The 72,089-nt window shown below is 31.1% G+C and overlaps 8 protein-coding genes across 10 annotated transcripts in view; 3 read left to right on the forward strand and 5 right to left on the reverse strand.

The window, feature by feature from the left end:
• The window catches only part of LOC130808236 (uncharacterized), a 1,746-nt gene extending 171 nt beyond the window's left edge, over window positions 1-1,575 (forward strand). Inside the window, exons 1-3 of the mRNA XM_057673718.1 lie at window positions 1-126; window positions 227-358; window positions 439-1,575. The exon at window positions 1-126 is cut by the window's left edge and continues 171 nt beyond it. Coding sequence (XP_057529701.1) covers window positions 1-126; window positions 227-358; window positions 439-1,575 — 1,395 coding nt within the window. The remainder of the gene's footprint in view (window positions 127-226; window positions 359-438) is intronic.
• A 1,498-nt stretch (window positions 1,576-3,073) lies between these two features.
• On the reverse strand, window positions 3,074-8,579 carry LOC130808105 (uncharacterized). Its single transcript, XM_057673559.1, has 5 exons — window positions 7,977-8,579; window positions 5,728-5,840; window positions 5,261-5,629; window positions 4,344-5,151; window positions 3,074-4,095 (listed from the first exon to the last, which is right to left on the reverse strand). Exons 1-5 carry the CDS (start codon window positions 8,215-8,217, stop codon window positions 4,022-4,024), a joined length of 1,605 nt encoding a protein of 534 aa, XP_057529542.1. The 5' UTR covers window positions 8,218-8,579; the 3' UTR covers window positions 3,074-4,021.
• Window positions 8,580-19,666: 11,087 nt separating this feature from the next.
• On the reverse strand, window positions 19,667-23,930 carry LOC130808106 (mitochondrial pyruvate carrier 4-like). The gene is made up of 5 exons (XM_057673560.1): window positions 23,813-23,930; window positions 22,525-22,623; window positions 21,936-21,988; window positions 21,529-21,602; window positions 19,667-20,243 (listed from the first exon to the last, which is right to left on the reverse strand). Exons 1-5 carry the CDS (start codon window positions 23,910-23,912, stop codon window positions 20,192-20,194), a joined length of 378 nt encoding a protein of 125 aa, XP_057529543.1. The 5' UTR covers window positions 23,913-23,930; the 3' UTR covers window positions 19,667-20,191.
• A 7,861-nt stretch (window positions 23,931-31,791) lies between these two features.
• Window positions 31,792-41,441, reverse strand: LOC130808108 (upstream activation factor subunit UAF30). Its single transcript, XM_057673563.1, has 4 exons — window positions 41,229-41,441; window positions 37,467-37,648; window positions 36,194-36,348; window positions 31,792-32,647 (listed from the first exon to the last, which is right to left on the reverse strand). The coding sequence occupies exons 2-3, from the start codon at window positions 37,638-37,640 to the stop codon at window positions 36,220-36,222; spliced, it is 303 nt and encodes a 100-aa protein (XP_057529546.1). The 5' UTR covers window positions 37,641-37,648; window positions 41,229-41,441; the 3' UTR covers window positions 31,792-32,647; window positions 36,194-36,219.
• LOC130808107 (GDSL esterase/lipase At4g26790-like) lies at window positions 32,909-36,196 on the forward strand. 2 transcript variants are annotated; one of them, XM_057673562.1, is made up of 4 exons: window positions 32,909-33,832; window positions 33,975-34,464; window positions 35,490-35,693; window positions 36,125-36,196. In XM_057673562.1, the coding sequence occupies exons 1-3, from the start codon at window positions 33,467-33,469 to the stop codon at window positions 35,681-35,683; spliced, it is 1,050 nt and encodes a 349-aa protein (XP_057529545.1). In that variant the 5' UTR covers window positions 32,909-33,466; the 3' UTR covers window positions 35,684-35,693; window positions 36,125-36,196. The 2 variants fall into 2 exon arrangements, with proteins under 2 accessions (XP_057529545.1, XP_057529544.1); XM_057673561.1 differs by lacking the exon at window positions 36,125-36,196 and having other exon boundaries at window positions 35,490-36,003.
• Window positions 41,442-42,646: 1,205 nt separating the features above from the next.
• LOC130808237 (uncharacterized) lies at window positions 42,647-43,693 on the forward strand. Its single transcript, XM_057673719.1, has one exon. It carries the CDS (start codon window positions 42,647-42,649, stop codon window positions 43,046-43,048), a length of 402 nt encoding a protein of 133 aa, XP_057529702.1. The 3' UTR covers window positions 43,049-43,693.
• A 518-nt stretch (window positions 43,694-44,211) lies between these two features.
• Window positions 44,212-49,556, reverse strand: LOC130808109 (uncharacterized). Its single transcript, XM_057673564.1, has 4 exons — window positions 48,932-49,556; window positions 45,816-46,265; window positions 45,053-45,374; window positions 44,212-44,812 (listed from the first exon to the last, which is right to left on the reverse strand). The coding sequence occupies exons 1-4, from the start codon at window positions 49,352-49,354 to the stop codon at window positions 44,679-44,681; spliced, it is 1,329 nt and encodes a 442-aa protein (XP_057529547.1). The 5' UTR covers window positions 49,355-49,556; the 3' UTR covers window positions 44,212-44,678.
• A 2,236-nt stretch (window positions 49,557-51,792) lies between these two features.
• LOC130808110 (uncharacterized) lies at window positions 51,793-59,935 on the reverse strand. 2 transcript variants are annotated; one of them, XM_057673565.1, is made up of 4 exons: window positions 55,664-57,579; window positions 53,511-53,960; window positions 52,530-52,839; window positions 51,793-52,438 (listed from the first exon to the last, which is right to left on the reverse strand). In XM_057673565.1, the coding sequence occupies exons 1-4, from the start codon at window positions 56,066-56,068 to the stop codon at window positions 52,302-52,304; spliced, it is 1,302 nt and encodes a 433-aa protein (XP_057529548.1). In that variant the 5' UTR covers window positions 56,069-57,579; the 3' UTR covers window positions 51,793-52,301. The 2 variants fall into 2 exon arrangements, with proteins under 2 accessions (XP_057529548.1, XP_057529549.1); XM_057673566.1 differs by lacking the exon at window positions 55,664-57,579 and adding an exon at window positions 59,166-59,935 and having other exon boundaries at window positions 51,802-52,438.
• Window positions 59,936-72,089: the final 12,154 nt, after the last annotated feature.

The following is a 72,089-nucleotide window of genomic DNA, read 5'->3' on the forward strand; positions in this document are numbered from 1 at the left end:
GAGAATGAGGAAACATGGACATGGTTTTTGCAGCTACTAAATGATAACTTAAATTCTATTGCATCATCCACTAGCTGGAATGAAGAAAGGGGAGAGTCTGTTACTTTCATTAGTGACAGGCAAAAGGTACAGTTGTAGCATTTGTTTATTCTTGCTAAATTACTTCTAAAAGGGCTGTCATTTAATCATTTGTCTGTTATGATTTAATTGGTAAGGATTGTTGGAGACTTTCAATTCAGTAGTTCCACATGCTGAGATCAGATTTTGTTGTAAACATATTTGGGCAAATTTCAAAATAAAGTTTGCAGGAGAATTATTTAGGCTACACTTTTGGAGTGCAGTCAAAGCTTTCAACAAGGTATCAATGTTCTTTAATTTCTTAAGTGCATTGACTGAATTTCACATATTGTTTGATATACTATTAGTTTTCTTTGACAGTCATCTTTTGATCAAGAAATGAATGCGATAAAAAAGATTTTTGTAGATGCATTTGAATACCTAAATGCAATTCCACCAAAGCGTTGGTCTAGACATGCCTTCCTAAATAGGAGCAAATCTGGTTTGTTATTGAATAATTGTTGTGAGTCATTCAACAATGTGCTTAGGGAAGCTAGGGGAAAACCAATAATTTCATTGATGGAATGGATTAGGGGGTATGTAATGCAGAGGAGTGCAGTTAAGAGGGAGGGGCTGAGTAAGTTTCAGGGGGTTGTTATGCCATCTGTGGTGAAAGTAATAGAAAACAATGAGAAGTCATGTCATGGTGTTAGGGTTATCCCTATTGATATTTTTGAGTTTGAGGTTGATGATGGAGAGGAGTCTTATATTGTAAACTTGACAAATAAGACTTGTCATTGTGGTAGGTGGACCCTAATTGGAATCCCTTGTAAGCATGCCATTACTTTCATTATGCATAGAAAATTGGACTATACAGAGTTTGTCCATGAGGCTTACCATGTCAAGGCATATGCCAAGACATACGGACCTAGGTTCCATGGAATGCCAGGGCATAAAATATGGCCTACCTCCACAAACCCTAAGCCATTACCACCTCCCTTTAGAAAAATGCCTGGTAGGCCTAATAAGAGGAAGAGGAGGTTGGAGGTTGATGAAGCTGGGAAAAAACAAGGCTCTGTGGTGAGGGAGTATAAGCAAAGGAGGTGTGGCAATTGTGGCACACTAGGACATAACAAAAAGAAGTGCAAAAACCCTCCCAAAGCCCCTTCCACCATGGATAAATCAAAGGGAGGAAGGCCTAAGAACGTTTCAGTGTCCTCTTTATCAACCATACCAATGGTGCCAATAGCAACTGTAACAACAGCTCGTCCTGCAACAACAAGCACAACCCCTCCTACAACTCAAAGCTCAACACCAATGGTGCCAACAGCAACTGCAAGCTCTGTTACCCCTGCAAACAATGTTGCCACCTCATTTCAAAAAATGCCTACACCAATGGTCTCCCCATCAAAGGGAGGTAGAAAGAAATCTTGGGCGTATGGATGCAACAAGAAAGGAGCAAAAGGTGCAGCCCCAAAGGTGATTTCAACCCAAGCATCTTCAAGTTCTCAAAATTAAAGTAGAAAAATGTAGTTGCAATGTATGTAATGAAGAATTTGTAACTTTTTTTGTTGGAAGTACTATGGTTAGGTTATGGAACAACTTTTTTTGTCTACGTTAGTTTGTTTATGCTAGGTTATGGAAGAGCTCTTTTTGTTAACAATGTAATGAGCAACTGTTGATATTAGATAATTAGCAACAATGTAATGAACAAAATCAACCTCTTCATTCATCATAATCATGTTTACAAAAGCTTTCAAACAACAATTACATTCCCCGATCACTAATACATAACACTGATTCTTACAATCAACACCAAGAAAAAACCAAATAAAAACCCTAATACAAAGCTTGATATCTCTTTTCCATGCTTTCTCTCGTTCATCAATTTCTTCTTAATCCTTTTAATTTTTGAAATTGCTTGTTCCTTCTCATGTTCCAAGCAACAAACCCTTGAAGGCAATATCTTAATTTCTGTTGATAAATGTCGCTTCTCCTTAACAAGTGTGTTCGTCACTTGTCTTTGCCAATTAACCATTTCAGGTTCATCAATCCATTTGAACTTGTTGCATCCCCTTCAATTCATGTCAGGATAAAAAAATTTGCAAGTGTTGAACCGTCTTCCAGGATTTTCCTTAGTCCACAAATTTCTCTGTGCAAAAGGAAATCCGCAAGCACATCTGTCGACCTTCGATTTTTTGGTGTGAGGAGAAGCCATAATTTAATTGGGGATTAAAAGGAAAAGAGGAAAAATTAGGGTTCTTATGATTTTAAGGGGATAGGGGAAATAATTGGGAAAAATCGTACTTTTAAACAAAATAAATCAAAGCCTTAAGTAAATCACGTGAGACACGTGCTGGTCAACTAATGGTCAACTAACTGATTCCGTCATCTGGTAGTCTTTTGCAAACGTTTATGTCATTTAAGGTAGTTTTTTGCAAAAAAAAAAATTAGATTAGGTATTTTTTTGTAATTTTCCCAAAAAATTATAAAAAAATATATGATAAAAGAGTATACATTAAGACGAATCTAACAAAAAAAATATTCTAAACGGGAAGAACATTGGGAAATAGAGGGAGTATTAATTTTACTATAAATGGGGATCATATAAACAAAATTTTGGTCATATTAAATGTAATGAAAAGGAATCTAATACGCAAAAAGAGGTTTTGCAAAAACAAATTACTAAGTACAATCATGTAATGTGTAATATTTAAAGATAAATGTGACCAAAATTATATGCAGAAAATAGAAAGATATGTCAATTGAAAGTTGAAACTAAAGGTGTTCATAACAGATCCAACGACCAGATATTTATTTGAGCTCGACTTGACTCAACCTCAAAATGAATTACAAATTATATGAAAATCAATGTAAACACAAGATCCGATTTTTATAAATCAACTGAAAACACCTAATTTAAAATCAACCCAATAATCTGAATAAACACCTCTAATTGAAACACTCCTTAGATTACAAATGAGAAAACCAAAAAAGTATTTTGGTCATCATAGAAAAATGTAGTGGTATGCTAGAAAGTATTCCATGAAGCTGCATCTTAAAGATACTCGAAAACTTGTAAAAATAGACAATTGTTAGTCAAAACAAATGGAGTATTAAAAAGGAAAAAAGAAATAGAAATAATAATTTTCAACTTAAGAATATAAGAATACACGCAAAGCCAGTTGGCCATCAACATGTGAAAACTAAAAGATGCTCAATTTGGAAAAGTGTTTTTTGTTCCCCTAAAAACACCAAGAAATAAGCTAATTTCTATCAAACACCAACCCCAACAATATTTGGAATGCAACCTTACAAAATATGGTCACTTTCAAGGAAATGTAACTTTCAATTTCATACACCAAATCTAGACATTAGACAGGCTATCCTTAAGACCAGTAAAACGTCCATTCAAATTCTAAAAGTTCGATTTGTTGCGATGTCAAAACGCCAAGGATACATGCTCCTACCGATACCAGTAAAGACCAGTATGGCGTAGCTCTCAGTAGGGTTTGAGAGGGTCAGATGTACGTAATCTTACTGATTGTTTTCGAATGAACTGTAAGAATAAAAAAAATACTAACACTTTTAGGCAAAAATGTATTCGATGACCGATAATTCCTGAATTTGACCTTGCACTTTTGCAAAAGATAGTTTCATTACACAAGCGAGTGGCTATGGCATTCTCATTTTTAGAGGCCCGCCACTTTTGCGACTTTGACCTAAGAATGCCGCTTGCCACTCGAAATACTTTTTTCCGATTGTATATATACATGTACAAAAACAACACCGTATATTCACTCATGCGAATGCGGGGAATGCCTTCTTTTTGCATTGCTCCCACTATAACAAGTTTCCGCCAGCTTTGGTTTTGTTTCCTTTCTTCTGTTTTGGATGCTACGAACAAAGTTCCGTTAAATTTCCAAGAGTAGAACTTACTTAATTGAGAGGGTAAGGGACCGTTCTACCGACATTGCAGTAAAAGCGCCACTAATAGAGAGAATATCCAATAGGTAGCTTTAAGTCGACCTCCAGCCGCTGAAATTAGAGAAACAAGATTTACCAGATTTAATCAGTTAAAAACGGGACATAAGTTCCCTTTGTTTGAAACAAAAGTTGGTTGGACACTAATTTATCGCAAAAACATCCAACTAGGTGAAATATGATAAATATTATGCTCGAGATCCCACTTTCAAGTTAACTAAACCAACCTAAGGATTGGTCGACAATAAATAGAAATACAAATCAAGTACTAGCTAATCAGAAATGTAATTATCAGCACTTACATGGAGAGGGTGCAATTGAAGGCATTTTATCGGGAGGTTCTGGATCCATCTCACCTGCTGATGGAGGAGGAATACGGGCATAGATAACATTGGGTAAAGGACGAGACGGTGAAATCTGATGGACAATGGGAGATGGAGGTTTAGCTTGTGGATGAGGACTCGCGGCGACTGAATGGCGAGGAGGCATACTAGGTGGACCAGTCCCAATAACAGGAGGGTATTCGGGGCTTTTTCTGAAATGTGTACTCCTGAATCTAAACTTACAGGCAGGAGGAGCCGCATGATAGCTTTTGGTGGGCGGATGAGCACTTGGAGGACTTGCCAGATAGCTTTTAGCTGGTGCAGGGGCAAATGAGGGAAAAGTATGACGGTGTTTCACATGCGGAGGTGCCCTACTCTGAGGCACAGGAGCAGGTTTGACGGGTTCCGGGGCTTCCATGGGCGGATATGAAGGCGAGCTAACAGGAGGTAAAGTGTCATGGTATCCATGGTCGTGGTGGTGATGGTGATGATGGTGGTGGTGGTGGTGGTGGTGATAAGAAAGAGGAGAAGGCGCGGGAGCAGGTGTCGGACTACCTTCACCGCCTAATGAATGTTGGAGAACTGACGAGAGGCTAACTTGTTTGACTTTACCAAAGACGGTATTGTTAAGACCAAGATTTCTAGCAGGCGAATCTTTAATGGTTTGAGCCAGTTGCTTCAATCTCGGCTGGGATGGAACTCCAACCCTCAGCACAACAGATGTCTGAACAGTCGCGGGAGGAGCCACTGTCGAACCTCTAGAATTTGTCAGGCGAATGTACAAGTTCTGCACAGAAGAAATAATATTGACTTGAATTAAAATGCGTTGATTAAGCCAATTTTCATTATTGGAAAAACAAAGCAAATTACATACAAACAGAAAATTTAAATTTTACCTCGTCAGGCGTCAAATGCAGTCCAAGTGCAAGTTGGTTCCGCAACACCTCAAAATTTTCTTGTATTTGGAGAATAGAGTTATTTAGAGTAAAGTTAAAAAGAATTTGAACTTTTTGCAGAGGATATGCAGTTTGGGGAGGAATGACGGTAATTCCACCAGGAAACTTCAACACTTCAAAGAAAGATGGGTCCCCAAGAGGATGAGATGAGTTCAACTCAAAATCCGTTTGTCGTATAACCAATAGTACAAAAGTTGATCGAATTAAACTCAGTTGAAGTGAAGACATTGAATTTTTAGATACGGGATCAATTGCAAAGACAACGCTTGAAGAATTTAATCCAGAACTTTCCATCGATAAGATGGAAACCTAAACATCAATCAACAAAAGCAGCATCATAAGTATGACGGAAAGTGAATAAAAAATAAAAAAGGAAGCAGAGATATGGAAATGGTAATAGGTTATACTTTAGAATTAGCAGCTCCAAACACTTCAAAGAGGTCAGCTCTGAGTGGTTGAGCATAGTCTTCCAAAGCGGACACTGGTCTCAGAAGTTTAAAACTTGCAACAATTGTATGACCTAGACATCGAAAATTTTTATTAATTAGAGTATATTTCATAAGAAGGTACATATATAAGAAAATTCACATAGATGAACAAATGAACTTTGACAAAAAAATTCAAATATTGAAGTTAGCTTGATCCTAAGAAATCAAGTTGACAATTAATCATAAAGGTTAGCTTTATCCTTCAAATATGAGAGAAGATACCAACCATAGTTTCAAATGTTAAGCTTACCTGAAGCAAACCACTAATAGTCGATAATCATCTCTTTCAGATGTTAGACATGTTCTTTATAAATAAAACACATGGAAACGAAGAGAGTCAGGAACAAACGACACACTGAAATAACACTACTAAATATTTATATGAGGTAAAATTAAATAACAGTAATCAATGGAAGATTCATCCCTGTATACGCTTACATGCAAATAGACCTAACAAGCTCAAAAAATGCGAGATGTAGTATTCTACATGGCGCCAACTTCAAGTTCAAATCAGCAGGATCCAAACTAATTCCAGATTGTTTTATTTTGACCCTATAAATATGAAGGTCCAAAGAGATCCAATTTTCTATCCGTGTCGATGTTCTACCATACTTTGCCCCTCCCAAATCTAGTACTATGCACCAACTTATTCAAGAAAACCGTACAAAGGCTTGCTCATAGGGCATGGGTAAAGATACTTAGATGTTCAATTGTAGTAGTACTTGCCAGAGGTTACTCATACCAACATTCAAATTCTGTCAAGATCCAGAAACAAGGTTTCCAGGAGATAACACCTTTGAGGAATCGAACTAATGAAACACCGTTCCATTGTATGCTTACATGTTTAAAGTTGACCAAGTACCTTCCCAGGTATTCGGGAACTGGATCATTGCAATTAACGCAGTTTCTGGTATAAGAAATTGCACACTAAAAACACTTAACCTCTTTACTCCGACAGATCACCTAAATACTAAGACAATCAATTCTGGAATACTTCATTAGATGAAGAAGTCTCCCCAATATTCAAACCCAAAAGGAAAAGCTCAATTAACAAATATCATCCTTCTATCTCACATAATCATGCTTACATATCAAAGAACTTGTATACACATTGTAACACTAGAAGATATGCATAGATGAAAAGGATTAAGGCGGTGCATGCCTTTTCAAGCTATGTATTCAAGTCCTCTTTGTCCTTCTCATAGCCGTGTTATGACTAGACTCCCATGTGCCGAAGATCTTGTAATTACAATGCACACATAGCAGTATGACAAGCTCTAGGGTTGTAAATCGCATTTCTACTAGGACGATAAGCATATCTCACGTTCCCGTATATGACTACATGTGGTGAAACAAAATACCACATTGTACCCATCTACCCATACAACTCAGAATCAATTTCCAGTTTACTCATTTGAATTTCAAACCAACCAAAACCAAACTAATTGCATTGACATGCAGATCCTCTCCCATTGCAATACTAAAAAATGTCATCAATCCATCTTCTTCTATCAAATCCCCATCAAATTTTATTGAGATTTGAGAATTAACCCGAACAGAGCGGAATTCATTCTGGGTCAAGAGCAACACCTTGGCAACTACACAATCATCCTTTTAACTCCAAAGGGAAGACACAAAGATCAAATCCTCCATAGTTCAGAGTGATTACATCCAAATACCATAAATCAACAATGGCACCAATTCCATCCAAAAGAAGAAACTAAAACCATTCAAAAGAACACTAATTCATTCATAATCAACACTAAAAATCAAATTAACAATGCAAATTACTGTGCACCGACAGTCACTAGTCAGAACTACACTGCAACAATTTTGATCAAACAAAATGTCCCAGTAATGTACCACTAGAAACCCATCAAAAAAGAATCCCCAATTATGCAACAAATTAAGATTCACAAAAATAGATCCCCAAATTACCACTGAAAACCCCAATTATCACCGACAGTCACTGATTTGAACTACACTGACAAAATTTTGACCAAACGAAAAAGTCCCAGTAATTACCACTAAAAAAGCATCAAAAAATTCCCAATTATACAAAAAAATTACAACATTAACCTTCATAACGATAAAACCCTAGATTAAAGAGAAATAAACTAATTTCCATAAAAATGCTCAAGAAAATGAAGCAAAAAAAAATTACCAACCTCTATAACGTGGATCCAGATCCAAATCACCATGATCTGTGTTATTCAAGAAGGGAGGAAGCCAAAAAAGAGCAGAAATAAAGACTGAAATTCCAAGCAAAAGTGGGAGCAAACATCTGAGCTTAAAAAACCTACAAAAACAATTTCTACTATCTGAATTAGACCCAGAAGTTCCTTCAGCATTTGCACCATTAGCAGTTGAGGAGAGAGAAAATTCATCATTTTCATCTGGTTTCCCCATTTGCAGCAACTGTAAAGTGGGTCCCTTTTTACTTCCATAAAACCCAGTTGGGTGGTTTGAATTCTGAGCTCAAAGAACACATTTTTATATGTGGGTTTTCTATTTTCAGGATGGGTTTTGAAGATTTGAGGAGAGAGAAAACAGATGGGTGAAAAGATAGAGAAAGAGTAAGTTAGGGTTATGGTGGATGAGCAACAAAAAAATAAATGAATAAAACTTGCTGCAAAATGAGTAAATGGTGAGTAGCTTTTTTGGATGGATTAACATACACTAATGGAATAAATAAAAAAGGAATTTTGAAGATTCAAAAAAAAAAAAAGGGATTTTGAACAGTTCTTTTGGTTGGCTTAATTTTTGCTTTTAGGGGTTTAGTATTTTTTTTCAATTTATTATATAATAGTGAGAAAGAAAAAATTGGACAAGAGATAGGGTCAGGAATGCAAAAGGGCCCCATAGTCATACCTATTTAAATTTTCAAACCCACTAGACACAAATTCTCACAATACTTTCTCATCTTGAAACAATTTTATAAGGTTTAATTAATATAATTAAAATACATAATTCATATTTAAAATAATTATGATTTATTATTTAACTAGATAGATGCATGTGTTATTTAAAAAAAAAATAAATAAATACATGTGCCATGCACAGTCAAGGTTGTTAGGATCGAAATCAACTGATGGGATCAGATCGTTATTGGATCAAGTTATTTAAAATAATTGGATCGAAACCAACGATCCTAACGAACCTACCAACAATCTTAGCCGATCATAACAATCCTAACCGATTCTGATCGATCCTAACCGATCTTACCAACGATCTCACTTGATTCTGATTCCACTAACGATCTTAGTTGTTGGGTCCGATTTGATTCGTAAAATCGTACGATTCTACGATCACGATTTTAACAACAATGTGCACAGTAATTAAAAAGTGTCATTTTGTTGTTAGTTAATATACTAACCAAATAAATATACAAACTAAAATGTATCATAATATATTTTATAATGAGTAATTTACTACATTATAGTTTAATGCAATAAATACACAAATAAAATTATAAATTATAAAATCAAACATATAATGATCATCGTCATTATCCAACCTAAAAGGCATTCGATTAAAAACTTTGTTGTTGTCTTACTCTTACATGCAATAGCTTTACAAAAGGACGAATAAATTGTTTAGTATATGTATTATTTTTTTAAACATGATTATACTGTTTTAACACTTATTAAACTTATTAACTTTAAAAATATTTTCCAAAAAAAACTTTTAAAACGTTCATATATATATATATATATATATATATATGTATATATATATATGTATATATATATATATATATATGTATATATATATATATATATGTATATATATATATATATATATATATATATATATATATATATATATATATATGTATATGTATATATGTATATATATATATGTATATATATATATATATGTATATATATATATATATATATATATATATATATATATATATATATATGTATATATATATATAAATATATATATATATATATATATATATATATATATATATATATATATATATATTAAAATAGAATATCTTTGAATAAAATAATATCTTGTATATTTTGTAAATCTTTTGATTTGATAATTATTTTGTAGTTATTTAGTTTCCTAAAACTAAAGATTACATTATAAACTATTATATAGAACTACTGTATAAACTTATGCAATACATTAATTTATTAATAGAAAATAAAAAAAAATATAATTTCAAAGAATAATGCACTATATTATCGTGGTTGAATTTATCGAATACATGACTTTTTTAAAGCAAGAATTACATATTAATTTTTTTTAATTGTTTATCTAATATTATAATTTTTTATTCAATAAAATATATCAAATTCTAGGTTAGGTATATAGAATTACTATAATAAATAATATACTAAATACTTTACCTTATTTAGCTCCAATTTATTTAAAAATCATATTCTAAGTTAGGTAATATTTTCATATAATCAACTATTATCCAATAAAACAATTTTATATGTTATGGCTCCTTTAAGGATGAAATTTGTCATTTTGTAACATGTTTATTTGTATGTATAATTTTTTTAAAAAAAAAAAACAAATTCTAAATTAGGTAAATATTTTAATGTAATCAACTATTATTCAGTAAAACAATTTCATTTGTCATGGCTCCTTTAAGGATGACATTTGTCATTTTCTATCATTTTTATTAGTATGTATGATTTTATAAATAATCAGATTCTAAATTAAGTAGTAAAATAATTTCATTTGTCATGGCTCTTCTAAGAATGTTATTTATCATTCATAAATATTTTTATTGATATGTATAGATGATGTAGAATATGAACTTAAATTTTCTTAATTTAAATGTTCATGGAGATTTTTTTCAATAACCAGAGGCGACCCTTAGATTTTAAGGGTCCGGGGAGAAAGATAAATGATAAGCTCAAGGCCCCTAATGAAATACTTCCTCCGTTTAACAATACTTGCTATTGATGATCTCAATTCTCCATATAAAATGTCACTATCATATGTAACTAAAACATAACGAAAGAAGTGTATAAACAATATTAAAAAAAATTTCAATGTTAGAAATTAAGTGTGCATCAATATATAACATAAAATCTAATAAGGTTTTCCTAAGAGTAATTTTTGATGCAAAATCACAATATTAGATGACAAAAATAACCCTATAATCCAAAAAAAACAATGTCTAAATCTCAAAAACTATACTTATTGCAAAGCAAAAGTTTATTTGATTAATTAAACTACGTTTTTGTGGGTCCTGTGTACAGGCTCAGCTTGCCTATGTCCAGGTCAGTCTTGTCAATAACTTAACCAATCAATATGCATATAAATTATTAAAAAATTCAAAAAAATATAATTATCATAATCCAACTATTTAGAAATAATTAAGGTCTTTATTACAAATTAACGTTTCAGTACATCATTAAATTGTATAAAATTAAAACGTTTATTAGAGCAATTATATCATCACATAATATAATATAGGAAAAATTAACGTGAATAATATAATCTTTTGTTAATTTCCCTACAATAATACCAACTATTGATTAACCATGAATAATACTAACTTAGGGTTTTTTTCATAAAATAATACCAACTTTAGTTTATTACTTAATTTACCAAATTTTTTTGTCATATAATCTCTTATAGTTTGATTTTTAACATGTTAGGTATATATTCTAGGGAAACACCCCTCAAAGTTGGTATTATTCATGGTTAATCAAAAATCGATATTATTGTAGAGAAATAAGCAAAAAATTATATTATTCCTGGTAAATTTTATAGTAATTTTTGGAAAAATAATACTGTGCTCGTGCCTAGTTGTATGATATTTCCTGTAAATTGTATTCTTTTGAATATAAAAAATATAACACTTTTTGAACCACTCTTTCCCCATGAATTCCAAGTAAAATACTTTAATATAGATTAGCTTAAATTTTAATTTTCTACTAAACAATTTATTAGTACCACATAAAATTACACACAATATTTTTTAATAAAAAAGAAATTAGATTACCTCTTAACCTTTTAATACAAAATGAATTATATTAACTTTCTTAATAATTGGTTCTTGAAAATTTTAAGGGATATTCTATATGGCAGCAACATACTTTTATGAAACGTCAGTAATGGCAAATCTTAAAAATTTCACAGAATAACATTGTAATGTTGTATTTAAAACTACAGTAACATTAATGAACTAAAAACATTTAATTGGCCTAAATTGTGAAATATTTTATTTGCCCCTGTCTTCTTTTCTTAAAAGTATGTTAAGATTTTAGTTAAGATTTGCTACCACTGACGTTTCATAAAAGTATGTTGCTACCATATAGAATATCCTTAAGATATTTCGCAACAAGGGATGGCAACGGGTTAGATCTGGACCGGGTTCAGGTGGACCCCGATCCAGATCCGTTTTCAAGAACAGGATCCAGATCCAGATCCGGATCTGAAGGTCTAGTTTTGCAAGACCCAGATCCGGATCCGTGGATACTGCGGATCCAGTACCGGGATTCGGGCCCAAAACAGGTCTGACTTGTTTCTGCTTTTTTTGTATTTTTGAATGGTGTTGAGATTGCAATAAAGCTATATTTATAGACTAATGATAATAATATGTATAATTTCACAATCGATCATCCAAAAAAACATTATACAACTTAAAATTATCTTGAAAATATTCAATAAACACATTAAAGTTGTTTGTTACATAAATAAACATAGCCGATACATAATCTTTTATTCAAAATAACTTAATATAATAAATAAAAATGGGAGGCAGGTTGCAGGTGCACTTGAATTTTCCCTTTGAACGTGGGCTGGGAGTACTGGGTGGGAAAATGTGATATGGGATGATGGGAAGATAGAATTAGAAAATTCTATATATTTAATAAAATTAATATATAAAAAAAATAAAACGGGTCTTCCAGATCCGCGGGTCTGGGTCTGGGTATTTTTCTCAAATCCAGATTCGAACCCGTGAAATTTAAACGGATCCGGATCCGTCGGGTCTATTTTTTAAGGATCCAGATCCGTGAAAACAAATACGGATCCACGGATCCGGGTCGGGTCCAATACCCATTGCCATCCCTATTCACAACTTAATTACGATCAATTAAACGTTTTTAGGCCATTGATGTTATTGTAGCTTTAAGTACAATATTACAAAGCTATTCAGTGGAATTTGTTTTTAAAATTTGCTATCACTGATATTTCATAAAAGTTTGTTGCTACGATATAAAATATCTCAAATTTTAAAGATATAAATTATTTGCTTTTATTTTTCAAATATCAGTATCCCTAAGCACATGAATTAAAAGGCTATTTGAGAGATCCTGGTTTTTTTTGTTATCTATATGTAATATATTACTTAGTATTTCATATAGTAAGATTGCTTTCTTCAAGATAATTCACTCAGATATTCTTAAATTTTGTTATGATATTTCTCTTGAATTATTTTGATTCAGTACTGTATGAAATGAATTGTTGTATGTAAATTTGAATTATATATATATATATATATATATATATATATATATATATATATATATATATATATATATATATATTTACTGCTATTTAAGTCAATAATGTATTAAATAGATTGCATAACATATTTTAAATTCGCTAATCAATTTAATTATACATGTCATCAATTTGATCAATAAATATATTATGTACAATATGGCTGCATTAGATTTCAATCAATATAATGATTAAAATAGTTAAATTAGAAAGTGTCTTTTGGTAGGAAAAAAAGCTTTAAAAAATCATCATGTGATCAAATTGCTTCTGTATATTAGCATATTTTAATAGTATAGAAACTTAGATAATGCATAAAAATTTAATATGAATATATATATATATATATATATATATATATATATATATATATATATATATATATATATATATATATATATATATATATATATATAATATGTAATCTTTTAAAAAAGCTGAGCACAAATTATATTATTGTCATTCAAACTAAATATCTTTGATAACATGTAATATCTGATATAAAATAATTATACAAAATAAAAATTTTATAATTCTACAAAATAATTGAACACCTTTAATACTTAAAAATCATAATTGATGTAGTAAAATCTTTTAAATGCTATATAAATACCTTTTAACCTATAAAAAGGCAATTTTTGGCAAATATCTAATGTGCTGATATTTGTAATTCTACAATTCTTTTAATAGTAATTATGATATGATTATGATAGATAGATATTTAACAAGTCATTTTAGATTTTAAAAATTAATATCTGAAAGTTTAGATATAAAAACACATTATTTAAAAAGAGTCACTTTAAACTTATCTCATCATGAAACAATCTCATACAAAAGTTGTTCCAAATATAAATATGATCTATGTAACCCTATTTTCTATCTCTGAGTTCGTTAACTTTTAAAAGATCCTTGAAACGTATTCCATTTGTTTTTCAATGATGTTCCCATTTGTTATTTTAAGTTATTCTATATTTGCTGTTTTTTTAAAGAATTTTTTTTATATTATAAATTTTAGACATGATTAATTTTGTTTATCCTAACCTTAATATTTTATTAATGTTTATGCTCCTATATGTTTTTTGCTAACTTTATATAAATATTTTTTATATAATTATGGTCCCTAATTTTTTTTACACTAACTTTATTTTAATATTTTTTAATGCTTATGATCTCCACTATTTCTCCAATAACTTTACTATTCAATAAAATTAATATATTCACCATCTAAACAATTTAATTTTTCTTAATTCTCGTGAATATTCTTTATGAGAACATCAATAGACACAAAGGGAGTAATACACACTTTAATATCATCTACACAATTTAATCTGTTTATTAATTTAATATTACATTTATAAAGGATAAAATATTGTGACTCCCCTTAAAATTTACTTTTTTAGATTAATTTTTAATTATTTTTCATCTTTTTTATCATGTGATCTTAAGTATGAACAAACCCCTACATATAATAGGGAAATGGAAAATATAATGGATCTATTATATATATAGTGATCGAATTAAATCTTTGTTAGAAAAATAAAAGAAAAAGTATTTAATCACTAAATCAAATCGTATATTATTATTTATCTCAATTTTGATTAGAGGAGAGAGCATTTGTTTAATGGAGGAGATAATGGGGTTTAGTAGAGAGGAAGGAAGCTAAAAATAAGAGATTAGAGTGGACAATGGGGTGGTGAGTGGAAGTGACCAAAGATTGAAGATTCAAAGAAGTGGGCCACCCCAAGTCTAGTGGAGTCATTTGATTTTCTTTTTTCTTCTTTGACTTATTTTAATACACAAATTTTTAATTGAGACCGTCTTTATAAGAGATGCGTTTCAAATGGGCCGACCCATTTTCACTTAGAAAAATAACTTTAAAAAAATGTGCGCTGTGTGATCATATTTGGAGTTGGTATTATAACCTATTGAAGTTGGTATTATAACTAGTTAGAGTGGGTATTATAACCTATTAAAGTTGGTATCTCCAAATAGGTTATAATACCAACTTTAATTGGTTATAACACCAACTCCAAATACCAACTTTAATAGGTTATAATACCAACTTTAATAGGTTATAACACCAACTTCAATAAGTTATAACACCAACTCCAAATCGGCTCAACCGCAGGCGTTAGTTTTTAGATTTTTTTTAATTATTAAGAATGTGGGCGGGGCTCTTTTAAGAGGCGTCTATATTATAAGCGGTCTCTCAAGAGAGGGCCTGATTTTAATATATACTCATAATCTTGCATTTATTTTTCAAATGGAGAAAAGGTTCTCTTTTATAACAACTTGATTTAAGCCCGTGAGACACACCGATTGTTTTAAACTTTAATGATATTTATTAAAAAGGAAATATAAATTTTATTTTATGTCGTAATTTGTTGATAAAGTTGATGAGAAAAATCAAATTATCATTTAAAGTATGTATCACTCTATTAATATAAATATCGAGTTAGATTTGTGTTTTCTTCCTTAGTTCGCTTCTTCTCTTTGAATACCTCGTGCCTTATACAATTATCCTGAAAAAAGTTTTGGAGACGTACCTTAAAAAATCTTTTAAAGAGAGATGCTACTTGTTGAATGAAAATAAAGCCACGATATTATTAAAATGTTTGTTTATATAAAATTTTCCCATATTTTAAAAGTAAATTCCCTTGGAGACATGTGATATTATCTTATAATTAAGGTAAATTTGACACCATATTTATTAATTTATTGGTATACTAGTATATATGTCTGTATAATGCATGAATAAGTGTGTAAAAATATATAAATAAAATGCAATAATAAATATAAACTAATAATAACACTGTGACTGTGGTAAGTTTTAAAAATAAAGATATTAAAAAGCATTATTGTTTAAATGACACTAAGTAATAAGTATATGGAAAACAATTTGTTTTAGTGAGATTTAATTATGAAAGATACTTCTACTATCATCTAAGAAAAATTATTTTATATTAAATTTACGAGTGAAACTTTCTTTTCATTAATGCTTTAGTAACAAAAATGAATAATAAAAAATGAAGAAGAGAACTTTAACTCTTACATTTAATAAGTTGAGATATTGTACAACTAGTACACATGGAATAATTGATAAAAAAAAAAATGTTTGTACATCAATTAATTATACATTCAATCTTCAATGGAAGTAATTCTTTTGATTTAAGAAAAATAGAATTTTTTAGATTTTAAATATATTATTTTATTAAATAATAAATTTGATGAAGGAAAAATAAAAAATATTAAAAGAAAGTTAGTGGAAAAAATATGAAGACGACAATCAATAAAAAAATATTTTTTATAAAATTAGTGCGAAACATGTAGGGAAATAACAAATATAAAATTGTAAATGAAATTATTGGAAAATATGTGGAGACTATAAGCATTATTAAAAATATTAAAATGAGGATGAACAAGATTATTTTTGTCCAAAATTTGTGATATAATTATAAAGATTCCTTATGGAATCAACAAATTGAACACCCTAAAATGACAAATGGGAAATTCTTTAAGGAACGGAGGAAATACAAATAATAAAAAAAAAGATAAACGCAAGAAAATGGAAAAAAAATTAGTTTGTTCTATTAATGAGAATATATATTCAATTATTACTAATTCTCCTACTTTCTATCAAAAACAAATTTAAATTATGCTTGTAGGAGAAACTTTGTAACAGAACAAATTTATTATATAGTTATTAATAAATCGACATTTATCAAAACACCCCAATAATAAGTAGCCAATAGAATTTTGCCAAATCATTATGTATTGTGAGGCCATCATATCAAATTTTTTCAGCTATTTTATTATATTGTATGATATGATATAATAAGTTTAGATACTCTTGGAGACCTATTGTGAAGATTTGATGGCAAATGCAACTTCTTTACAAATTTTATTGTATGATATATGTGCTAAATTACGTATTCTAATTAAGTTCGCTTTATTAGACTATGAGCTTGTCTATTTTCAATGAATTTTAACTTGCATCTTTTGTAATTTCTTCTATGATCTAATACTGCACACAACAATCAAATAATATTGATTGTGGCTTTTGGCTACAACACTGTAAGATTTATGCACAATATCTTATCAGTTGTCAAGGAAGTTGGAGTAGAATATGTTGAAATAGTATGTATTTAACGTTCTTATATTATATTTATGGTAATAAATTAATATTATGTTAAAAATCTAATGTATACAGTTAAAATTCAGTGACTTTGTCCCATTTGTATTTAACTTTTAATTTGTATTTTATTCTTAATCTATAAATTTAAATATAATCAAGTGGTTTCTTGATTGATTCGTCTCAATACAAGGATTATTTAAATTTAATTTTTTATAATCTTTAATCATGTACAATTAGAGATATTAAAAATTTAATAATTGCTTTGGCAAACGTGTACGTGCTCAAACCAAATGAGACAAAGTCATTGAAATAGAGAGAGTATTATTTACGTTCTAATTAATATTATAAAGGAAAAAATTGCATATACATATACATATATATATATATATATATATATATATATATATATATATATATATATATATATATATATATATATATATATATATATATATATATATATATATATATATATATATATATATATATATATGTAGGATCAAATAAGAAAGATTTTAAAATGAGAAGGGTGAGAAGGATTTTTGTTTGATTTTGTTTGGTTACTATATATACAAAAAATGATACTATGTTATAAATTAAGAACATTTTAAAAATTGTTTCATAGTTACCTTTCTGTGTAATATTGTTACTTTTACAATTATGAGTTTTTGCTCAATTGTGACCATAGATTTTTTTTTATTTTAGTGAAATCAAGGGTGTAGAGTCCTTCTTACCCTTCTCATTCTCAACCCCTTCTCAATGAATCCCTCCCTTATATATATATATATATATATATATATATATATATATATAAGCAATTGTGTATACAATTATTGTAAAATATATATTATTATATGTTATATGTTAGTTAAAATTCTTCTTCGATCTATATTAAGTGATGATTGATTTGGTATGAGGAAATTTTAGTGATGATTGAGAAAATATTAAAGGATTATTAGTGTTATAAGTATATGCATATTGTTACAATTATTTTTGGGTGAAATTATATAAATTGGAAAAAAAAAGGACCATATGTTGTGGTTCACCTAGATACACAGCATACAGTCCAACTCTATATGTTGCGATTCTCAGAAAATCGCAACATATAACTCCTTTTACGTTTTTGTTTTAAATCAGTGCAGCAAATATGCGATCTGCTGTTATCACAAGTGCTTAGGGTTTAAACCGCAGTATATATGGCCCCAAAAATCAAATCGGCTTTTCTATGCGCAATAGGATTAGTCTGACTCGACTTTTCTTCGGTAAAAAATCTTAAGTCAGTTTCAACTCGTCTTTTAACCAATCATTTTGGACCTACTTTTGTTCTAATCATTTCCAGCGGTGACACTTTTAGCCATGTATAGGGATTCAAGTTTCTCCCACATGCCCTTTGTAGTAATCTCCTTCACAGCCTCCTTAAGTACGTCATTGAAGAGATATAATCGAATGGAATTAGGAACGTTTGAACCAATTTCATCCTCTCATTAAATTTCACTTAATTACTGACTCACTCTTCCTGTTATTTGTTTTCCGGCAAATAAAATGTGTTCAAAACAGACCTGATGCCTAATCTTATAGTCAAACCCAATTTGATCTGACATTAAAAATTGATTAACAATTATGTAAAACATGAACGCAAGACCCAAATTTAAACTGACTCAAAACATCTATTTGAAATCAACTCAATGACCCGAACGAACACCTCTCCTAAGAATCATCCTAACAATCAAATAGAGCCTTTTCCCTTTTTGAATAGGAGTGTACACTTAATTTGGAAAGTATATAATAACCATAAGTTTGTGGGTTCCTGTAATAGGCTAGTTTGCTAGTATAACCATTATTTATTTGCAATCATGCAATGCATGAGTACCTAGAAGTAGGAAAGTCTCGTGAGTTTTCAAAAGACGTTGCCTTGCTTGTATATGTTCAAATAGACCTCATTTTGACCTTATTGTCTTTGTCTTATAAAATTTACTACATTATTATTTATTTCTTCTGAACGAGAGATTTTAGTTATAACATAGTAAAAGCAATGGATGGACGGACTATGACATGAATTCCCACATAAAATGTGATTAGAGGTGTTTATAGGGAACCAAACAGGTTAATAGTTTGGTCACTTTTAAATGGATCATAACGGGTCGAGTTATTATCGGACTTTGATGTAAGGGGTCAGATCAGATCATTATTAGGCTTGATTGCCATAAAATTATTCTCACGTCTTTTTTCTTTTTTAATTTTTACATGACATTATTTTAAATATAGTCAGGTCGACCTAACGTGCTATAAAATCAGACTAAAAGATCATTAGATAAACTTTTTTAAACGGGTTGGGACAGGGTAAGTCTACATGAGCATTGACCCGCCACAATCCATTAAAGATTTGCAAACCCGACTCGTTAAAGTTTTGACCCATGCACCTCACTCCGACCGAACCCGATTAATCTAATTGTGACAATACCCTTCCTTATAGTACTCACACTAGAAAATTTTGCTCTCACTTACTGAGTGCTCGCCTTACACTAGAACTTGGACCAAATCCATCAAATTCATTTGTCATGTAAAGATTTTTATATTACTTAGCATATACTTCTATAAAAACATCTAATGGTGTGCCTTTGTTAGGCAGCATGTATCATCAGTCAGAAATCAGGGTGCTCAAATTTCACAAGTCATGTACTAAATTCTACAGAATAAGACTATTACAGCAAGGAATTGTACTGAATATATATCTGAATGTGCTGTGCAACACTGCACATATCATTTCTCTACAGCAGGTGTTATATCCTTACTCTTAGAAGAGGTATCATGCCTGCCAAAGACATCAAAATAGCATTGTTAGAAACCATAAGTAGAAGTATATGACAATAGATAAGAATGTGTCGATGAAGAGAATATATGTAGACGATTACTGAAATTGAAGTTCTTAGAGGTTGATGAGCACTATTAGATAGGACTAACCAAAGTACTACTCCTTCGTCCCAACCATTTTGCTCCGGTTGCTTTTGTCTCGGAGATTAAGGAGTTGGGTAATATTGGTTAAAATTTTTGGGTATTTAAAATAAGAGAGTATAAAGAACAGAGGTATTCCGTATTCATTCAGGTTTTTGAATTGATTTCGGATCTATCCCTATTCGGGTCTTGTACGTGTTTACACTTTATACTAGTTTTTACATAATTTTAAAATTATTTGGAAGTTAGGTTAATGACATGTTTGATTACAAGGTCGGATATCTATCAAATCGTTGGGTTTGTTTTGAACATCTCTAATAGAGAATAAAAGTGATGGAGTCAGAGGGGTATAATTTTTATTGACAACGATTTCTCACGTTGATTGTTAGAGTATATAACATATTATGGGCTTCAACTATAAGCTGATGGTTAAAGCCTCATGATATATTGTATATTCTAAAATTTTATTTATTTATTATGTAGTTGATCCAATAGTGTTGGAATCAAGACTTGACATTGGTGATGAATATACGACAATTAGTCAAGCTCCAATATGACAAATCAATGCACGGTTATGACACTGTAGCAACTAATTCGAAACAAATAGAGTATTAAGAAACACCATGTATTGTATGTATCCTATGTATAGAATAAAAACAAGGCCGCATTGCATCACATCGGCCGTGTTGTAAAGATTTTCAAAACAAACGAACCGATATTTCCCGTGTTGTAAAGGTGTAAAAAAATCGCGTTTTGGGCTGCATTAAGGGATATCTTATGGTTTCGACCGATATTTAAACAATCTGATAACTGAATCACTTTCGTTACCGCATCAGCGTTCCGTTACCGCGATCGCAACTGTTACCACATTTTTACACTATGATCCTATGTAATTTGTTGTTATATTGTGTCACTTTTAATCGGAGTCTAATTTTCAAGAATGGTGGATGACAAATATTTATTCTATTGTTTCAATTTTGGTTTTGGCTAATGTTGTTTGTAGGTAGTTTTGCACTTGAGATAACGATGTCATTCATATTTCTCTTTGGGCTCTCACTACACGTGGTAAAATTGACTTAAAATGCCACAACGTGTACAAGAAAGTAAGAGTAGTAGAATGACTAGAAAGTAGTGATTCTAATTACCAAATTTTCCTAGAAATTTGGCAGAACCCAGTCACGGACATTGCGAAATTTACGCTTGATAAATTCCAGTTTATCTGCAATAAAACCATAAAATTGACATAAGCTGGTTCTTTAGTTAGTAGAATGCACCTGATCTACGTATGAACAAACTCAGTTGTCATTTTACTGTGTAAAAGGTTTTTTTTAATTAAATGACTCGGATCATAACATAGGCAGTCCCCTGATAGAATTGATCTACGACTAGCTAGGCTTTGAACACATAATGAAGCTAGCATAAGACTTCAACTCATATTCTAACGAGTAACAACTACTCGCATCGAACTCAACTTTAGTTCGTAATCAGTTTTGATCAATAAAAAAAATATAATTGGTGACACATCGGAGAATAAATAGTAGGCAAATCTTACCGGTGAAATAACCATGCCATATCGTGTCCAAATGAGTCCAGAGGCTGCTACAACTGTAAGCAAAAACCAATGAAACAGTCTAGCATACTCAAAGAATACATATACATGGGATTAAAGCATACGACCCATGATAAATTTATTAACGGGCTTATACACAATAAGTCCTGCATAAGAGGAGAGTTGACTACACATAAATCCAATGAGACGATGAGGTTACATCCTAAATAGGAAGAGTAGTCCATCAAGCTTATATGTTAGTCAGTCCCTCTCTAATTGTTTCAAAATGCAAGAGAAAATATATAGAGAGCATCAACCCTCCCTTTGATTTTACACCATATCTCTCAACAACTCTCACTTCTTTACCCGAGCTTAGGATCTCATATCCAACTTGGGTATGTATCTGAGTGTTAGTTTAACATAAACGTCTATATATCCTATAATTTATGTCCGAGTGTTGAAAATTTGACACGTCTGTTTGAGAGTAGAGATAAAATGAAGAGTTGAATAACAAAAACAGTCGTACAATAAGCAAAATTAATAAGCCAGAGAAAATATAACACTTTGATACAAGAGTTAAAGATAAGCTAACCAATTTGTTGGGGGTACGAGATAGTCTCAGGTGGCTTGGCAAAATCTGCTACATTTGCTATGCTAATGCCCCATTTGAACGTTGGACCCCAAAAATGAACTGCAAGTTTTGATATAGAAAAGTTGAAATCCTGATCAAAATAATCGATTGAGTATAAAATTTATTTAGCGCTCTAATATCAATTTAAATTTTTGATTAAATTGATCTTAAAATAACATAAAATCATAAGCTTACAAATTACAATTATTTTCCTCCAATCAATAGGAATGACATTCTTTTTAGACCTACCATTTATTTATTTTACAAATATGCACACACTTCATAAATCAGAGAGATATTATCCCAAAAAAATTTGTCATTAAAAGTAGAGGCTCTAATGACTTATAAAATATATACACTATCTTTAATTTATCGATATGAGACAAACCATTACAACATGAACTCACGATATCAAAGTGTATCATGCTACGACAAACTTCAAAATCACTAAAAATCCCCAATTCTAAATTCACAATTATGTAGTGATACCCACAATTTTCCTCATGCAGAATTATTTTAAACTCCCCTATCCTTTTGATTTTGTACCAAATAGTATAAGACTGAAAAGGAGAGTTTTTAATTATGTGGTGCAAAGTCAAAGAGATGGAAATTATAACACATCTATAACAGCGTAAGTTTTAATCACAAAAGATTAAAATTGTATGCTATACAAATTAAGGAGTCAGGTATACGAATTAAATGATCAATTCCATTAGTCGTCCTCATGATTATCATCATGAACCTAATATCCCGTCTGTAAACGGAGTCTAACCGAAAGAAATAACAGATACTCCATATCCGTCCTCCCTTCAAAGAGAGAATTAGAGGAATATCAATTCCATTAGTCATCCACGTAAATTTTCCTATGCCATTCACCATTTCTACCATTTGTTAATCTAAACTCACCATTTTCTTCTATCATTTTTAATAATTTTATGATACTCACAAATTTACCATATTGGTTAAATTCTTGATAAAACCAGCTTTTACCGACAAATTCACCATTTTTTTACATAATGGATCAGTAAATCACTAACGTAAAAGTTTCAGTTTCAATTGAATCATTGATTAAGTCAAAAAAATTACTTGAACGATCAAGTATGTTAATCATTTATACTAACAGCAAGAACAACATTTTGCTGGGAATATACCCATTAATTTGTTAATATTTTGCAAATTAAGAAAAGCAAAATTGACTAGATTTTTGATAGAAAATCAAAGAAAAGGGATGATAGAGAGGGAAACTAACTGGTTTTAGGACCCGCAGGATGATTCCAGAAAGCTTTAAGCTTTGAAGACGCCATGAAATTGTTTCTCTGTTTTCTTTTGTGCAGAGTTAATTTAAGCATTGTTTCACTTTCTTTCTTTTTTTTTTTTTTTTTTTTTTTTTTTTTTTTTTAGTATTAAATATCATCTAACCATCTTGGATATTAAAATAACTACGTGTAATTTGATATTACAATTTAATATAAACTAGATAATGATCTTGCGATGCACGACTTTGTTAAATTTTTAGACATATTTATATAAGTAAAAAATTACAAATTTATGGCTTTATGTTTAACCATGTCAGTATATAATATACTTATTTAATAAATAAATTTTTGAAGATTTTATAAATAATTGAAAAAAATAAAATAAAATATAAGATTTTCTAATACTTTAAATAATGTGACCTGAAAAATAAAAACAGTCAATATGAGTAAAATTATAGTCATAATTAAAAAGTTGAATAGTCAAAAATATAAATATTAGTCATAATAATAATAACATCATTATTGAGATTTAGAGGGATAATTTATTTTGAGAAAGTGACAATTAAGCAATTTAATACGTTATAACATCAATAGTGTTGTTTAGTAATAGTTATTAAAAATTCATTTTCCAAGACATCTTCCAGTAATTTTTTCTGAGATCGTGTCACCGAGTAGTCTTTATAATTAGTCTAGTTTTCAGATTGATTATTTAATAATCACATTATAGTTATAAGTAATCATTTTAAGACTATAAAAATTATCACTTTAAAACTATAACTAATCTATCAGACTATCACTTTATAATTATAAGTGAACAATAGATCAACCCAATGGAGATGTCTCCCACAACAGTAGTATAGCTCCTCCGTTCCAAAATACTTGCAACGTTTATCTTTTCACGCAGTCTAATGCAGTTTTTCGATCCTTAATATTTCTAGTACGTATAATAAAAATTATAAAAATTTAATATGAATAATCTTTGCATGGAGACGAATCAAACAAAATTACACTTAACTATGTTTTAATTTATACATTAAACAATTAATCACAGGTGAATAAATAGTATAAAAATTTTAACGTTGCAAGTAGTTTAAAATAGAGAAAATATGATTTTCTATATACATAGAATAGTTTGATTTAACTTTTTAAAATTGTAATGCAAAAATGTTAATTAAGGATAGTGGTAGATTTATGATGTGAAAGTTTGATTAACCAATATTGACCGCCACCTAGAACCGTTGACTACGAGCAGGCACAAACTAACTACTCTATATCTTCCTCAATTTACGGTCTTATTTTATTGATTTTGTTTTTTTTTTTTTTTATAGTCTTGCTTTTTTTTTTTTGTTTCATGTACAAATTTATACCCTGTTTCTATTTTAACCACTTAATTCAACTCTATTTGCCTTTATACTAAATTTTATCAATTTTAAAACTTTCTAAAAAATTAGAGGGATAAAGAAGTATTAACTAACGTATAGCTATGGCTAACTAAAAGGATGCATATTGATGACTTAGGCTTTATCTTTATCACTTACCAATCTTTATCAAGAAGTATCATTTATAGCTTCGTTTTTTAATGTTTTTTTTATTTAGAATATTCTATTTTGAAAAGAAAAATTTGATCAAAACTTTTAAGACATATATGGATGATAAAATATATTTATTTGAGATCTCGTTAGATTTGTCTTAATGTATACTTTTTCACATATATTTTTTTTATAATTTGCTCAAAAATTACTTTAAAAACTGTGCACAAAATAAATAGTAATACAAAGAACAAAAAAGAACCGAGGGAATATAAGATTTAATTATATATTTGTATATATAATGCTAGGACAAGGTTTCCTAAAATAAAGATATTTGGGAATTTCATGCAAAAAGCATGACCTATAATAAATACTGTTTTATTTTAAATGCCTTATTTATTTTTTGCTTGTTTGTTAATGTACTAATTCAATAGTTAATAGTGATAATTGTGTATAATTAAAAATTATAAAAACTAGATATTAATAAATCTTATGTTGAAACGAATCAAACAAGATTTCATTTGACTATGTTTTAATGCATGGTTTAAGAATAAAATATAAAACTTAAGAGTGATTGATAAATAGTAATCCAAAAGCAAATGAAATATTTGAAAAGAAATGGAAGAGTAATATATTTTATCTTATTGTATGTATAGTTATCAAAACCCTAGATTCATATAGTAACAAAAGAAAGTATGTCTATTTGTAATTGTGCATAATTAAAATTTATAAAAAGTGATATTATTAAGATTATACCGAGATGAATCAACTAAAATCTCACTTAATTATCTTTTAACATAGATTTTAAGAATAAAATATGATCTTAGAATGGTTGGTTATATTACTGACAAAAAACAAACACAATTTTTTGTATCAGACGATCTCGCGCCCCTTATTTTGAAACTCAACTAATACAAACCATTAGGTATTGAACCCCTTATTTTGAAATCGTCTCACAGAGAGACGTTTTCTTACAAAAATAGCTCAAAAACAAATGGGATATTTTAAGAGAATATGGCGAAGTAATTTATATTTTATCTTTAATCTACAAGTTAAATCATTGTCAAGTGATATTTTATTTGACTTATCTCAACCAAAATTTTATTAATAGTTTAAAAAATTAATTAATTACGCAATACCAAAGATATATATAGGTTGAAGTTAGTACATTGTGAAGTGTGAGAAAATAAATGAGACATAAATTGAATATAAGAAAATAACTTTTGATTCTATTCGGACTTGATTATCATTTTTTATCAGTCACATCTTAATATCAATGTGATTCTATTCAGATTTGATTATTGTTTTTATCAGTCACGCCTTGAAAATCGGCTATTTTAACAAATTAATGGACTTAATTCTTCTTTATAAAGCTGAATGGTGGGTTTTTTTAAAGACTGAATCACAAACATTTAATAAGTGTTTTTCACATTTAATATAGAAATAAATAAATGTATTTCACATAATTTTTAAAAAAAATCATTTCACATGATTCTTATTATCTAAGTTAACTCCATATATATATACACATTGATTGCAAGGTATTTTGAACCATATTCGTTGAACGCAAGATAATATGACCACAAATTCTTAGTGGATTAATTACTGTTTTAAAGTTTAGACATTTTAAAATAAACAGTTTCGAAGTTTTATTCTACAAACATTAATATTTAAATTAACAAGACATCGATACAGTTAGTTCACCAGATGACCAACTAAATAACCGTTGACTATGCTAAATGATCTTTGATTTTCAATTAAATTTATTAATCTAACCTAATTATCCAATTATCCCAAATTAGACCCTTCTTCCCCAATTTCTCTATACCCCTTCCTAATCGCCACCATTCTCCCACCCCAACACCACCACCATTCTCCCCAATCACCACTATTCGATCTAACTCATAATGTTAAAGCAAGTGTCAATAATCTTAATGATGACGTTAATTTTAAACATATAATCGAACATGCTTTGTCTTGTACTTTAGAGAGGGTCGATAAAGATGTGTCGAATATGGGTGATTTAATGTTTGGAACGATTGATAAGAGTTGCTTGATCAAAGCAACAAATAAAGAAGCAGACTGTGAGTGGCTCGACCAACCGCTCGATCGAGTAAAGTCTTGCTCGACCGGTCGAGCGGTGTTGGCTCGATCGAGCAAGGTGTCCAGAACAAGTCAGTAGCTTCACTGGAAGCTCGCTCGACCGAGCCAAGCGAGGTAGTGGCTCGGTCGAGCGGAAGTCCAGCAGACTACTTTGGATCCTGTTTTTGGTCAGAATTTGTAGTGACTATGCAATAATGTGGTGCATTACTCTATTGTTTATTGTAATGTTTATTGTCATGGTTAATTAGGATGTTAATTGGGATGTTACATGTGAGTTTATGGTGATTTATGAGGGAATACTAAGAGTGATGAATATCTTGCCTATAAATAGGATTCATCACTCATAGTAACATTCACCACAAAACACACATATTGTTGAGAGGGCTATTGCATTGTTAGAAATTTGAGAGTGTTCTTACTTTGCTTTAGTATTTGTGGTCTTGAGAGATTGTTCTCAAGATAAGGGAGGTTTATTATACTTGTAATTGTTGAATTCATTATAATAAACTATATTTGAGGGGGAGGTATTCAAGATACCACATAAACACTTGTGTTCATCTTTTGCATTATATTTTTCATTTGTTTTTCATTGTTGAACCTCTTTGAGACTTTCGTTTTCACATAATAACCTTATCTTCTTTGGATGATGGTGGTGTTGGTGGTGTTGGTGGGGGAGAATGGTGAGGACTGTGGTAGGGTAGAGAAAGGTTGGAGAAGAAGGGTTTTATTAGAGGTAATTGGGTAATTAGGTTAGATTAATAAATTTAATTAAAAGTCAAAGGTCATTTAGCATGGTCAACGATCATTTATCAGGTTTATCCAGTGAAGTGGTTGTATTAATGTAGTGTTTGGTAATTTGAAGGCTATTGTTTATAAAAAACAAACTTCGAGGCTGTTTATTCTAAAATGTTTAAATTTTAAGGCTGTAGTAGGTAATTGATTCAATTCTTGTTTAGGATCGACCCATTAATAGGACAAGTCCAAGTTGTATATAACTGATTTTGATATATATTTGATTGGTTTTAACTTATATGCGATTAGTTTTGTAGATGTAAGTTTATATTATATGTTGCATTTTATCATCTATGTATGCATTTTTAAGGCATATGTGACTATTGTTAAAGTATAAGTGATCATTATTACTATATAATTTTTCCACTAATAGATTATTATTCTTATTTAATTAAAGAAACATGGGAGAGGTCAATAGTAAGCACTATGTCGATAATTTTAAGCTCTATGTGATTGATTTTAATTTTTAAGCTATATCTGATTTTAAACAGTATGTGTTCAGTTTTAAGCTATATGTAACGATTTCTAGCTACATGTGAACGCTTTTAAGCAGTATGTGATTATAGTGAGCTGTCTCATTCTCATATTCAGCATTCTAATATTAAGACGGCTGCACATGAGATGCGCTGTAATATCACACCAAAGCATGAAAAGAGGACAAGGGGCGAATTTTTGAAGTTGTTAAGCAAAAAAAAAAAATTAATTAAATAAACTAAGATTCAAACTATTTCCAAAAGTAAGCGTGAAAATCTCAAACCTATGGTTTGGAGCTATTCGCAGTTAGTAACTGCGAACAGGTCAAAAAAGACAAAATACTTGTTCGTAGTTACTAGCTGCGAACATCTATTTTGACCTGTTTTTGTGCAGCATGTTGTTCGCAATACTAACTGCGAACAGGTCAAAACATGACAAATAGCTGTTCGCAGTTAGTAACTGCGAACAGCTATTTTGTCTTTTTTGACCTGTTCGCAGTTACTAACTGCGAACAGCTCCAAACCATAGGTTTGGAGTTTTCACGCTTACTTTTGGAAATAGTTTGAATCTTAGTTTATTTAATTATTTTTTTTTTTGCTTAACAACTTCAAAAATTCACAAGGGGCAAGGCCAAGAAAAGAGTCCTCGTGGGCCATACTCCTATTTCAGCCCAATACTTTCATTTCCTCACCTCAACAATTTGAAAAATTATGTAAAATGAACTTTTTTTAAAAAAATTGCTAAAATAAATTTTGGAAAATTTTAATTTTATAGTAAGCTTTTTTGTGTTTGAGCTTAAGTTTAGGGCTACTTCATTGTTATTAACAACAAACAAGAGAAGAACATATTAAAAGTCAAAATAAATTATTACGAATTTGTTCGCTGTTAAAAAGAAGTCAATTCATAACTGCAAAAGAGAAAAATAAATAAATCAATTATTGGTTTGCTGTTCATAATAGCGAACAACCTTTGTTGTTTTTTGTCCTTTCAAAAATTCTGACATACTAACAGCGAACAATATCGTGGTGATTTTTTTTTGTCTTTTAATATGTTCTCTCTTGTTTGCTCTTACTGACAACAACAAGCCCTGACTTTAGGCAAGAGCACGAAAACACTTAATTTGGAAATCAAAATTTTGAAATTAAATAAACTCATTTTTTCAAATTTTCCAACAATTTCATAAAATGTTGTATGAAACAATCTCTTTGTAAGACGCGTTTTATATATGGGTTAAATAACCTAATTAATATCAAGTACAGGGTCGGCCTTGAGATAATAGGGGCCTAGGGCAAAAAATAATTCATGGGCCCTAACTAAATCATTCCTTCTTTACATATTTCTTGCAATTGATATTGTCTTTTTTTCACATAACATGTCACTATCAAATACAACTAAAATAGAATGAAGGAAAATAAAACATTGATAAAAAAATTCAACTCTCTAATGAAGGAAAAGAAAAATAAAATATGTACCAATACATAATATAAAATCAAACAAAGATATTTCTAAGAGTAATTTTTAATGTAAAATTACTAATAACAGTGTCTAAATCAAGAGAAATTTTCTTATACTAATTATTGCAAAGCAAAAGTTAAATGAATCTCTATTATATTTACGACAAGACAAAAACACATAGTTTGAAAAATAATATTGTACAACTTAAAATCCACTTATCTCTGCTATCAATCAAATATTTTTATCAAAATTTACAATTTTATTTATCATCAAAGAGCGTAGAGAAAATATTAAACATTTACAAGTTTAACTTAAAACCAATATATATAAAAATTAGTCAAATAAACACAAAAACAATGTATTATAATAGAAAGAAATAAATAGAAAAAAATTATAAATTTAAGGGTTAGTCACACAACAAGTAAACCCACAAGAAATTTAAAATATTTTAAATGTTAAATAATCTTACTGCATGTGGCGCTTTTTGCTTATTACAACAATAATTATTGTTTAATTATCTTATACATTGAAATGTAGTAGTGAAATTTCATCGGGCTTGTTGGCAAAACGCTTGTCTACTTTACGTCTTGTGTTTGAATCCTAGCGAAGACAAAAGGTAATTTTTTGGTGGGCCCTGGGTGTAGGCCCAGCTTGCCCTTGCCCAAGGCCGTCCGTAATGAAGTATAAGTATATAAAATCTTTATTTGAGGTCATTTCACCGAAAGATGGTTTCTCGCAAGGTAGCTAAACAATGTATAGTTCAACACTTCGTTAAGGACAAAGTTCAGTGAAAAATGGAGAAAAAGAGAGACAAAAAAATTACGCACTCACATGTTCGCTATTAGTAACTTCTAATAAGAAATTTTCTAATTTTTTGTTTATTTTAAAATATTTTACTTTTTATTTTATAATAAATTGTTAGCAATCACGAATAAAGTTATAGTTCATTTTTTAACCATCCTTGTGGGCACAAAAAATGCTTATTTTGAAATAAGTTTTAAGGGCCAAGCTTAGTTTTAGAATTTTTTATTAAAAAAAAGATTTTTTTGAAATTTACTATATTGGTGAGGGCATGCAAAACCAAACAGTTGATTTGTTAAATTCTACAAAGTAGTTGATACAAATAGAAAATATTTTTTGAGATTAAGAATTTCAAAAGTGAAAAGTAATTAATTTTAAAATGAACTAATTGCTAGTAATTAAATTGTAGAAAAATTTGTAAAAGATATTCTCAATTATTATTGATTGACTCAAAAATACCATTAACTATCATTTTACCCTGTATACCTCCAAGTATTGAGATGCTTAACCTTGTATATCCCCAACTATTGTTAATTGACTCAAAATACCCAAAAATAGCCATTTGATAATAATGTGCATAGTGTTTAAGGTTAAGTATCCTCGTACTTAAAAGTATATAAAGTTAGATGGAGTAATTAAAAGTACTTTTTACAAATTTTCGTTATATTTGCTACATAATATATATCAAGTATAAAAGCAAACAAGAGATTAAAGGAGCAAAGAACTAGCTATTTGTAAGATTTACCGATCTTATTCTAAATCTAATAAGATACTAAGCGATCCTATACGTATTTTAAGGGATTCTAAACAATCCTATGCCTATATAATACAAAGACCAATTTGAATCATTGGAAATTAAAATTATTAAATTCTAAAGTAATTATCAACTATCAATCATTTGTCAAATTTTGTCAATTATTACGAATTGATCATAACAATACTTTAAAATCAACACAATTTGTTGTATAAGACAATCTCATCGAGAAACACGCCTTATACAAGGATTAAACAACCTATCTCATACATATTATGAATATGTAAACTCCTTATTTAAGGTTATCTTATTGAAAAATAATCACTTACAAGAATAGCTTTAGCTCTAAGATGATATGTAGAGTCCAATTGCCAAATGTCATAATCAAGTTCACAAAGCCCTAAAATCATCCCATACTAGGCATAATGCACATAGCATAGATAAAAGAGCCAGAAAGGACCACAAAATGGGTCACATACAAATTGAGAAAGTTGAGCACACGTCTTTGCATCTGTGGGCGGCTCCATATTATCATTAATCCTTTTAGCCTTTCTTTTGCCTTTTTTTTGGTATCAATTTACCCAACACCTCGTTATTTCAATGTCATTAAACTGCTTCCACTTAACCTTTACACTCGGCAAAGTTTTGAAATGTAAAATGTAGTCTTTTCTTTGTAGTAATAAAGAGACTGTTATTTGATCGGCCTTTGATAGCAATCATTATCTCTAATCTTACAGCCATAAAACGTAAACCAAACAGAAATAGACGGAAAGGAGAGAGACCATCAGGGATTTAGTAAGAAGTTGTGCTGCAAATTGGTAAACAAGTTTGTTGAATATAAACACCATCAAATTGAGGTAGAATCATTTACAAGCAGATTGAGCAGATATCGAAGCAGCACCCGACTTCTCCTTACGCGCCTGCATTCACATGCAGCAAATTAATGAGGAAGTGATGGTGCATTTGTTTATCGAAACGAAGCTCGTAAAACGAAGACACTAGGACATCATGCATTTCACATGCTAAGGGGGGCAGACAAAGAGGAATTAAGCTCAAAGTTCAGCCTAGAATAGTTCATGGTCACCTACACATCAACTGTCTGTACCTGAACCTATCTTCTCTGACATGTAACAGATCACATATTTCCAGATCAATGATAAATGGCCTTCAATATACTACCAAAGTTTTCATTGTTTTAGCAAAACGAGAAATCATAATGATGAAAATGAAACAATAGTTGTCAGTCGATCCTCGACACTCAGATAAGGGTAGGACTTTTGGACACTTTAGGACCGAACATATAGAATTTTCCCATAAATTGGTTATGTTTGACACTTGGACACATATCCATGTCGGATATGACTTCTCGACAACAATATCAATCATTTCCATGTCAGAAGTTACATAACTCCATCACCGTAAGTCCAAAATGACGCATATAGCTCTCACAAGTCACTATACATAAATGGCATGCAGTAACCAGTAAACAATAACGAGAAACCGAACCTCTTCTATTTAACTATAAAGTTATCATACAAGAATCAGCTAACAACTAAAATCCACAAATTTCGAGATTTCCTCTCATTGGGGCTTTATCTCTGACTTCTGTCTCTTTTCAGCAAAAGAAAAGAAAAGAAAAAGAAACAATCTAAGATCAACCTATAAGACTCAGCACAGTCCAAATCCAGAAAATCTAGCTTCTTAACATATTTGGCATAGTCGAAAATTGCTAAACCCATATGATATATAAGGCTACCTTTCGGCTTTTCTTAGCTAACCTACTACTATACTTTCTATCCATTAAAGCAGAGATTCCTGCAGTCATAGTCTTCGGGGACTCCTCTGTTGATACAGGAAACAACAACGAGCTCTCTACAATCTTAAAGAGCAACTTTCAACCGTATGGTCGTGATTTCTTTGGGGGCAGACCCACTGGGAGGTTCTCCAATGGCCGTCTTCCATCAGATTTCATCTCCGAGGCATTTGGGTTGAAACCAACAGTTCCCCCCTACTTAAATCCTAACTACAACATAACTGATTTTGCTACAGGTGTTTGTTTTGCATCTGCGGGTACAGGGTACGATAATGCTACGTCTGATACACTAGTAAGTTTCCCAAACTTAACTAACTGCCATAGCTAAATTACTTGGTCATGAGCTGTAAATCTTCTAGGTGAGTGTACAATTGGTGTTCTTGCTCTAAAATTCAAGTCTTATCAATAGAATCATTAATTCTTTGCATTTGCAGTCTGTTCTTCCACTTTGGAAGGAAATCGAGTATTACAAGCAATACCAGCAGCAGCTGAGGGACTATCTTGGTGATGAAAAAGCTAACGAAATTATACAAGAAGCAATATACCTATTAAGTATGGGGACCAATGATTTCCTAGAGAACTACTACGTACGACCAAGAAGACAATTGGAATTCAGCGTAGAAGAATACCAATATTTCCTCATTGGTATTGCTAGAGATTTCGTTACAGATCTTTATAAACTTGGAGCTCGGAAGTTGTCTCTCGGTGGGCTTCCTCCAATGGGATGTTTGCCACTGGAAAGAACGACAAACATCATGTTTCAGCGTCAATGTATAGAAGAATACAACCAGGTAGCCCAAGAATTCAATATGAAATTGGAAATTTTGGTAGGCCAACTGAATGAGGAGCTAAAGGAACTACAGCTGGTGCTGTCAAACCCCTACAACATTCTTTTAGAGATGATTCAAAAGCCATTTTCTTTCGGTAAGATACTTCCACTTAAAATAGTAACACTAGCATGATAAGTGTGAAGCAAAACAACAAAAGTTGCAAGTCACATGAAACATCATTGTTTCAGATTGGCAGTTTAAAAGCTTTCACAAAACACAACACTATTAATGAATAATGACACAAACTAATGAGAACAATTAGTTGATTATGTGGGCCCGTCTCACCATGAGACAGTCTCATACAAGACTTGCTGAATTTACGTTCAAAACTTTCAAGCTTCAAGACTCACGTTCGAAACAAAATAATCTTTCACTAAAACAAAGTCCCTTTCATAAGTAACAAAACGTTATCAACTTTTTAACGTGAAAATGGTTTTTAAAAACAGATCAGCAAAAGGTTAAAAACTGAAGAGGGAAGGCGTCAATTGAATAAATACTGGCCTGAACATAACAACATTACCAACATCATAATTTCATTAATTTTTTGTTTGAAGAATATTATAAAATTCTGCTTAAATATACAAAGTTGTACCCAGAGTTTGGAAGTTTCTAACAATTTAATCATACAAAAGTTTATCCTCCCTTCCATTTTGGGATGTTTAGATGTGACCGATCTAAACAGCCATTAAAACAGCTACCTAAGCAGTACTAAAACTATTTCAAAAGTTAACATTATTTCATTACCACAATACCTATAGTGGGTCCCACCTAGGTGGGGTTGAGGGGGGTTAGGGGGGTGGGATGTATGCTAACTCACCTTTGTTAGTGATAACAATTAACAAAGATGTCTCTGATAAACCATTTGTAGCAAAATTCATGTCTAACTTCACAAAAATTTAAAAAGCACATGATAAAATGAGCCACTTTAATAACAATACTACTCGATGCATTACCGAATTACAATATTAATTACAATTATCGAATTACAATACCAATAACATCACCGAATTACCATTTTAATAGTTAATAGTGCTATGCCAATTCATAATATATAGTATTACCGAATTACAAGCATATTCAAGTAATTGACACATATGAGTGATTGTATTCTATTTTCAGGATTTGATCATGCGGACGTAGCATGTTGCGCAACAGGGTATGTGGAGATGGGTTACATGTGCGATCAACTCAACCCGTTCACATGTACAGATGCTGACAAATATATCTTTTGGGATGCTTTCCATCCTACTGAAAGAACAAATAATCTTGTGGCCACTCATCTGATGCAAAAGTGGGGAACTAAGTTTCTATAATAACTAAAAGGTATATGATCCCTTTTTGTTGTTGCCCTTCTACTATGGAATGAAGCATAATATGCAATACTGCAAATGCTATGGAGGAAGTAGGCATAACCATAGGGAAAAAATACAGTTTAAATACGGTTGCAAAACAAATTTCGCCGTCAACGCATCCTATGTTCAATCGCGGTAAACTCAAAAACCTTAATGATACGATCGCGATACAGCGACGCAAACTAGTTTTTGCACTATGGGCTTAATAAAAGTCAAGGTGTCACCTTACCCTAAGGGATTAACTTCGTCCCAAGATAACAATCATTAAATTTCAATGCAAAAGAAAGGATATATGCATCAAAATTTCATTCTCGTTTCCGAGAAAATGACAAGCAAAAGGAAAAAGATGTTTTACCAACTTAAACTAATTAACTAATTATTGACAATTATATCTTATTGCAGATTGACAAGAACCTCATGTGAACTTAAGAAGCAGAAAAAATAGAGCCAACGATGACAAGAATAATGCACCTTGACTACACAATTAAGAGTCCTTGTCACTTTGGCGGCTTGGGAAAATGCAATTTGATCAAGGCAGGTAACTCGGCTAGATCAACCTTTGATTTTCCAAGCAAAATACTCTTCAGCTTATCATCACAATTGACAAGATTTTTGTTTTGGGGGTCCTGCATTGTCACACTACTTGTGAGAATTGAACCAACCAGTATGTCAAAACAAATGTAATATGATAATTTGTAATCTGGAGCCGTTAATTGTTAGATTTTTGCTCCTCTTCCTGTTTCTTTTCCTTTCATCCACGCATATAAGAAATCCAAGGACAACACATTTACGGCATTTTCACATATGAGGAATTTAGTTCTGAAACGTAAAACTCAAATTAGTTTCAACGTGTAAACAGCTACAACCCACCAGGCTACAAAATAGGCTTTTGGATGCATGGTAGTATTGAACATATATCAGTGACTAAAGGGAAGTATTACATAAAAATGTTTGCTACCTCTCCACAGCCCAAAGCAAGTGATTCTTTCTAGTGAATATTAATATTAATTTAGTAAAAAAAGGATTGGGGTGAATGTATTACCATTGACAATCATGAGACATTTCACACAAAATATTATCATTATACTAGCTTAGTTAATGACGTACACAATGGACCAAAACTTACAACAATAGCTAGTTATTAAAGATCAAAAAGGTGACACCAGAACCCTTACTATCACTTTAAACTCCCAAATCTAACCTAGCTCCAATGAAATCTCGAGAACGGAACTTTACTTGCGTCAATATATTTGTCACTTCTCACACTAAGGTCAGGCCTGTTATTGAAGGGAATATTTATGTGATAAATAAAATTTTAACTAATAAAACAAGGTTATTAGAGGATAAAATTAAAAGAAGATAATTATTGTCAAGGGTAACACTTGGTTGTAAAAGAAAATAAAATTATATATCTCCCTCATGCACCACCAAAATAAGATGATAATCTCCTCATTCCTTCATCCTCCTCATATGATTGTATTATCTTTCCTTCATTCCCCCTTTCAAATTCATCTCTACATACCCTTATTTTCGTAGTTTGACTTTTATTTCCCCTTAAATATTTACCCCAATACAAGCATGCCCTAAGTGTTAACATATAATATTTTTGATAGAACATGTACTAGAAGTAACGATATGATGATCAAATACCAAAAGCTTCTAAAGAATGCAAATTACGAACAAAAATTTGTAAACGTGAATCCCTAAATCATTAGAAGTCAATTTCTCATAAAAATATTAGAACCTGGAGATTATTTGATTTGATGTATGACCAAACTCGCATGAAGCATCCCAATCGAGAAATCTGTGATCGGCCAACAAACTCCCGTAAAGTTGATGGGAGATTTACCAGGTCGATCAAGTTTGCGAGCTTCTTTGGATTGTCTATATCAAGCTTCTTTAAACGCTTTGGAAGCATACTTAAACCTTTACGCCATAAAACAAAACAAATCAGTAACTGCCACCATCATCATCTTCTTGCATTGCTATGCTTTCAAATAGATGGTCCACACTTGTAGTGCCAAACATAATCTACTAAGAATATAAGTGCCAAAGAGATTTAGTGCCCAAGTTTCTCTCTTTAACCAAAACCCCTGGAAAATCCTATTCACACAAGAACTCCACTCATCCCAAACAATGAAAAAGATAAGTGCCAAAGGGAAAAAAATTAAGGGAAAGATCATTCAAATAATTATTCAAGTTTAAGAATCAAAACAGGTAGAGATTGATCAAACAATTACCCACAAATTATTCCAAGTTTACGAATAAAACAATTATCTAAAAACAAATGGAAGGCATAACGCAGAACAAAGATTTGATCAATTATAAACAATTACCCACAATTATTCCAAGTTGATGACAAATAGAGATTAAATCAAAAAAGCAAAATTACTAGCGAGTAGCGTGAAAGCTGAAGGCAAAAGATTAAAGTGAGAAGCCGATTGCGGTGGTCTGGAAGTCGAGGACAGGAGCCAGTAACAATGGTGGCTCGATTTCAGTGTGGCAGTGGACAGGGAATGGGAAATGTAGATGTTGAACAATGAAATGAAATTAGGGTTTAAAAGGTTTAAAAAATAAAATAAATTTTAAAAAAAGCGCGCAAGCTCGACCTAAGACCTCAGGATTACGAGAATAATTGTTATACTAGTTTTTTTCTATAAATTTAAGTGTTGTGAGTGGCATATCCGGATACCGCCCTTCCTCCAAATCAGAGCAAATGCCTCATTTGAGATTTGCACAAATATCGAGGCAAGAAAGTAATCACAACAAAAAGATATTTAAATTCTTCAAATTATGGAAGAGTAAAATAAGACAAGGAGGAAACCACACAAAAAGATGTCCACATGTACATATTAAAGAGTGGACCACAACAAAAAATTGTTCACGTGTGTCAAAAATAGTTGCTAAAAATGGAGTTGAGGCAATTCAGATGAATTGACTATAGCTAACGGCAAGACCATAAGAGCGTTGAATTAGTGTGATTCACTAAGTTCAATTTTAAGATCTTAGAAAGAAATTCTGCAAACTTCAAGAATTGAAGAATATTCTATTGATATTGGCATTTGTAAAACAAAATTAAGAGAGAATACAAAACATACTTTCGAGAAGATTTAAGGCTTAAAAAGCTGGAGCATTCAAAGGAAACATGAATGTGAGCGCATGCATATCTTTTCATTCAAAAATGTTTTGGGCTAAGACCGACCTCATGGAGTCTGGATATTCATGTTGCAATTATGCAATGAAGCTCTACTTTGGAGGGTGAGGGAAGAGAGAGGCTAGCAAGAATCGAACTCGGTTCCTCCTAAGAATGTTGTACATCTCAGCTCTACTTAAAATGATAACAAGTAAAAATATTGGGAAAAGAAAGGTTTGTGAAATAAAATTAATGTTAAAGCTTACATGTGATTTACCACTTACCAGGTGAATGAATAGCCTATGAGTTGTTATAATGTCATTCAAGCCAAGAGATTGATCAATGTCAAAATGATTCATAGATTCGAATAACTTTCCTACAATTTTTCAACAAAATTCTTAAATCCGAGCCTTGTGCTTCCATGGCATCAAGTCCTCACATCCTCCTAGCCCCTCAAAGTCCCATTATAGTGTATTTGTGTTGCCTATAATTTTATGAGTTGCCCCTAGGATCCCACCTTAAACTACTAGTGAGCACACTACACCCTTAATAGTCATATATGCTTCCTAGCATCTCATCTCAATGAACACATTCTCGAAACATATAATACTAAAGTTGAATACCCTACTTGTTTTCGAAAATATTCCTAAGTACACTTTACATTCAAGAGCTCATTCTTTTGAATGAAAGGACTTGGGTCCTTGTAACAGAGCAAAGAAATGCTTAGAGGTTCAACATTGGAAGTTGCTATACAATTGTGTCTAGGTATGCAAATCATATGCTTGCCATAGGGCAAGTCATTCACATGTATGGTGTCTTCGGATAAGATTTTAGAAAGGGAAAGAAAAGAAAGAGAAGGGGAAGGAGGAGGGGAAAGGAGGGAAGGGAATAATGAGGAGATTCCTTATTTGTTTTTTGTTTAAGAATGAAGAGAAGGAATAGGAAGAGAAATAATGGTAAACATACCCCTCATATTCCTTCAAATCCCTTCTAAATCCCTCTCTTTTCAATATTGGTATCCAAACAAAGAAAAATTTGTCTACCCTAATCCCCAATCCAAGCACAACCTTAAGAGCTTATTTGGATAGAAGCTTATGGAGGAAAGGAAAGCAAGAAAAGGGAATAAAAAATACTTATTGAGCATAGGAAAGATGGGATGGAAGTGGAAGACAAATGCCTTATCCTAATAAAAATTAAGTTGAGAAGGAAAGGGAGGGTGAGAATCAGAAGAAAAAATTTCTCCTATTTTTGATAAACAAAATCTTCAAAGTTGAAGACAATTGGAAGTAAAACCATGTCTTCCTCACCCTTTTATAATCTGATTATTATGTACATTCTTGTAGATAATGTATCACTTAATTTCTATAATAGTAAAAGAAGAATATGCATTTAAGTTGTAAGGGATTAAGCTTCGTCAAATTACCAAGCCAATACTATTGAGTTTTTCCTACTTATTGTCACTTCACACTCATGATTATCCATTATTATCCCTCCAATCTCTTGCTCTCCCCACTTGAAATCCAAATAAAAGATTTTTCATCCCTCAAAATTCCCCTCGTTTTTCCTTCATTTCCTTCATCCAAACTAAGTGTAATTGTAAAGGAAAACTCTCCATACTTTGTCTAACTTTGTGACCTCCTCGCTCACTCTTGCATCCCATAATACTTAGTTTTTTGGATAAGACCAACATCTTAAAATCGTTGGCATACAAAGCAACTGGAAAAAGCTAACCCCCCTCCCAGTTAAAATGGCTCCGCCTAGACGTCCTCATCATCTCTCAATGAAGGTGTTTGGATCTTCTCCTACTACAGCTTCTAAAGAGCCTTGAAATAGATACTCACACAAATTCTGAACTCAATTCTAGGTGTTCAAAGTCCTCCTCTTTTACTTGATACCCAATTCAAATATAACTAAATATTCCCAACTTGAGTTCAAAAGCCAATTAACCAATAATACTCCATATTACAATCATTTGAATTCAAAAATTCATCATAACCTATGACCTATCTTCATGACTTTAACTATCTAACCCTTCAAAGGAAAAGATTTATTAATGAGCAGATAAAGGATAAACTAGTATTTTTAGTCGGAATATCAGCGTTTTTGTGAAATGAAAATCAGCTTTAAGACTATGCACTTTGATTAAATTAGCTGCTATGGTTCAGAAAAAACAGAGCCACTTCAAAGACAAACGACAACAAACAGAGTATGCAATCAACTAAATTCACCAGCATATTAGACACTAATGATAATTCTTACATCAAACATAAATCTCAAAACCGATGGAATTTCACGAAACATTCAACAGATCAAAAGAACAAATGAAATTTGACATACAAGGAGAACTATCAAGGCTTAAGAAGAAAAAAAAACCTGGAAAATTAAATTGGTAAGAACACCAAATGGTACACTTGTAGAGAACTGGGAAGCCAGAAAATCGAGGGTTTAGTCGGCAGCCTCTCCCTCAATTTGCTAAGACCAAAATAGTTCTAAAGAAGAAAATAGTGCTCAAAGAAAACGCCCAGATGAACTAAAATTCCCTATTTTTAATCCACCAAGGTCCAAAAGTATACTCCCTCTTGGTTAAGTCGGTCAAGTGTTCCCTAGTTAGTACTTAAAAGGGGTGTTTGGATGTTTCACAAATACTTCTAACTTTACCTTTTTTTTTTTCAACTAAAAGTAATTAAATAATTTTCTATTTTATCTATATTTTATTCTCACTTTATAAATTATTAACTTTTTACTTACTATTATTGAGGATATAGACATTATGCACTTGAGAATAACATTTCTTAATATTTGTGTCAAAAAGCAATGTTGCAACTAAATAAGAACAGAAGAAGTATATGGGAATAGAAATTTGAGGATAAGAATGTGGGATTGGGATTTAATTATTGGAAATTTATGTAATATATTTACCAATCCCTTATTTGGTATTTTAGAAAATATAAGTTGGGAATTGTGGATATATATTGAAAATAAAATGTGAATTGACAATTTTATCCCCATTAAAAATAAAAAAAACTTTTGTAAATTTTTTATAAATAAAGGCATAAATATTTTTTCAAAATAAAATTCAATTCAGATCCCCTAATACTTGCCCCCTAGGTATTAAAACTTCGGAAATTGATGGCCAAAATTCCCGCTCCCAATCCCTAATTTCAATCTCAATCCCATCTACTAAACATGGTATTTTATGATTTTTGGAAATTAAATTCCCATTTCCATCTCTAATTCCCACATGCCAAACACCCCCTTATATTAGGTTAACATCATTATCAAATATCATATCATATTATCCTCACTATACTAATTTTATTTATGAAAATTTGTTCAAAATAATCGAACTATCACTCATTGTTCAGAAATAATTTCAATTATCACTTATTTTTAAATAATCCTAACTTTCACCTGAATTTGTTCATGACATATCCTACGACTTGGTAACATGTGATAACAGATCACGTTTGCAAAAACGTAAAAATTAAATAAAAAGCTCAACAAACAGCCAAGGCTAAAATGCTAATGGCTTTTTCTTCCAAATCTCTCACAACTCCATCAATTCCCACAACCCACAAACCCAAATTCTCCCCCCCTTGAACACCCACTTCTCAAATTTCCTTCTCGAAAACCTCAATTTCTCTCTCCTGAAATACGTCGCCATTATAGTTACTCCACTTTCTCTCTCCTTTCTTCTTCCTCACCTTTCTCTTGTTGAAGAAATTGAAAAGGCTTCACTCTTTGACTTCAATCTTACACTCCCAATCATAATGGCTGAATTTCTATGAATTATGTTCGCTCTTGGCAAGACTTACTTTACCCCTTTGGGAGATTTCATGGATCAACATGATTTCGCCATTAAAGAAAAGCTTGCTGATGTTAAAGATACTTCTTCTGAAGTTAAACAACTTGAAGAACAAGCAAATGCTATAATTCGTGTTGCACGTGCTGAGATTTCTGCTGATTTCAGTGGGATTGAAGGTTCATTTGGCTGCGAAAAGGGTGGGGGCTGGGCTGATTTCTGTGAGGGTTGGGGGTTGGGGGTTGGGCTGATTTCGAGTGGTGGTGACTATGGTGGTTGTGTGGCTAGAGGGAGAAGAGGTGGGGGAGGTGATTGGGCTGGGGTGGTGTGGTTGGGTTGGGGTGGAAGAATGGGTGAGGAAATGGTTTTGGAATTTTGTTTTTTTATTTAATTTTCTTTTTTTTTTAGTTGAGATTATTAAAAGTAAGTAATAGTTAGGAATTATTTTTGATTGATGAGAGATAGTTAGGATATTTTGAGCAAATTAATATCATTAATCTAACCTAAACATCATTAATCTAACCTAAACAACATAATCCCAGCCATTACACAGATTCTTATATAAGACGATCTCACTGTGAGACATGCTTTATATTTGTGTTAAACAACATTTAGCAGATGGACTTTTTTTTATATATATATATTTTTTGATGATGCAAAATATTTATAGATGAAACGTGTACTTTTTGAATGCACTCTTCTTTCCTTTAAGTTTGCACAATATAATAAAAATTTTGATATATTTCAGTCATATAATGCAAACTTAAAGGGGCAGAGGAAGTAACTTAGTTTCATTCATTCAGTGTTTTTGCGTGTACTCGTGAAATTGTTTCATAATAAGAATTGTGCTTTACTTTTAGAATTAGAATTTTTGGGTTGGAGGGTATTAGGTTCATGAATGCGCTCTTCGTCCCTTTAAACTTGCATTATATGATTATAAATACTTTTACATATTTGAGTTTTATGGTGCAAATTTAAAGAGACAAAAAAAAGTATTGCTTAAGTTCATTCAATCAATATTTTGCGGCCTACTTTGGTAAGTTGTTGTTCAGGATTATGCCTTCTAGTTCTAGTCCTTTTAGTACATTTGGTTATTAATATCTAATGGTGAAAATAGTAATAACAATTTAATGTATTTAGCTTAGAATAACTATTTTACAAAGTATGTGATCATGCTTGTCCTAGTCTAATTATTCTTTTTCTCTACAAAATTCTTTTCGATCTATTAGTTGGAAATATGATATTAGTTGAAAATAAAAATTTACAAAGAAAACACATATTTGAAGGTGAGAATTTCATTACCATAGAATGACATAATACACTTTACAAAAACTAAAACTAAAACTCATTTTCATTACCATTAATTAACTTCAAACAAACACCCCATTAGAATTTACACCATTTAAAAAAACTTAAATGAGAGCTTTTTAAGTGTTAACTCTTTGGGCCAATCAAGATCTAATTATTCTACAAGGAACATAGCTCACATCCACTGATCCACATCTGCAAAAACAAAGAATTATTTATCTGTTTCATTGAGATTGCCGTATTTTCAATTTGTTTCAGTGAGATTATCGTATTTTCTTCTCCCAATTGAGATTTCGAATTACAAAAACGTTGGTAATATTGATAATGTGACAAATATAAGATTACAAACCAGAACCAAATTACACAAAATAACCACATATCATAAATTTAACAAAATTACAAAAATGACAAGGCTGTTGTTTCCTGTGATGAAAATGCTAAGTACAAGAAAGATAACAATACAGGGATGTAGATTCTACAAATGGGTACTGTAAAAGAATTTAGAATAATTACTCGACAAAATGGTGAAATTCACTGTACTTCAATGTTGTCGCCTTGAACGATGATCAAGCCACGTCTGCCAAACCAGTCGTCTCCTCAGCCCCCTCGTCATGGTGAGGGAGCTTCAACGAAAGTGAGGAATATAACACGATCATAAAAGCATCAAAGATTGGATAAATATCCTTATGCGTTAATGGTGATCTTGTTTTCCGTTAAATACCAATGGTTTTTCCAAGCAGCCATAGTACTAAAGATAACTCAATGCCAAAAATGAGTTGGAGCCAAGTCCTATCCAACATGAATCCGTAAACTGTAATCCCAGCTCTATTGTTCTCAAAATATGTCACTGCCAAATACCAAATAAAAAGATAGCATTAGCTTAAATCTTTTAACAAACATGAAGCTTTGGGTAAGGCCGAAGAATCCCCTACATGTAAGGGGATTGGGATTAATCTTTTCAGTAGGTGATGAGAATTGAACCCTTGTTCGAGGATGAAAGTGAAAGCCTTTAACCCCTAGACCCATGATTCTCGTATTAAGGAATATTGATTGTATTATTGTTTGGGTACGAATCAATTTCGCTTACCTAGAGCTTGTCGTTTCTGGAAACAGATTGAGCTGTAGGCGTAAGCAGGGAGAAATTTGGTGTTGTCAACATCATCCTCCTCATCTCCGGCTTCATCATCATCAGATTCTCCACTTCGAGCATCGAAGAAACCAGCACCTCCTGCGTTATTGGAGTTATGGAGTACTGGTGTTTCGTTCTCAGACGTGGCACCAAAGGAGTCAATGGTTGCACAAACATGCCATTTGGCAGAAAGAGATGTGATTGCCTGAGCTTTGTGTGTTATCTTTGTAGCACTTCTCAGTATTATGGCAAGCCCAGTCATCAAAGTCATGGAGCATAGCTGCACAAATGGATCAGAAAGAATAGACTTCTTCGTAAGTGATAACCACATTTCAAATTATCATAATCATTCAAGTTAACAAAACATATAGGGGTTTTTTGGCGAACAACCGATAGTTGGTAGCTAGCAGCTGATTACATTGGTTGATTTGACCAGTTGATTTTGAACCCGCTGCTATAAGCAACTTGCTCAAAAACAACTTATTCATAACAATAAGCTGTTTCAACCAGCTAATTTACTAAACACTAGTATTGGATGGTTTGACTACCCAATTCTCTATTTATATCAAAATAAGCTAAAATTACCTAATATGCTATTTTGCCAAACACTCTCATAGATTCAAAGAATCACATTTAGCACAAATATCAAATATGACTCAGATATAGCCAAATCGCGCCAAAAGTTAAGTAGCACAAAGAAAAATTGGCAAAAGAGACATACTGCAAGTTCTCCGGCTCTGAAAATGCTCATATCACCATGGTTTTTGGTAGTGTACAATAGGGATGTAAACTGGCTAGAAGTGATGAATATCAAGGCACACAAGATAAATGCACGATAACGATGACTGATGATCCTCAAGTGCCTTCTGACTCGAAGATGCTCAACCAGAACAGACCCAACATCCGAATCTACCTGGAACACTGTGGCAAAATCCTTCAACCGTAGGATCTGGAGGTAGCAGATCAATCTGAAGAGGATGCACACCAAGAAAAAGACTAATGTCCGATACAGCCATGAGATTAGCTCTAATGAGCATGCTACAATGTCACTCAAGATGATGTTACCCAAGAAAGGAATTTGAGTGGCCCCAGAAGCATACCACCAGATTTTGTAAGCACATTCAGCTACAAAACATGGAAGAACAAAGACGGATACAATCTTCAGTGATCTCTGCATAAGCGTTAAAAGAAAAGTCGATCAACATCACGATTTTCTAAGGTAGTTTACATTATCAAAATTTATTGCAAGTCGAGAATCATAGGTTGGTTTAGTGGACAAAAGCTATCCTTTTGATTCTTATGATAGGGGTTTAATTTTCACTGCCGACAGCAAGGATTAATTCCCGTTGCTTGTAGGTGTAGTGGAGTCTCTAACCTTATCTGAGTAAAAAAACATTTATTGCAAATCACAAAATTCCTATAGCCTATCACTTGGTATATTTAGCATTCTTCTCAACCAATTTCCTTAATTTTCAATGCCAAAAGTACATCACTTTCACATGAAAAAACTGGAGTTACATTTAGATAAGCCCATGACTAGTCTTAAAGGACTAAATATAGTCAAGTTGCCAAAATTTTGGTCACATAATATCAGTGTTTTGCTAGACTTTTTACCTTCATTTAGAAAGAAAGACTAGCTAATGCGAGATCGCATGAACTTGCTAGCTAGTAAAAGATATGTGATTTGTACACCACTACAATTATATGACTTAAATTTAGCCTGGACCAAATTGAGCTTAATCCAAATAACCCAAAATAATCTAACCCTACTAAGTCTAGCTAATACAAAGATCGCATGAGCATATACTTTATTTTAGTATAATTCGATTCAAATCGAAATCGACACCACATCTACACAACTTAAATCTAAACAAACAAAATTGAGCACGATCCAAATAACCCCTTTGCCCTTTACCACCTATTGATGAATGCCACGGTTTGACTATAATAAAAAATACTCAGCAGTCAAATCAATAATCCTCAGTTTACATTTTTTTTTTTCAAACTAGCTCTTCTAAGTTTATCTGAATCGTTAAATGAGACAAATTGTTGTGGATACAACACCTAGATTAAGCTGAATTTATTTTTATTATACTCATCAAATATTATAATATGAGTATGATGTATACCATCAACCATGAAGTAAGAATACCCAAAGAAAAACTAACAAGTAATGTCCAGGAAGATATCTTTCTTTATAAAATTATTCTACACCTATCTAAAGCTAAATTATATAATATTTTTTGGATAAAGACCCATGACAAATCCAAAATCTAATAATCAAGCACCCATTCTTACAATGCCACATTTCTGGATCCAACAGCCACACACTAGTTTATTCTCCCTTTATTCTTCAGATTTTTATTGAGCCATAAATTAAAAATGAAAGAAAAAAAGAAAGAAACAAGAAACAAAAATCTTACTTATATATGTTATGAGAAACAAACAAGCTGTTTGCCAACTTTCACTGACCACAAGCTTCACAACAAGACTCCAGCAATTAATGCTATCAATCAACATCACTAATAAAACTATGGAAATCAAATTCTTCACTATGATCAAATTACTCCTTCTGTCCCACCAAATTTGTCCCATAACATAGACATTTAGCGAGAAAACCAAAAAAAAAGATAAAATTAAATAAAATGAGTGGATAAGATGAAAATACAAGTTAACTGTCTAGATGGGATTTAAAGAAAGAACGTTAGTCCTGATTAAAAACATAAATAACGCTAATTTGATAGGACAGACCGAAAAGGAAATCGGGGCGGGACATTGGAATTAGTAAGCAACCAAAACACTTGTCAAATTAACAGCTTTAACCTTGAAGTTTGAACTAATGATTTTCAAGTAATTATTTTGATTTCAGATGATAATACACAGGTTGGAAACTTTCCAAATCCAAACAGTATTAAGGTAAAATTTTCAATGGGTGATCCACCAAGCATACCATTTATCACCACAAGCTTTGAGTATTAAGTATTACAAGTAGATCTATTTATTTACTACACTAATCATTAAATTATAAATTTTGAAGATTGCACATTAAAATCTTCAAATCCATTACCATTAAAGGGAAATTACAACAAATCAACAAAGAAAAAAATCACACCCCTAGGAAGCATAGAAAGATATTTTAACAAAAGATTAAGGATATAATTAGAAATAAGCCCCACCCAATGAGCCTAAAAAACACAATTTTTAATGTACCACCAATTAAATCCGAGCATAGCTACGTCTACCTTTCAGATCAACTAAGTTTTTTCATTAAACCCATATCCCATCAAATTGTAATTAAGCAAAAGAGTGGTAATTAGACCCTTAAGCTAGTAAATTAATCACAAACCACCTAATTGAATCAATATTCCAAAAACCCAAAAGCAGGGTGTATGATATAAGATCAAACAGTCTAATTTATAAAAATTAGAAGTGCAATTTAATGAATTAATCGAAACCCATATGTGAACACACACTAATTAAGCAAAAGAGTGATAATTAAACCCTTAAACTAGTAAATTAATCACAAATCACCCATTAAATCAACATTCTAAAAACCCCTCAAAAACAGGGCACATGAACATGATATAAGATCAAACAGTCCAATTACTACAACTAAAAGTGCAATTTTATGAATCAATCAAAACCCATGTCTCATCAATTGAGTTTAAGACCAAATCTTTGATCCTTATACTATAGAATTGTTCATAAAGTCACCTAATTAACAAAGCAACAAGTATGGAAAATGAGCTTAAGCAGCCAAATATCAAAATCAAATCCATAAAAGCACAATTAACGAAAAAAAAACATTAAAAAGCAATTATGAATTTAGAAACGTACATTGAGCTGATTTGTGTAATTACGTCGAACAGAATCACTCTCATCAACAAGTTTATCAAAAAACAAAAATCTTCTCAATCCATATTTCTTCAAAAAATGAGTCAAACAAAGAAAGGACAATGTTGCAATGCCGGATAGAGAAATTTGCACAAGTGAATCATAAGGTCGGCTATGTTTGGCATCACAAGAGGGACAAGCAAGGTAAAAATGGGAAAAGGCAGGGACAATAATTGTAAAAACGAGAAAAACAAACCAAGAGAGAAATGTAGTGTAAAAATTAGATTGATCAACACACATCCAAAGAAGGTAAGAACGAAAAGTGTGTAATTCATCATGAGCATGTGAAAGAAGACGATTGAATGATTTTGGTGGGTTTCTTGATCTGGATATCATGGGTTCTCTTGGTGTATTATCATCCCCCATTTTCGTATTTTGGAGGGGTTAAGTTTAATGATGAAGAAAGGAGATTTGAAGGGGAAAGGAAGAGATGATGTGGTGTGGGGAATGTGTGTATGATCAATCATGGGTTTGTATTGGATGCTTATATAATAAAGAATCAATTGCAAATTAGAGCTTTTCTTTTTTTAACTGAATTCGGAAAAATATTATCATAAATTAAGTTCAGTCAAGGTTTGAAATCTTAGAGGAAAGGAACCATATAAATCTTTTTATTGGCCCGTATCCCATCTAATAATAGAATGGGCTAACGAATTGTCATGTCTCTTAACAAAACTACGATAAAATCTAGAAAAATTGTTACTTAAAAGCAAAATATGATCATAAACAAGATGAAGGGGAGAAGAGCCTTCGACATTGGTATCCACTGCTAATATCACACTTAAAGAATCTTGAAAATAATCTTGAAAATTAATTTTTCTATATCAATATATTATTCTCTTTTATTATGAAAGTAATATTGGAAATAATATTGGAAAATAATACTAGTTTACAAATTTAGTCATGTTTCATTTTGTCATATTAAGAAGTTTTTCTCTTTTATCAAGATAAGTACTTTGGAAATAATACTACTTACCAAATCTAATGCACGTTAAATTGTACTATATTAGGAAATGATTTTCACTACAAATTCACCTATCACGTCAATATAAAAATGAGCGGGAAAATTTTCGCTGAGAGTCCGACACATGTCAGTCTTGTTTCTTCATTAGTAGTTTTTATAGAAACCAATTACACGACCAATCTAATATTTAATGAATTGTTCAAATTTATTGGTGAAAGTGTTTCTCGGTCCATAGTCTATACTATTCACTAATGATATTGTGCTAGTAGTGGAAACTAGTAAACATCGTCAATCGAAACACAATATTTATGATGCAATTTTAGTGGGAAAGAGCAAGTATGAGAACATCAAGTGATCGCTAGAGAACCTTTTGTGTACAAACGACCAAGTTTAAATATTATTTGTATTTTAGAGTAAGGGAGAGATTGATGAAAATGTAATGCTTCAAATTCAAGATGGATGGCTTAAATGAAGAGCACTGGCTAGAATAAAAGGTAAAAGTAGATTGAGATGATGCGGGCATATATAAAGAAAAATCTCATATACACTTGTGAGAAGGATGATATAAGGTCTTGATAAGGAATATAAGTTGTTAAAAATGTTGAAGTCATATCAAGAAATTCCTACTTGATAGATATGCTTACAAAGTCACTCCCTACCACAAAAATTGATCATTGCTTGGAATTAGTGGGTCTTTATACATACTAAGAACATATTACAAGAAGACCGTAAAATATGTTCCATGGAGATTGTTTGTTGATCACCCAAATTGTTTAGCCCAATTAAATTAAGTAGGCTTGATATTAGCCTACCATAATAAAACATCTTATAAGTTGACCAGACATTTCATTAAAAAGCAAGAAAATTCTTATCAATGTGAGGTGGAGATTGCTAGAAAAATCTCAATACTTGTACATCTAATTTAATTGACAGAAGAGTTTTATAAATATGAGTTAATATATACACCAAGTTTCTAATTGTATGATTGCTAATCCTTATCATCTTGGCAAAAGAAATACTTTGTTTCTAATCAACTTTTTTTTTTAAATATGTTTTTAATCAATCTATGCTTTTGTATACGTTTTTTTTTTTATTAATTTATAAAATAAATTATGACATATTAGTGAAATAAATATAATATATATTTATTAAAAAATATTTTGTGAATGAAATTTAAAATTTGTTTCAATGTATAGTTGAGATTAAAATAAGGTAATAGAGTTTATTTTCAATTAAGAAAATAATGTATAATGATTAAAAAAATTTAAAATATAAAATTAATTTAAATTGATGAGATGAAAAAAAATAGTGTTTTTATAATTATTTATGAGTGAGTACATTACGTGTTTTTCAGCAAAAAATGATCTAAATTTCATACTTAACATTTAGATTAAAAGAAAGTGAAAAAAAAAATAAGAAAAAAAATTCAAAATAGAAATTAATTTAAATTAAGTGATATAAAAGAAATAGTTTTTCAATACAATTATGTGCCTTTAACCCACTTAAAAAAAAAAATTGATGTACCTTTCAGACAAGGATGGTTCAATTTTACCCATATTAACACATGTGAAATGACACAAATTAATATATTTTTTAATCATATAGTAATATAAAAATGTTAGAAATTTAAAATTTAATATATTTAATTAAATAAAAAAGTAATGTATTCGATAAACATTCTTAATAAAATCAGTATAATTTTTGTTTTAAAAAAGTCATGTATTCGATAAATTACTTGTATTAATCTTTAAAATAATACTTTTATATATTTCGTACTGTGCATTGTACGAATTTCTATACTAATTTTCTATAGATTATTCATCTAATTGCCATAATTTAACCAAGTTTGTGCTCTCAAGAATTTTAATTCAGCACCCAATTTGGAGAAAACTTATCAAGTATTAAAGCAAAATCGAAAATAAAAACTAAAAGTTGACAAAAGAAACCAGAAACAATGCTGCAATATACACAAACATAACTCATTAGATTACAACACATAATCATATCACAAACATACACTATTACACTTGAGATGATTTTTACAGCCTTCAGATAAATCACACACTTGTATAGGACTAGTAAGGTCTAACGTATTACAATTATCAACAAAATGGCATAGCTCACTATACGATATATAACAGCTATCGAACAAAATGGTGAAGCTCTCTTCGCTTAGCCGGAAGGCCAAACCGATTGACACTAAAACTCGGTTTTTTCTTTTACAAAGCAGCCTTGATGCACAAAAATCACTCGATATGAATGAAAGACACGAAAAGAGCGAGCTTCACAAAAAATAAGGGCGAGTTAGAGTGCATCCGAAGCTCTGATGACTCGAGTTTGATACATAGATCATGCAATAGTGATAGTTTGTTTGAGCAACCAGAGTACTAAGGATAACTCGACACCGAAAATGAGTTGGAGCCACGTTCTATCCAACATAAATCCGTACAATGTAATCCCAGCTCTGTTTTTCTCAAAGTATGTCACTGTAAGAGCAATAAGATTTAGTATATGTTCTAATTTATGATCAATCAGTTTATACAGCATGTACACTACGAGCTATTTTAGGGAGCTTACCGAGAGCATGTCGTTTCTGGAAGGAGATTGAGCTGTTGGTATAAGCCGGGAGAAACTTTGTGTTGTCGACATCATCTTCTTCGTCCCCAGCATCGTCAGCATCTGAATCTCCACTCCTAGCATCAAAACTCCCTGAATTACCGATGTTTTGAGCTCCAGGTAATTCAGTCTCGGAGGTGATGAAGGAGTCGATGGTTGCACACACATGCCATTTAGCAGAAAGAGCGGTGATTGCCAGCGCCTTATGTGTGATCTTTGTGGCACTTCTCAGTATTATCATGAGTCCTGCCAGTAGAGTCACCGAGCAGAGCTGCAAAGGATGAAAAAAAAAACTAATGATTCTTGTAGTAGATTTCTTTCTTTTTAACTCTTATTACCAAAATTACAGCTCAATTTGGAACCACACATTACAATACCCCAACGTCCGTCATTAAGTGGCTCCTACCTAAGTAGAGTTTGAGATATCTGATGAACGCGACCTTGACCTCGTTAATGATAACAAAGCTGTCGTTTTCAATTGACTCTTGGTAGCAAATATCCTCATCAACATTATATAATGTCAAGAAACCAACTCAACCAAAAGCTTTACGCTGATGGTTGAGGCTCTAGGATATGCTATATACTCTAACACGCCCCCTCACACAAGAGCCCTTGGGCCAAAAGTGTGGACATAAGTCCTCTTCATACTTGACTTAAACATTCCACTTTGAAATGAGGGGTGGATGAGATTCAAACCCGTGACTTTCCGTCACGTAGGCTTTCGATACTATGTCAAGGAACCAACTCAACCAAAAGCTTAAGATAATGGTTGAAGGCCCAGGATATGTTATATACTCTAACAAGACCCAAATAAAAAGTGCATCTGATTTAATCAGCCAATTTAATATAGCCCATTATCATTCGAACCAAAGAGCAACAAATCCGTAAAGATGTAAAAATGTGTGTAATTTTCTTAGGAAGATTATGAAAAGAGAGACATACAGCGAGTTCTCCGGCCCTGAAAATGCTCACATCAGCATTAGGTTTGGTAGTCAACAGAAGAAAAGTAAGTTGGCTTAAGGTGATTAATATCAAGGCACATAGAATAAAAGCACGATAACGATGGCTTATGATCCTTAAGTGCCTTCTAATGCGAAGGTGCTCAACGAGAATGGAAGCCACATCCGAATCTACCTCAAACACCGATGCAAAGTCCTTCAGTCGTAGGATTTGGAGGTAACATATCAGACGGAAGAGGATGCAAACCAGAAAAAAGATCAAGGTCCGATAAATCCACGAGATTAGCTCCAACGAACACGCTACAATGTTACTCAATATGGCGTTGCCCAAGAACGGAATTTGGGAGGCCCCAGAAGCATACCACCAGACTTTATAGGTGCATTCAGCTACAAAACATGGGAGGACAAAGACACACAATATGTTCAGTGATCTCTGCATGAACCGAAAAGACAAACGTTGAATCATTGTCACTTTTATTCTTAGATCAAGTATCAATGTCATCACAACTCGAAGAAACACACCAATACCAAGGGATTAGCTGCCTTATCACTTGCATCTATATTCTAAATTAATGCTTCATATCCATGTTAAACCTGTATCAGATATATGCCTAGTTAAATGGAACGTGAAACATGGAACATAGCCATGTTCTGCTATCCTGGAATGTCTGTCCCCAATCACCAAGAAACGCAGCCTATATCGCTTAGGGTGACGCCCCAATGTAGAAGACCTATTTTAAGAGGTATTTTGGCCTTGATTTACAAATTAAACAAAAAAGGGGGAAAAAACGACATAAAATCTAGAAAACTAAAAATATTCCACTCAAAAACAATTTGTTTTCAAATAATTTTTATACATAATGTTTCTCGTATCCAAACGTTCTTGAGTCAATCAAAGTTGCGTTTCTTGTTTACGTTCTCCGTTCCAAACCAAATGTCGTTCCAGGTAACAATGGATATATGTATGAGTTCGGTCTAAGTTTTATTCAATTTTCTAAGTGATAGCTCAAAAGAAGTCAATAGAAATATTGAAGATCACTTATCTTAACAAAGTATAAAAATTTGATGGTCTTCAACAAGACATTGTTCTTTCAAGTAAAGCATGGAAGCTAGCCTAAGGCAATACTCGACTGCTTTTGTGTCGAAAACTTTCAAAGGCACATACAATCTAGAATCCGAATTCCATAACCTAGGGCACAATCTAGGTAGTTTGTAGGAGATGCTTGTTTTTATAGTGGTAACCTAATCAATTTTTAGTATGCAAGCAGCAAATTAGGCCCTTTTGTCTTGCTATGTAGATTTTTGATTGACTTGGAGGACCTAATAATTTAGGGAGTTCCAAATAAGACTACTAGACTACTAAATGACTAATCTAACTCTTATTCATCCAATGTACCAAGCTCCTTATTACATGAATGATCCTCTTTTACTTTCTAGATTACATGTTCTATAATAGTAAGAAATACTAAAACCTAAAAGGATTTTTCCTACTATATAAAGTCCTAACAACAACAATGAAGTAAAAGATAACCCAAAATATGATCATTCCTAACAAAACCTCACAATTGAATCAATCAACAAACTTAAAGCAATGGATCAAATGCAGCAACATTTTTCACCCAATTAGAACCCATCAACTAATTATAAAGATCATAAACTAAAAAAGAAATTACTTTAAACCAAACAAAAGATCATAATCATCAAAAACCACAAACAAATATCATTATTTCACACAAATTCCCTATCAAACATGAAAACCAATCAAAACCCACAAACAAAATATCATTCTTTCACCCACATTCCCCATCAAACATACAAACCAATCAAAACCCACAAACAAAATATCATTCTTTCACCCAAATTTTCCATCAAACACACAAACCAATCAAAACCCACAAACAAAATATCATTCTATTACCCTATTTCCCCATCAAACATACAAACTAACCAAAACCCACAAACAAAGTAGCATTCTTTCACTCAAATTCCCCAATACACATGCAAACTAATCTAAACCCACAAACAAAAAATCCTTTCACCCAATTTCCCCGTAAACAAACAAACCAAGCAAAACCCATCTCAACTCATCATCAAAAAATCCAAAAAAACAATAAATAATAGGTTTTGAGAACATACATTGAGCTGGGTAGTGTAATGATGCCTAACAGAATCACTCTCATTAACAAGTTTATCAAAGAACAAGAACCTTCTAACACCATACTTCCTCACAAACTGAGATAAACAAACAAAAGACAAAGCTGCAATGCTGGAAAGAGAAAGCTGCACAACTGCATCATATGGTTGGAGATGCAAAGCATCACAAGAAGGACAAGTAAGGTAAAAATGGGAAATTATAGGGACTATGATTGTAAATATGATAAATACAGACCAAGATAGAAATGCATAAATATAATTTGATTGGTCTACACACATCCAACTCAAATAATACCGAAAACTATGTAATTCATCTTGTGCATGAGACAAAACTCTATCGTATACTTTGTTTTGATTTCTATGCAATAAGGTTTCATTTTCCTCCATTTTTGGATTTCTTTTTCTGGGTTTTTCTTAATTTTTTGGGGTTTTCCCAGAAATTTGTGTTTGGTAAACAGTTTATATAATGGGATTTAGCAAAAGTCTATTACACGTCTATACATCTACACCTGAAAATTGTGGAGATTGATAAAGATAGAAAGTGATTAATATTTGTATAATGAATTGGTCTGGCATATTCTGTGTCCACATTATATTATCTTTGTTAGAAATAATCAATGGTTTTGTCAAATGTATCCGAATATGATGCCACATGTTGCGTTGAAATGGGGTTACTTTTTTTTATTACCTACCATTTCATTGGAGATAAATAAATTATACACTATATAAGTGTTAGGATAAAACTTGTGTTGTTCTTGCCGTTTTATGAACGAATATTTAAGTGTAAATTGTTTTATTTTATATATTTCGTTGTTAAAATTTTTTATTGTTGATATAATTTTCTTTAATTATTTTGTAAAAGAGAAAACTATAAGGACTCCATTTCAAAAATTGTGAAAAAAATAGACTACATAATCTTTGCTCTGTCATATATTGTATCGAACGGAAACTAAAAATTGATATTTCTATAGACATTAGACGTTGAGAATGGTGAAAGGAAAAACCCTTTAAGGTCAACCCATAAAGGAAAACCCTCTAAGGTCAATCGATGATTATTATGTATTTTTGAATGCTCTCGATTAAAGTACTTGTTTCTGTTTGTTCTATGTTTTTCTATTTAAGTCGATTGATTGAATTTGTCCTAATTGCCCTTTGAACATTTTCAAATCTTATTTATACTTTTTTTTATATTTTATCAGTATAAAAACTATATCAAATGTTAATAAAGAGGAAAAATAAAAACGCACTAATTTCACTGCGTTTATCTATCTATTAATTTCTAGCACAAATCAATATTTTAGTAATCACATTACAATAAAAAAATGTACTCCACATAAAATTGTATAATCCTTAATATTTAAGGATTCCAAGAAAAAACAACTTACAAAAAGATTTTTCATATACAAATTAAAAACATTAATATTATTTCGATTATAAGAACATATATGAAACCGTGGATTACATCAATTACGAGAAGATCAAGATCGTTTTGTTACAAAGAAAATATTTATCCATGTACTTATTATGACATTATTTTCTCATAATTATTATTATTGTTATTAAGTTTATCTCTACTATTAATTATTTATTTTAAGGTCATTGGGTATATGCAATATATATAGATTCACTGCTTAAAAGATAATGTTCAAAATGAATGACGAAAATTAGTTGAAATGAAAGTCATTTTCCAAGTATAATAAGATATATACCTTAAATCAATCTTAATACACTAATGAAGAAAATGAAATATGAAGAACTTGGCTTTTGGGGTTATAATACGGCAAGGATTATTGATAATTCAGTAAGAGTTGGATTAAGTTTATAAATGCAATCCTATACGAGGTGTTTCACGTAGCAATTAAAGTAGTTTTAATTGGTTTAATTACAATAAAAGTTACTTTTATATATATATATATATATATATATATATATATATATATATATATATATATATATATATATATATGTATGGGATGATCTACTAAAAATCATAAAAGAAATCAATTTTTCAAAGCACGTTAAGCCTTTTTTAGGAGTAGATATTAGGTATGTGTATTTTTATGTTTGAGTATCTTTAAATAATAAAAATTTTCACATAAAATATATAACACGGACAATAAATATGTACGTACATCTTCAAAATATGTACTCCTAAAGGTTGATTATGTATCGCTAATTTTTAGGTTTTTACCGTTTTAAGTGGTTTTTACATGATCTTCTATGTATATGCAGTATATATTATTGTTCGGTAAAATAGTATTTTAAGCGTTATGTGCTGTATAAATGTATAATAGGCCAAATTTACATTTAAATAAAACATATGTTCTTATTTATTTATTGGAAAATAACGATTCTATATTGAATAATTAGAGATAAGTTGACTAATATATAAATTTGATGGGATACTTCTCCTTTTACCAATTCATTTAAAGTGCAACTTTACTGAGTTTGTGTACAGTCAATTCTTCTCTTGTCACTTGTGTGAATCTTGTTATGTACAAATTCAATAATTATATTGATCATGATACAATGTTAATTTTTATAAATTTTTTTGCTAGCTGTTATATTAATTTATAGTTTTACATAAGCTGTTTCTTTTGTGTTTCTAGATTCATTGTAGCTGTTTCAGCTTGTAAGTCAATGTTTATTTAAGTTTCTCGATTGTCCGTTTCAGCTTATTTTATATTGTTGTTATTCTGTCGCCTACTGCATCTCATGCTGATCTGTTGACTGTTAGCAATGGAGTTGTTATCGGATCTATCATGTTCAATTTCACCATTATTTTAAATCTATTAATCTAGTGCAATTATAAGATTTTTAATTATTAAATTTTTAATTATTTAGACAAGATTTAAGTGAATTTGCTTCATTCTTCATTTTGGCTTTTTGACCAACTAAAATATCAAAACTATAAACCAATTAAATAGTCAACTTAAAAGTCATTTACCAAACACCTTAATTATGTCTATTTTTGTTTTTCGTGAGATTCTGAAAGTTGAAATTGCATTTTATTCACATTCGATAGAGCATATATGTATATAATATCTATATTATTTTACATATCTTAAGACTCTTATTATCACCTTAATTAAAAGGCAAAATTGAATAATTAGCTAGTGATCAGGGCCAACTCTAAGCAAGGGCAAGGCATTTCTACGCTCAGGCCCCCCAAAAATTTTAGTTTTCAATCAGCGTTAAGATTCGAACTTTTCTATGTATACTATAATTTAGGGGCTCATAAATAATCTTTTGCCCCGGGCCCCTAAAAAGCTAAGGTCGGCCCTGCTAGTGATAATAAAAAGATTAGTTTCAATTAACCATATAACATAATCAACTTCACATATCTAAGGTGAAGGGTATATAATTTAATAAATCATTTTAATATAATTCATTATAATTCAAAATAAATTGCGTTATACTATTAAAGATAAACAAAAAAATTAATAAATTAAAAGTTAATTAAGGGGTGATTAGGAGAGCTTACATTAAGTTGAGCAGTATAGTGATGTCTAACCGAAGTACTCTCATGAACAAGCTTATCAAAGAACAGAAACTTTCTCAAACCATACTTCCTTACAAACACATACAAACACACAAAAGAAAGTATTGCAACACTGGAAAGTGAAACCTGCACAAAGACGTCGTATGGACGATGGAGTTTGGGATTACAAGAAGAACAAGCAAGGTAAAAGTGGGAAAGTAGAGGGATTAAAATGGTAAATACAAGAAAAAGAAACCATGAAAGTAAAATAGTGAAGAAATGTGATTGATGATCAACACACATCCAACGAAGGTAAGAACGAAAGCTGTGTAATTCATCATGGGCATTTGATAGAGTTCTATGGTATGATTTCTTGGTTTCATCATCATCACCCATGGATGTTTGATTTGATTAGGAATTGGTGTTGATCTTGATTTTTTTGAGCCCAATTGTATGTTTGTGTGTGGGACCAAGACTAAATTGTTTTGTGATGATGCTGAGAAGAAGTGTTGTAGTCTTTCACTATTTTGTGAGCTACATACGGACCTGTTCATTCGGGTGATCGGATCGATTTCAAATCGGATATTTTGAATCCATTTAAAATTGGATTTTGTGTTAATATTGGTTTTTTTTTTTATATAATTTTAAACTCTTTTTGAAGTGAGGTCAAAATCGAATTTGGTTATCGGATATTAAGGTTTGATCATCAGGCATGAATAATAATGATGATTAGTGTTTTAATTTGATAAGGAATAGGAGTTTATCTTGTTTTTTTGAGTCCAATAGTGGAGGAAAAGGAAATGGCATGTTGTATGTTTGTGCATGGGACCAAGACTAACTTGTTTTGTGGTAATGTTGAAAAGAAGTGTTGTATTCTTTCCCTACTTTGTCGGCTGGGTAGTGAGGTGTTCACTCGGGTATACAAATGGTAATGTATTGGACTCGGCTTGACTCTCAAACTTTCGAGAGCTCCGATGAAGTTTGGATTATTATCAAGTCTTATTCTTATTTATACTAATAATGATTTAAAAGTATAAAAACTGATAGAATAGTATTCCAAATACAACTTAACAAAGAAAATATGTCCTTCGAATCTAGAATCGCAATTATAATCATATAGAATCGTAAAATTGTATGAATCGCAACTAGAAATGTAAGATTCTATCGATTCTACATGATCCAAAAAATATCCACAAAAATGTTAAATTGGGCCTTAACCCACCAAATATCCTTGGACCCTAATTTTTTTTTTTTGTTTGAATTCTAATGATTAAATTGAGACTATATAAATAAGATATGTGAGAGTTGAGACACTTAGCTTTTTAATGAAAATTTTTGATATTTTAAAGTTTTTTTTTTTAAAAAAATACCAGTTGAGGCTTGGTTTTATTGGGTGTTACTGACTTTTTAATGATTGAATTGGTGTTCATAATAGACAAATTTTGAATTATTGATTGTGAAAACTATTAAGTTTTTTCATTTGTTGTTATGAAATTATTGGGGCTTTAAAATTGTTATAATATAATGTTGGATTTGATAAACCTATTACAAGATCACTATGGTGTTGCTTAATTATTGATTGTATGATTAATTTATATCTTTTTATATTCGTCGATTCATAAAAATCATAGGAAAAAGAAAAGAAATAACAAGTAATATGTACTTTTGAATATTAACAAAATTTTAAAAATATTAAATGAATTTGAAGTGTTCTTTGATAATAAAAATGGCTAAAGAATATACATAAGATCAAAGTGGCTAAAGAATATAAATAAGCAATTACAGCTTCTTATTGCAAAATTCTTAAATCATTCGATTCCACGATTCGATTTTACAATCTGATTTTGAGAGTTACTTTCAATTTGAATTAACTTTACGCTTTTAACTCTTTCAATATTCAATTATGAAACAAAAAAAAATATTGCGTTCAAAACTTCGAGTATGATACTTATGTTCGATTCGAAGTCAGGTGTCGGGTCAAGTCGAGTCAGATTGGAGTCGGATTAGAGTCAGGTCGAGTCAGATCGGATTCGGAGCCGGGTCGGAGCATCGGCCTTTTATGAGGTCCAACTCCGATCCATCTCTGAATTGGATCCGTACTATAAAATTGTATTCGGAGTCAGATATTATTTTTCTCGGACTTGAATCAGATTAAGTTCCTCGGATTTGGTCGGAGCAAGGGAGAAGATTCGGACTGATTTGCTATCCCTACTCGGGTGATCGAGTTAATTTCAGATTACGTGTTTTGGGGTTGATTCAAAATCGAGTTTTGTGTCAACATTGATTTTTTCATGATTTTATACTCATTTTGAAGTCGAGTTTGCCATTTGGTTACAAAGTCGTGTAAATGTCGGGTCATCGAATCTTTTTTGAATATCTGTACTCACTATAACAAAATTAAGTTTTCGCGACATAGGATTTAGTGGCAATAAAAAAAAGTCACCTATTTATATTTTCAGTGTAATAATTGTTAGTTTTTATTTTATATTACACTATAAAGTGATTAACTGACATTTTATTTGGCCTTTAGAAACATATACAATTGATATTGTAGTCTATAGTGACATTTATGAGAAATATCACTAGATCACTTGTAAAAAATGGTATGTAAATGTGTTAAATATCATCTATAACGATTGTGGTTTTATTAATTTATGTCATTATTTAATTTCAATTATTTTTTATCAGATCGAAATACCCTTCCTTGAAAATTGTATCAAACAAGGATGTAAAAAATGGTACGTAAATGTGTTAAATATCATCTATAACGATTATGGTTTTATTAATTTATATTATTATTTAATTCAATTATTATGTATCTACACGTTGTTAATTCTGATGTAAATGTCGTAAGACTTTATAAGCAATAGATTAATTTTTAAACTATATAATTATGCAATAAACTTAAAAATATATCACCTCATAAGTCATAACCAATCCATTAAACTGTTCAAGTCAAGCGAACCAAAGTAGCCCCTGAATTAATTCAAGCAGATTGGACAGTTCTGCCTCACTTCCGGAGTAATAAAGCCTCAAAGTTGGGCTAATGCTTTGATCTAAATTTATGAATGAGGCCTGGTTTAGGGCTATAATTTACAAAACAACTTTATGGAAGAGATTTTCTCTCAATGTAACATTTAAAAAAAATTATCATAATTTATATTATTTTTGCTATATTATTTATGTATAAGGCAATTTAACGGTGAAACGGCCCAAACAAATTAATTTATGTAACACAAATTGATTAATAATAGAATTTTTAAATACTATAGCACGTTCTAGTTGTTCTCTCCTGCTTAAAGAGTATTTAGTGAGACTATATTGATAATAATAATAAATATTATTATTATTATTATTATTATTATTATTATTATTATATGCTTTTATCATTATTTTGAATGTAATCAATGAAAGTAATGATGACAATTGACAAACACAATAATACGAAATAATTTGGAAAATTATCTGAGTTAAATAAAACTGAATTACATTAATTTAAAATTAATATAAAGAAAGTTATTCTTTTTTTGTTAATAGGGCAGGTTGAGGGAGAAAAGAGCTAGAAAGGAGACATCCAGAATCTACTTACTTCCTCCTAAAAATAGTTGTACATGCATGTTTTAACTGATACAAAATAAATAATGTCAGTAGTACTCCTATTATATCACTGTTCATAAACATAAATAATACTTATATATAGAAAATTTGAATAAAATAAGATTATATAATAACTTAATTCCAAAAATAAGCTTCGTGAAACCTTATTTCCCAAAATAAGCGTCCGTACATCCAAGCCTAGCCTCGGGAACATTCGCTGTTACTAACAGCGAAACATTGAAAAAAATAAAATAAAATAAAATAAAATAAAAGAGATTAGTCGCTGTTACTAACAGCGACTTTAAGGTTAACTGGTAACTCCTTCATCTCATCGGCTGGAATAAGGAAGTAACTGAGAGCTGAAAACTTAAAACACATTAAGGGGGTGTTTGGTATATTTATTATAGTGGAAAGGGAAAGGAATCCAATAAGAGAGTGGAAACGAAACTAATTGTGCTACTTTAAAAAGTTGTTCGGTTTAGATAAGTAATGGAAACAAATCATTCTAATTATTGTTGTAGAAAGGGTGTTCATGAGTTTTTTCAATTAAAGGAGATGATGAGTTTTTATTTCCACTAGTTCATAAGGAGTAACAAAGTAACGAATTCCAATACCCTATGATAACTACAACAATTATGGACAATCTACAATACAAGTCCAAACATGAAGAATTGTTTCAGTACACTTATTGAACCTACTGAACTTGCTGACTTTTGCCTGAAGATTAAGGAGGATCACCTTCAAATTAGAATAAAGAGAAACTTAGAAGCATGGGAAGACCAGGAAGGAACAATAGAAGATCTCCCAGCAACCATCAAACAGAACAGGAACAAAGGCCTGTTCCCAAGTCAGCAAACAACAGAACAAGCAGAACACCAGCCTGTCTGCCAACCCACCTTGCGAACCTTGGAACGCCTAGCCTGGTGCACGTATGAACATGGAAATCCAAGGGATGGCATCTTTAGACATGAAAGAAGAAGCCAAGACTCAAATGTAACATGGAGAGTCCTCACAGAGCCCACAAGAACGGCTACAAGGTCGCGTGCTCGACAGATATTTGATAATGGCTGATTTCAGAATACTTGGCTATTTTTATATTTCTGTTTTAGTTTTATGTTTTGCACGTGTTTAAATAATAAGGCATGGGGTTAGTTATGTTTGTTAGGCTCCCCAAACTAGCCGTTAGAAAAGCTCTATATAAAGGAGCAACCTCATTGTATCATTAGTTCAGTTTTTGTTGATTAATGAATTTTCATTCAAGTAATTGTGTGCAATTACAAACCTGAGTGTTGTCTTTGTGAGTGAAGCAAAGAGAGGATTCAGTCATTGCCACGAGAGTTAAGAGAGTGAATCCTAACTTGAGTGTGAGGAGGAGGCCAGGGACTGAGTGAAGGTTCATTGTCTCCATCCACGACATAGAACCATTCTAAGGAATTGTTCTTGTCACCCTTCTGTTTCATACAAACAGAAGGTTGTTCGTGTTTTTCCTTGTGACAAAGGTGTTCTTGGCAACGTTCTTGGAGGGGATAAACGGGTTCTTGGATCAACCCTCACCATATTTGGTGCAATAACCAATTCCAGTACTTTTCATATCGAACGAACAAGTAGAAAGGGTATTCATTAATTGTTTGCGTTACCTACGTGAAATTTTAGCAAACCAAACATTGCCTAAGTCGCTGTTACTAATAGCGACTTAAAAAAATAATTTTTTTTAAGTCGCTGTTAGTAACAGCGAATGATCCCGAGGCTAGGCTTGGATGTACGGATGCTTATTTTAGAAATTAAGTTTTTACGGAGCTTATTTTGGAAAAAAGTTTGTTCAATTGTCTTATTTTTTTCAAATTCTCCTTATATATATGTGGTAGAATAAAGCTGAAGCCCATATCAAACATATCCACTTTATCAATTTTACTATCCAAATAAGTTTATTTGAATAACGTATCCAAACTATTTCGGATCGGATTCATTATATAAACAAATAAAAATATCCAGTCACATAAGTAAAACAAGTAGAGTAACTTTTTGTATGATACCGTCTAATTTTGTGATATGTCCATAAAAAACATTTAAAAATTAAGTGTTTTAATATATTTAAACTGTCAATTATAAAATTAAAAATAATATGTTAAAAAAATTAAAAGTCAATATTTTAAGTATACAAATAATTTTTTAATTAATTTTAGTAGGATGCGCAATTTGTTATTGTCTCACGAGGAGACAATCAAAAATTCGTTACACAAGAAATCAAAGTCACAAACCAACAAAAAAGAAGAAAAAAAATAATAAAAGAAATTCAAGGAAAAGAAAAAACGGAAAGGAGAAGGCATTAGCTTAGTAGGTCAAAGTTGGGGTAGATGGATGTGAAATCCACTTGTTTCCCATCTGTTTCTTCTTCGTCTTATGTCAATAATAATACAAGTCGTTTAGCAAAGTTTTTGGCTCCTTGATTGTCAATAGAGTGGTACATGGAAATGTAGTTGTATTGGATTATCCACGTGTCGTGTCTGTTATTCGATGGCAACATATTATTTTGAGTCGTCTATATGTCATGTCTATCCGGCTTCATAACAAATTGTATTGTGCTATGTTGTGTTGTGAAGGCATCGTGTTGTGTCGCGCCTTAGGCATCCCGTGTATGGGTTTTCCTGCCCACTTCTATTTTTGTCAGCGGACTCGGTCCACCCTACTCGAAAAATGGAGAGTTTTGGGTAGCACTTTCAAAAATCATTAAATAGGCGGTCTTGACCTACCCATTTAAGATTAACGAGTGGATAATATACAACAATAATTCCAAGACTTAATCCAAAAAGATTGAGGTCAACTACATGAATCAACATATCAGTTACAATGGTCGTCCACAAAGATTCTTCTTCATTCATTCTGCTTTTCTACTATCTCAATTTGCAAGTCTAAGTCATTCATATTTCCACTAATGTCCTCTAAGTTATCTCTAGTACATTCTTCGCTCTCTTTTCAAATCACTTATTTGAGCTCTAGTTTTCTATCTTTCTTACTGGTTCTTTAGTTACCATCTTTGCACATGCACAAACCATCTTAAACAATTTTCTTTAATCTTTTACTCAATATTGGAACCTCCTAAACCCTCTTATATTTTCGCTTTGAATTGAATTCCCATCTTTCTATCCTAAAAGCCCAACATTTTGATCCATATAGTATCATCGATCTAATGCTTGTTCGATAGAACTTACCCTTTAACTTTAATGACATACCTCAATCACATTATATTTCAGTAGTTGCTCAACATTTTCCCACCCACATTTAATTTTATAGGTCACATCTTGTTGGATGTTCCCGCTACTCTAAAATATGGATCCAAGGTATTTGAAGCACCCACTGAAAGTGATTTCTCTCTTCTAGCTCTATAGTGCCTCTTGTTATCTCGTTTGCGCTACAACTATACTCCATATACTCTGTCTTGCTTCGACTTAATTTGAAAATTTGTGACTCCAACTCTTGTCTCCATCGTTCAACCTTAATATTTACCTTCTCCCTGGTCTCATCAACCAAAACAATGTCATCATTAAACATCATGCACCGAAGCACGTCTCCTTTATCAATCGAGTTATCTCATCTAGGACCGATGCGAAAAAAGAGGCTTAGGGATAAGCCTTGACAATGAAGGGCAATTGTGGTCGAATAATCCTATATTGCCCCTCCATACGTCGTAAGATTTGTGTTTGCTTCTTAATACATATCTTGCAACAATTCTTACATTTATTTAGAAACAACATTTAATACACATTTTTACATAGGAACTACAAAAACTAGATTATACATTTTTTACTACTATCACTATGTGATGAGTCATTTAGGTAGCCTCCAGTTTAGAATTATAGGTTGGCCTAGTCGTTGGAGGCCCTTCTTTTTGCTTCACCTAGGTAATAGGGAATCGATTCTCACCCTTTACTCCTCTTGCTTGTAAGGGGTTCTCCACACTCCGAAATAATAAAAAATTATATCTTAATAGTAGATTGTAATGCCTCCCAATTCCAAAGTCTAGGGTTTGAGTCTTAACTCTTGAAATCCTTTGGTTGAATTGGTTCCTTGACATGGTATTAGAGGCCAACGTGACAAAAAGTCACGGGTTTGCACAAGGTATGAGGAGGGTATGTGCTACATTTACAATTCTAGCTCAAAGGGCTCTTGTGCGAGGAGAGTTGTTAGAATATATAACATATCTTGGGACCTCAAAACAAAATCTTAAGTTTTTAGTTTAGTTGGTTTATTGACGATTATATATGTTAAATTAAAAAAAAAAAAAAAAAAAAAAAAAAAAAAAAAAAAAAAACTTAGTTTGACAAAATAACTAATTGAAAAAGTCAATCAAAGGAGAGCTTCGTCATAAACTCTACTAAAGTAATAGCTCAAGCTCATATGTTTCTAACAAACATTGTTTTATTTCAAGTTTAAACACAAAGTAAACGATGGCCAATTAGGATGTGAAATTCTTAATAATAAAGGCAACAAGAAGATGGTCATAATAGTCATAAAAATTTACTGGCTGCAAAATTAAGCTTAAAAAAGCAAAATATGAAAAGAAATGATCAACAAGTTGCATAATTTCCAAGCAAGATAAATGAACCACATACATAACCCACTCAAAATCAACAGACTTGAGAAGACATTAAATCAACTCTACTAGGCAACTTTACTTGCCTTTCAAGCAACTCTCTTTACCCTATTAATATGTGCATTTGAATAAAAATAAATATTATAAAGCAGTGGATAAAATGCGAGGATAAGATGAAAAATAGTGATAAATATGTGGATTAAAATTAAAAAAAGAATGTGTGTATTATTAAAAATAAAAAATTGTACAAATTTAGTAAGACAGATTAAAAAAGTGAGATGAAGTTTGTGATATAAAGAGGTATATGAATTGTGATTTTATCTATTTAAAACGAACTTAAAAATAATTGAAAATTAACATATTATAATTCAAATATTGACTCATAACCAAAGATAACCATGAATATATAGGGGAAAAGTATATCAAACTCAAGTAAATTAAAATTGAGAATTATTAATTGGTTGATTGGTTGAAGATTTTTTTTTTTCAATTTTAAAGATTTGAGTTTCAATACCTAAACAGAGAATTAATTTACAAATTTTTAATCATGTTTAGGAAACTTCAAGTAGGGGTTAGGATCCTAAAATATATTTTACTACTGCATTTACAAATTGTTAATCATATTTTTTTTTATAGAATTTAGTTATTTGGCATCGTAAAGTCTATTAGTTCAATTGGTTGAGTACTATGTAATTGCATAGCAAAATGTATGTTCAACTCCTACATATACTATTATAATTTATAGGTTACAAGTTTAAATTAATTACATTTTTAGTGATAAGATTATCTTTTCCCTACTTAAGATATTCTAAAACTCTGCTTGATGTATTCTAAATGTCTATTTAAGTTATTTTTAAATTTTAATTAAAATATCCTAAACGTTCATTTGAGATACACAAATATTTACTTGAGTTATCCTAATCCCATACTTAAGATAAATAAATAATATAGAAAACATTTTTAATCTTATTTCATGGAGTACTTCAAAGAAAGCATACAATGAAATATTGACACCGCAATTAAGAGAAATACTAAAAAAGATACCAAAATCAACAACCAGAAACCCAAAATAAGGATGGTGATGGTCTGGTGGAAGACAGAAATGGATACCAAAACAATAAACTTTTAGGTAAGCTTCTTGTCTTGTCAACACATACTCTAAACAAGTAGGTAGATTATAGAGTATTTGGAAACGATTGACCATTGATAGTTACTTAGTTGATAGTTGATTTCAGTTGATTTTATTAATTGGTTTAATTAATTAATTATAAACATATTATTACAAACAGATTGTTCAAACAACTTATTTATAATAATAATACGTTTCAATTAGTTAATTTACCAAATATTAAAATTAAATAGTTTAACCATTCAATTTTCTATTTGTATTTGTGCAAAATACGTTAAAATTGTCTAATAAGCCGTTTAGTCAAGTATATATATATATATATATATATATAGAGGTAGGTCAAGCATTGGTATAAAAGATACAACATTCATAATAAATAATAATAATAATAATAATAATAATACCAACTGGCAACTATTATGCCTATTGCCTAACCAAAGTTCCCAATTGAGATCACTTACCATACCTATTCTTCCATTTCCAAGTTCCAACCTAAATAATGCAGCCAAAACTATGCAAATGGACTCATGGTGTAAGGTAGAACGAACTTCCTACTCTAGTCTTTTCTACAAATTAAAAGAAACCATTTTCTTAATAACATTAAAGTAATAATATGTTTTTTTTTGCTTCGAAACGCTTTAAATATCTAAATTACATGAACTAATTAGGAGTATTATTAAGCAAGTTTTCTGAAATTTTAAAAGAGTTTAAATTTTAATATTTATTTTTCTCGTTTTAATCCATATATGATGGTAGTTAAAACAGTTATCAAATTTCACTTTTTTCGAAAACTCATTACCTCTTAATTTCTTTTATCTTTTTCATTATATTTTATCTTAATTTCTTAATTTTTGGTTTTTGATAAAATATTACAAAATGAGTGTTTATATGGAGAATGATGAAATTCATAAGTTTTTATATAAATATTATCATTTTTATTTAAAAAATCTATAAAAAGATTAAAAGTTCTGTAAATATAAAAGATCCACACGTGATTTGTTCAAAAATACAGAACCATGAGATGGTTCTTTTGTAGAATTTTGTAATAAAATCATCTATATATAGTTTTTAGGCTATATATTTAGGAGGATAAATTTTTTTATTCAAAGTATAGTTTTCTTTTCGTGGTTAGAAAAACAACCATTGCCAACAGCTATAAATGCAACCAAATTCCATAATGGCACTCACACCAAAATGCAAATGGATTTCATCTTTTCTTATCAACCAAATAAAAGCTTGAGAGTATTTTTCAAACCATAGCTAATGGTTGATTGGAATGACTGATTTGATTTAGATTAATTAGGTAATTTTTAATATGTGGATGAAATTATTTTGTTGCATATTAGCATATTATAACATGTTTTAACCGGTTAATTTATCACACATTAATATAAAACGATTTAACCATCCAACCATACATTTAAATTAAAATTTTCAACAAACTATTTTGCATCAAAATGAAAATTTTGCGATCACTTGAGGATGTTTTATAATATAGCTTATTAGATAATTTTAGCTCATTTTGATACAAATAGATGATTATGCGGTCAAACCATTTTGATAATGTTCAGTAATTTAGCTAGTTGAATCAATATATTGTTATAAATATGCTTTTTTTAACCAAGCTATTATAAGTATCGGGTTCAAAATCAACTTTTCAACCAAACAATCAAATCAGTACTAAAATCAATCTATAGCTACTTGCTATCAACCAAGCTAAATAAAATATTATTATACCACTTTATAGTAAAACTTAAAATAAAAACCAATAATTATTAAAAAAAAATATAAATCAATTATATTTATTTTAGTGGCATAGTAAATTTGATGAGCAAAAAATATCAATAATAACAATTACAATTACAAGAGGGTATCAAGAGAAATCTAGAATAATAGATGAGAAAGGCAATGATGTGAAATAAAACGAAGCATTTTATCATCAAAAATCTTATCAACAAATATTCCAATAAAGAGAAATGATATGATTACTGATCTTCCACTCCTACAAGCAAAAGGGATTCTGTTGATAATTACTAATTATCATAATTCATAGCATCCTCATCAAGTATGTCAAAACCCATTCACATTTTGTGAGAATAATTTTCTACCTCATACCTTATTAACTCGTCATAATCATCGCACAAAGCCAGAGTTCGGGGAATCAAATGCCTATAAAATGGAGTGCAACACGAGAATTTTACAATAAATCACACATCCTAATACTACTATCGCACGTAATTGCTGAATTATGATGAAATCCGTTACATTACCAAGTTCCGTAGGGTTATAATAGTCTTTTTAATATAAAGATACCGAATTTTTAATTCCAGTGCAAAAGTCTTTTTGTAGCGAGTAAAACTAGTATAGTGATTGTACAAAGGAAAGATGATGACGGAGATGACAATCGTTACTGACAAGCAAGATCCAAATACATCTAATTTGTACTCTAAAGCTAAATAAAGAAGGAAACCAAAAGGAAACACCAAAACACAAGCATCCAGTTTTCCATCAATACATTCAACTGTTTGTTATGATGCAGGATAGGCAGAAAGGAAGGGAGAAATGGAGGATTGGAAAGGGCAAATCGAACATAATACAAGCTCTGATACAAGACACGATTCTCCTCGATCAACCGTAATTAACCTAAACTCTCATTTTAACACCGTGTTAAGAGCGTCATCAGATGAACACAACTTCACCCGAGAGCGGTGAATTTGAAAACCTGAAGAACTAACTAAACTCATTGAAATCAGCCTAGGAACATTAATCAAACTAACCAACATGACAATACATATTAGGATCATTCAAAATAAGTAAAAATGCACTACAACCACATAATAGTAGTACGTAATGTGAGAGCTTTCATGGAAGGAGCAAAACTAGGATCATGAAAACAACCACCTCCACAAGGGCATGAACATTGACAAGGAATTGTTACAGAGTACCTGATATATATAAAAGAAACCAACTCAACCAAAAGCTTAAACTGATACTTGAGATTCTAAATATGTTATATACTCTAACACGCTCCCTCATACGAAAGCCCGCTCTTTTGGATGAAAGTGTGGATGCGATATAGACCCTTCTCATACCTGACACTGAATGTTCCACCTTAAAACTTAAATAAAAGGTGGTTGAGATTTGAACATTTGACCTGTTATCACGTTGAAATCTAATACCATATCAAGAAATCAACACAACCAAAAATTTAAGCTAATAATAGATGCCACAGAATATGTAATCAGACACATTAATGCTCAAAAACTTCATTTATACATGCTATTTCCTCCTATTCTAATCTCATTTTTCTTTCTTTATTTGTTTATTTGGTTAACTTCTTCCTTTACTTTGTACCCAACGAGATCTAACTATTTACACAATTATACCATCAAATAATCGCTAGTCTCTCGTTAAGATTGGTGCATTATCAAATGGGAAATCCTACTAAAATAGGAGGGAGTAAATTGCAAGTTGATCAATCTATTTGCAACCATGAATCAATCCCACACAAAGATAGATTGTTTAACACAACTAAAACTTGTAAAAATGCACTAATCTCCATGATTTAAAGAAAGCAACATCATATATAGAATGAAAAGAATAAAAATTA

This window comes from Amaranthus tricolor, chromosome 3 (assembly GCF_026212465.1).
Source record: "Amaranthus tricolor cultivar Red isolate AtriRed21 chromosome 3, ASM2621246v1, whole genome shotgun sequence".
In the NCBI taxonomy this organism is placed as follows: domain Eukaryota; kingdom Viridiplantae; phylum Streptophyta; class Magnoliopsida; order Caryophyllales; family Amaranthaceae; genus Amaranthus; species Amaranthus tricolor.

Coding starts and splice junctions, on each gene's coding strand:
- LOC130808105 (XM_057673559.1), bottom strand. CDS start 8,217: ATGGGGAAACCAGATGAAAATGATGAATTTTCTCTCTCCTCAACTGCT. Junction 5,630..5,727: donor TTGGAGCTGCTAATTCTAAA/GTATAACCTATT, acceptor ATTGATGTTTAG/GTTTCCATCTTATCGATGGA. Junction 4,096..4,343: donor TTCAATTGCACCCTCTCCAT/GTAAGTGCTGAT, acceptor CTCTAATTTCAG/CGGCTGGAGGTCGACTTAAA.
- LOC130808106 (XM_057673560.1), bottom strand. CDS start 23,912: ATGCTTAAATTAACTCTGCACAAAAGAAAACAGAGAAACAATTTCATG. Junction 21,989..22,524: donor CTCGTACCCCCAACAAATTG/GTTAGCTTATCT, acceptor TTTTGCTTACAG/TTGTAGCAGCCTCTGGACTC. Junction 21,603..21,935: donor ATGGCATGGTTATTTCACCG/GTAAGATTTGCC, acceptor GTTTTATTGCAG/ATAAACTGGAATTTATCAAG.
- LOC130808107 (XM_057673562.1), top strand. CDS start 33,467: ATGATATATAAGGCTACCTTTCGGCTTTTCTTAGCTAACCTACTACTA. Junction 33,833..33,974: donor ATGCTACGTCTGATACACTA/GTAAGTTTCCCA, acceptor TTGCATTTGCAG/TCTGTTCTTCCACTTTGGAA. Junction 34,465..35,489: donor TCAAAAGCCATTTTCTTTCG/GTAAGATACTTC, acceptor TTCTATTTTCAG/GATTTGATCATGCGGACGTA.
- LOC130808108 (XM_057673563.1), bottom strand. CDS start 37,640: ATGCTTCCAAAGCGTTTAAAGAAGCTTGATATAGACAATCCAAAGAAG. Junction 36,349..37,466: donor TCAAATCAAATAATCTCCAG/GTTCTAATATTT, acceptor GTGACAATGCAG/GACCCCCAAAACAAAAATCT.
- LOC130808237 (XM_057673719.1), top strand. CDS start 42,647: ATGTTCGCTCTTGGCAAGACTTACTTTACCCCTTTGGGAGATTTCATG.
- LOC130808109 (XM_057673564.1), bottom strand. CDS start 49,354: ATGGGGGATGATAATACACCAAGAGAACCCATGATATCCAGATCAAGA. Junction 46,266..48,931: donor ATTACACAAATCAGCTCAAT/GTACGTTTCTAA, acceptor ACGCTTATGCAG/AGATCACTGAAGATTGTATC. Junction 45,375..45,815: donor TCAGAGCCGGAGAACTTGCA/GTATGTCTCTTT, acceptor CCATTTGTGCAG/CTATGCTCCATGACTTTGAT.
- LOC130808110 (XM_057673565.1), bottom strand. CDS start 56,068: ATGGAGGAAAATGAAACCTTATTGCATAGAAATCAAAACAAAGTATAC. Junction 53,961..55,663: donor ATTACACTACCCAGCTCAAT/GTATGTTCTCAA, acceptor CGGTTCATGCAG/AGATCACTGAACATATTGTG. Junction 52,439..52,529: donor CCAGAAACGACATGCTCTCG/GTAAGCTCCCTA, acceptor TTGCTCTTACAG/TGACATACTTTGAGAAAAAC.